This window comes from Haematobia irritans, chromosome 1 (assembly GCF_050003625.1).
Source record: "Haematobia irritans isolate KBUSLIRL chromosome 1, ASM5000362v1, whole genome shotgun sequence".
In the NCBI taxonomy this organism is placed as follows: domain Eukaryota; kingdom Metazoa; phylum Arthropoda; class Insecta; order Diptera; family Muscidae; genus Haematobia; species Haematobia irritans.
This window is the reverse complement of record NC_134397.1, coordinates 104,392,746-104,464,834: the sequence shown is the minus strand read 5'-3', so window position 1 is coordinate 104,464,834 and position 72,089 is coordinate 104,392,746. Positions and strand designations below refer to the sequence as shown.

At 36.3% G+C, this 72,089-nt stretch overlaps 5 protein-coding genes across 5 annotated transcripts; 4 read left to right on the top strand and 1 right to left on the bottom strand.

Moving 5' to 3' along the window:
- Positions 1-36,439: 36,439 nt before the first annotated feature.
- LOC142230161 (uncharacterized) lies at positions 36,440-37,575 on the bottom strand. The gene is made up of 2 exons (XM_075300793.1): positions 37,408-37,575; positions 36,440-36,970 (listed from the first exon to the last, which is right to left on the bottom strand). Exons 1-2 carry the CDS (start codon positions 37,573-37,575, stop codon positions 36,440-36,442), a joined length of 699 nt encoding a protein of 232 aa, XP_075156908.1.
- Positions 37,576-39,184: 1,609 nt separating this feature from the next.
- Positions 39,185-47,717, top strand: LOC142221535 (uncharacterized). Its single transcript, XM_075291291.1, has 2 exons — positions 39,185-41,572; positions 47,490-47,717. Exon 1 carries the CDS (start codon positions 39,186-39,188, stop codon positions 40,401-40,403), a length of 1,218 nt encoding a protein of 405 aa, XP_075147406.1. The 5' UTR covers position 39,185; the 3' UTR covers positions 40,404-41,572; positions 47,490-47,717.
- LOC142230149 (uncharacterized) lies at positions 40,637-42,127 on the top strand. Its single transcript, XM_075300782.1, has 3 exons — positions 40,637-40,934; positions 41,127-41,764; positions 41,940-42,127. The coding sequence occupies exons 1-3, from the start codon at positions 40,637-40,639 to the stop codon at positions 41,952-41,954; spliced, it is 951 nt and encodes a 316-aa protein (XP_075156897.1). The 3' UTR covers positions 41,955-42,127.
- Positions 42,078-42,829, top strand: LOC142230140 (uncharacterized). Its single transcript, XM_075300774.1, has 2 exons — positions 42,078-42,108; positions 42,450-42,829. Exons 1-2 carry the CDS (start codon positions 42,078-42,080, stop codon positions 42,827-42,829), a joined length of 411 nt encoding a protein of 136 aa, XP_075156889.1.
- LOC142230127 (uncharacterized) lies at positions 42,983-43,501 on the top strand. Its single transcript, XM_075300763.1, has one exon. The coding sequence runs from the start codon at positions 42,983-42,985 to the stop codon at positions 43,499-43,501; it is 519 nt and encodes a 172-aa protein (XP_075156878.1).
- Positions 47,718-72,089: the final 24,372 nt, after the last annotated feature.

The following is a 72,089-nucleotide window of genomic DNA, read 5'->3' as shown; positions in this document are numbered from 1 at the left end:
CATCAAGTCATTTTCATGTGCTGCAAGCTTCTCGATGAATGTTCGTTGGAGGTTAAGGGCGTACCTACAAAATGGTTGGACTCCAGATGTTTCATAAATATATGAATTGGAGAATTTTTTTCACGGCTTTGGTAATGTTTGTTGACACATTTCCTTAATATTTTTCTTTCAAGGATTTCTAATTCATTAGCCACTGTCGGCGAGATAGTGAACCAGATTGGAAATCCGTATAATAATATTGGTCTTATAGCCACTTTATATATTAGGAGTTTTGTGGTTTGGGGTAAGTATTTATTACCCAGGATGTATGAGAATGACCCAAGTATACGTTTTGTCTTTTTCAGTGTTGACCGGGCGTGAGTGTAGAACTTTAGCAAATTGTCGAATGTAACTCCTAGATATTTTATTTCTGTTTCAAAGGGAATTTCGATGCCATTCAGAGTAAGTTTCAATGATTTGCTCTCAGGGACTACAAACCTGGGACTTGCGTGAAGATACCGACGTAGGCAACTTTTTTAATTACAACAACCACCGAAATAACAGGGTGACACAGAGTTGCAAAAACCATATAAAATGCAAATAGTACGGAATTTATCAACTGTGGTGCCCACAAAAATTATGGAAAAACAAAATATGACCAAAAATTTAGCGAATATAATGAATAAAGATATGTTTAACAAAATTATTAATGTTTAGATGTGAAGGTATTACTACCACAAATTGTTTAAACTGTGATTTAAAGCAGTATGTGCACCCTTTCCGCGTAAAACAAGAGGACAACCTCAAGTCCCAGGACTTGCGTGAAGATAACTTTTTTAATTACAACCACCGAAATAACAGGGTGACACAGAGTTGCAAAAACCATATAAAATGCAAATAGTACGGAATTTATCAACTGTGGTGCCCACAAAAATTATGGAAAAACAAAATATGACCAAAAATTTAGCGAATATAATGAATAAAGATATGTTTAACAAAATTATTAATGTTTAGATGTGAAGGTATTACTACCACAAATTGTTTAAACTGTGATTTAAAACAGTATGTGCACCCTTTCCGCGTAAAACAAGAGGACAACCTCAAGCACAAACTTCGCTCCTGGTGCCAAAATAATAGCTTCGTTCAAAATTCCGCTAATGTGACATCAAAGTGGAGGTCATTACCTACATTTTGATGTATGGCATGTGTTCCAACAGTGTTTTTTTACGAAGATATCCTGGATTCCAAGTTTTCAACTGGGTGGCAGAACATAGATTCTACCATGGAAGCCAGGAACGGGCTTCGTTCAAAATTCCGCTAATGGGACATCAAAGTGGAGGTCATTACCTACATTTTGATGTATGACATGTGTTCCAACAGTGTTTTTTTACGAAGATATCCCTGATTCCAAGTTTTCCACTGGGTGGCAGAACATAGATTCTACCATGGAAGCCAGGAACGGACTTCGTTCAAAATTCCGCTAATGGGACATCAAAGTGGAGGTCATTACCTACATTTTGATGTATGGCATGTGTTCCAACAGTGTTTTTTACGAAGATATCCCTGATTCCAAGTTTTCCACTGCGGGGCAGAACATAGATTCTACCATGGAAGCCAGGAACGGACTTCGTTCAAAATTCCGCTAATGGGACATCAAAGTGGAGGTCATTACCTACATTTTGATGTATGGCATGTGTTCCAACAGTGTTTTTTTACGAAGATATCTCTGATTCCAAGTTTTCAACTGGGGGAGGCAGAACATAGATTCTACCATGGAAGCCAGGAACGGACTTCGTTCAAAATTCCGCTAATGGGACATCAAAGTGGAGGTCATTACCTACATTTTGATGTATGGCATGTGTTCCAACAGTGTTTTTTTACGAAGATATCCCTGATTCCAAGTTTTCCACTGGGGGGCAGAACATAGATTCTACCAGAGTAAGTTTCAATGATTTGCTCTCAGGGACTACAAACCTGGGACTTGCGTGAAGATACCGACGTAGGTAACTTTTTTAATTACAACAACCACCGAAATAACAGGGTGACACAGAGTTGCAAAAACCATATAAAATGCAAATAGTACGGAATTTATCAACTGTGGTGCCCACAAAAATTATGGAAAAACAAAATATGACCAAAAATTTAGCGAATATAATGAATAAAGATATGTTTAACAAAATTATTAATGTTTAGATGTGAAGGTATTACTACCACAAATTGTTTAAACTGTGATTTAAAACAGTATGTGCACCCTTTCCGCGTAAAACAAGAGGACAACCTCAGGTCCCAGGACTTGCGTGAAGCTACCGACGTAGGTAACTTTTTTAATTACAACAACCACCGAAATAACAGGGTGACACAGAGTTGCAAAAACAATATAAAATGCAAATAGTACGGAATTTATCAACTGTGGTGCCCACAAAAATTATGGAAAAACAAAATATGACCAAAAATTTAGCGAATATAATGAATAAAGATATGTTTAACAAAATTATTAATGTTTAGATGTGAAGGTATTACTACCACAAATTGTTTAAACTGTGATTTAAAACAGTATGTGCACCCTTTCCGCGTAAAACAAGAGGACAACCTCAAGCACAAACTTCGCTCCTGGTGCCAAAATAATAGCTTCGTTCAAAATTCCGCTAATGTGACATCAAAGTGGAGGTCATTACCTACATTTTGATGTATGGCATGTGTTCCAACAGTGTTTTTTTACGAAGATATCCTGGATTCCAAGTTTTCAACTGGGTGGCAGAACATAGATTCTACCATGGAAGCCAGGAACGGGCTTCGTTCAAAATTCCGCTAATGGGACATCAAAGTGGAGGTCATTACCTATATTTTGATGTATGACATGTGTTCCAACAGTGTTTTTTTACGAAGATATCCTTGATTCCAAGTTTTCCACTGGGTGGCAGAACATAGATTCTACCATGGAAGCCAGGAACGGACTTCGTTCAAAATTCCGCTAATGGGACATCAAAGTGGAGGTCATTACCTACATTTTGATGTATGGCATGTGTTCCAACAGTGTTTTTTACGAAGATATCCCTGATTCCAAGTTTTCCACTGCGGGGCAGAACATAGATTCTACCATGGAAGCCAGGAACGGACTTCGTTCAAAATTCCGCTAATGGGACATCAAAGTGGAGGTCATTACCTACATTTTGATGTATGGCATGTGTTCCAACAGTGTTTTTTTACGAAGATATCCCTGATTCCAAGTTTTCAACTGGGGGAGGCAGAACATAGATTCTACCATGGAAGCCAGGAACGGACTTCGTTCAAGATTCCGCTAATGGGACATCAAAGTGGAGGTCATTACCTACATTTTGATGTATGGCATGTGTTCCAACAGTGTTTTTTTACGAAGATATCCCTGATTCCAAGTTTTCCACTGGGGGGCAGAACATAGATTCTACCAGAGTAAGTTTCAATGATTTGCTCTCAGGGACTACAAACCTGGGACTTGCGTGAAGATACCGACGTAGGTAACTTTTTTAATTACAACAACCACCGAAATAACAGGGTGACACAGAGTTGCAAAAACCATATAAAATGCAAATAGTACGGAATTTATCAACTGTGGTGCCCACAAAAATTATGGAAAAACAAAATATGACCAAAAATTTAGCGAATATAATGAATAAAGATATGTTTAACAAAATTATTAATGTTTAGATGTGAAGGTATTACTACCACAAATTGTTTAAACTGTGATTTAAAACAGTATGTGCACCCTTTCCGCGTAAAACAAGAGGACAACCTCAAGTCCCAGGACTTGCGTGAAGATACCGACGTAGGTAACTTTTTTAATTACAACAACCACCGAAATAACAGGGTGACACAGAGTTGCAAAAACCATATAAAATGCAAATAGTACGGAATTTATCAACTGTGGTGCCCACAAAAATTATGGAAAAACAAAATATGACCAAAAATTTAGCGAATATAATGAATAAAGATATGTTTAACAAAATTATTAATGTTTAGATGTGAAGGTATTACTACCACAAATTGTTTAAACTGTGATTTAAAACAGTATGTGCACCCTTTCCGCGTAAAACAAGAGGACAACCACAAGCACAAACTTCGCTCCTGGTGCCAAAATAATAGCTTCGTTCAAAATTCCGCTAATGTGACATCAAAGTGGAGGTCATTACCTACATTTTGATGTATGGCATGTGTTCCAACAGTGTTTTTTTACGAAGATATCCTGGATTCCAAGTTTTCAACTGGGTGGCAGAACATAGATTCTACCATGGAAGCCAGGAACGGGCTTCGTTCAAAATTCCGCTAATGGGACATCAAAGTGGAGGTCATTACCTACATTTTGATGTATGACATGTGTTCCAACAGTGTTTTTTTACGAAGATATCCCTGATTCCAAGTTTTCCACTGGGTGGCAGAACATAGATTCTACCATGGAAGCCAGGAACGGACTTCGTTCAAAATTCCGCTAATGGGACATCAAAGTGGAGGTCATTACCTACATTTTGATGTATGGCATGTGTTCCAACAGTGTTTTTTACGAAGATATCCCTGATTCCAAGTTTTCCACTGCGGGGCAGAACATAGATTCTACCATGGAAGCCAGGAACGGACTTCGTTCAAAATTCCGCTAATGGGACATCAAAGTGGAGGTCATTACCTACATTTTGATGTATGGCATGTGTTCCAACAGTGTTTTTTTACGAAGATATCCCTGATTCCAAGTTTTCAACTGGGGGAGGCAGAACATAGATTCTACCATGGAAGCCAGGAACGGACTTCGTTCAAGATTCCGCTAATGGGACATCAAAGTGGAGGTCATTACCTACATTTTGATGTATGGCATGTGTTCCAACAGTGTTTTTTTACGAAGATATCCCTGATTCCAAGTTTTCCACTGGGGGGCAGAACATAGATTCTACCATGGAAGCCAGGAACGGACTTCGTTCAAAATTCCGCTAATGGGACATCAAAGTGGAGGTCATTACCTACATTTTGATGTATGGCATGTGTTCCTACAGTGTTTTTTTTACGAAGATATCCCTGATTCCAAGTTTTCCACTGGGGGGCAGAACATAGATTCTACCATGGAAGCCAGGAACGGACTTCGTTCAAAATTCCGCTAATGGGACATCAAAGTGGAGGTCATTACCTACATTTTGATGTATGTCATGTATTCCAACAGTGTGTTTGGACGAAGTTATCCTAGTTTCAATATATGATACCAAGTCATATTAATTAATTTAATATGCCTTGATTTGATACGTTGAAAGCACATTGAGAATGTTTGCACGTGTAAAGGTTCAATTATTCCCAATAAAAATGCTTTCATGAAGAAAACATGGGGACAATGAAAGTCCGTTCCTGGCTTCCATGGTAGAATCTATGTTCTGCCCCCAGTGGAAAACTTGGAATCAGGGATATCTTCGGTAAAAAACACTGTTGGAACACATGCCATACATCAAAATGTAGGTAATGACCTCCACTTTGATGTCCCATTAGCGGAATTTTGAACGAAGTCCGTTCCTGGCTTCCATGATAGAATATATGTTCTGTCCCGCAGTGGAAAACTTGGAATCAGGGATATCTTCGTAAAAAAACACTGTTGGAACACATGCCATACATCAAAATGTAGGTAATGACCTCCACTTTAATGTCCCATTAGCGTAATTTTGAACGAAGTCCGTTCCTGGCTTCCATGGTAGAATCTATGTTCTGCCCCCAGTTGAAAACTTGGAATCCAGGATATCTTCGTAAAAAAACACTGTTGGAACACATGCCATACATCAAAATGTAGGTAATGACCTCCACTTTGATGTCCCATTAGCGGAATTTTGAACGAAGTCCGTTCCTGGCTTCCATGGTAGAATCTATGTTCTGCCCCCAGTGGAAAATTTGGAATCAGGGATATCTTCGTAAAAAAATACTGTTGGAACACATGCCATACATCAAAATGTAGGTAATGACCTCCACTTTGATGTCCCATTAGAGGAATATTGAACGAAGTCCGTTCCTGGCTTCCATGGTACAACCTAGCAAATGGCCCATAGTGGAAAACTTGCAATCCAGGATATCTTCGTCCAAAAACACTGTTGGAACACATGCCATACATCAAAATGTAGGTAATGACCTCCACTTTGATGTCACATTAGCGGAATTTTGAACGAAGCTATTATTTTGGCACCAGGAGCGAAGTTTGTGCTTGAGGTTGTCCTCTTGTTTTACGCGGAAAGGGTGCACATTCTGTTTTAAATCACAGTTTAAACAATTTGTGGTAGTAATACCTTCACATCTAAACATTAATAATTTTGTTAAACATATCTTTATTCATTATATTCGCTAAATTTGTGGTCATATTTTGTTTTTCCATAATTTTTGTGGGCACCACAGTTGATAAATTCCGTACTATTTGCATTTTATATGGTTTTTGCAACTCTGTGTCACCCTGTTATTTCGGTGGTTGTTGTAATTAAAAAAGTTACCTTCGTCGGTATCTTCACGCAAGTTTTAAATGAAAATTAAAAACAGAAACACATAGATTGTGCTAACTACACGTAAAAACACTACTTAAAACAAAAATAATTTTTAACGAAAAACTTTAAAGTTGTAGTGAAAAGCCAAGTGCGAAAAAAGTGTGACTTTTATTTATTTTAAAAGTCTGGAAAATTTATTCTAAAAGTCTGAAGAAAATAACATAATTCGCAAAAATTAATGACACGTTTAAATCATGTAAAATATTCAACGTAAAGAAAAAATTGATAAACGTTTACATATATATATAGACACGTGCAAATTTATTCCAATAAATAACATATCGTTGAAGAATCGAGAGGAGACAAACAACATGTCTTTAAATACTTTTTACCGTTATAATTCAATGTATTAAAAGAAAGAAAAAACTGAAAATCAAGTGAATACAAATGTTAAAAATGGAACTAGTGATATTTGAAACATTAACTAGTAAAGACATGCATAAAGAGTAATGAAAGTGTTATACATGCTGGCAAACTCAAATAAATAAACTGGTATAAATAAGAGTGAACCGTTTGACTGAGAGCAGAATTCCAAAACAATGTGAGATGAAGAGAGAAGATAACAAAGATGACAAGTGGTTAACCTGATTTCGCATATACGTCGTTTATGCTTATTTATTAAAAAAAAAAAAATATATATATATATATATATATATATATATATATATATATATATATATATATATATATATATATATATATATATATATATATATATATATATATATATATATATATATATATATATATATATATATATATATATATATATATATATATATATATATATATATTTATATATATATATATATATATATATTGTTACGTTTTTATATTTAGGCGTTTTTAATTACCCGACAATTAAAACACAGTTCTTTTAAATAACGACAATCTACAATCTATTTACTATGACTTCACACTTTACAATTCGTTCACACTGAAGTTATTCGTTTGACGCTTTAATTAAGACTGACTCGTTAGCAGCATGCGAGCGCTTTTATATATGACGGTGTGGCAATACGAGAACATTCTGGTAGCACCACAATATTCTGGCAACGCCAGAACATTCTTAGACAATGCTAGAAGGATCTACGACCATTAAGTGATTCGTCTGGTGGCTGCCAAACACATACACACTCACATAGATATATGCTCGCATTACTACAAAAACAATGACAATAGACAATGAGATGAAATGAGAATGCAGAATAACAAAGCAAAGGGGTTGCTATTCTATGAGAGAGTAAGAACTAACATTTCGGTAAGCAAAAAAGAACATAAAAGAAATTCAGGAAAATACTAGAAAATGAATAGATGATTCCAACAAGTGATAGCGAAGTTTTATCGTTACAATTTGAAATTTTAAATTAACGGAAACTAATTTAAATAAACTTATATCTATAATTATCAAATTCGTAACACTGCCTCCCGCTTAAGCCTGTTCGTCCCGAACAGGCACAGAACCTGTTCCGTAAGGAGCCAATCGTTCCAGATGTACAACTTTCATCTTTGATCTAGGGCTGTCGTCCTTCTGAATCCGGTATACAACATCATTGATCTTCTTGATGACTTTGTATGGGCCTTCCCACTGTGTTTGCAGTTTAGGACACAATCCTTTCTCTCGTTGCGGGTTAAATAGCAGAACCAATTCTTCTTCTTGGAAGCCCTCAGTATTTACAGCACGATCGTATCTCGCCTTCATTCTGTTGCTGACCATTCTTATTTTGTTGCGCACTGATTCGTGAACTTCACCGAAAGTGTTTGGGATGTCGTTTCTGTTTTCTTCCATGGCGAGCTCATTAGGTTTAGCGCCGAATATCAGATCTCCAGGCAACTTCAACTCAGTTCCGAATAGAACATTGGCCGGTGTTCGCGAGGTGGAATCATGAATGGCAGATCTATACGACAGCAAAAACTTTGGTATATGCTCGTCCCAGTCCCTCTGGCCGTTGTCCACTACTTTTCGAAGATGTTCCTCCAGAGTGCGATTAAACCTTTCTACCATGCCATCGGATTGTGGATGTAATGGCGTAGTCCTCGTTTTCTTGATACCAAGGGATTCACACATCTCTTTGAATATGGCCGATTCAAAATTTCTTCCCTGGTCTGAGTGAATCTCGGACGGCACACCGTAGCGACATATCCAGTTTTTGTTGACCACATCCACAATCGTTTTTGCCTCTTGGTTTGGAATTGCATACACCTCCGGCCATTTGCTGAAGTAATCCATGACCACAAGGACATAACGGTTTCCAGAATCACTTACTGGGAAAGGGCCTGCCACGTCCATTGCTATTCTTTCAAACGGGGCTCCTGGTCTATATTCTTGCATAGGACCTCGACTTTTCCTTGTTGGACCTTTCGCCTTCATGCACTTCTCGCAATTGGCTACCCATTCAGCAATTGATTTCTGGCATCCAATCCAGTAGAATCGTTGCTTCACTTTCTCGGCGGTTTTGGTTATTCCCAGATGACCTCCACTGGGACCATTATGGAACTCCGCCAAAACATCTCTTATTTTGGAATCTGGAACGATGATCAAATTTCGGCTGCTCTTGCCATCTTCGCTTTCCCATTTACGTTGCAGGGATCCATTGACTAGAACTAAACTATCCCATTGAGCCCAGTATGATTTCATAAGTGGACTTTCGGCTGCGATGTCTTTCTTACTGGGCTTCTTGTTCTCTTCCTTTGCCGAAATAATTTTGTTCAAAATGGGATCTTTACGCTGTTCTGTTGGCCAGTCCACTCCAGATTCGATGTGTAACAGCCGAATATCAACAATCTCTTCCTTATGTTCAGCTTTCGAGCAGTGCTTGCATTCTATACTGCAAGGTCGACGTGACAAAGCGTCAGCGTTACCGTGTTTTCCACCTTTTCTATGCTCGATACTGAAATTATAGCTTTGGAGCCTCTCGATCCAACGTGCCAGTTGAGCTGCCGGATTCTTGAATTGGAGCAACCATCGTAGAGCTGAGTGATCAGTCCTGAGCAAGAAGTGTTGTCCATACAAATATTTATGATAATGTTTTACACTCTCTATGACGGCTAGCAGCTCTCGTCGCGTTACACAGTAGTTCTTTTCGGGCTTGGACAACGTTCGGCTGAAATATCCGATGACCTTCTCCTTGCCGTCTATCTGTTGGGGTAGCACACCTCCAATACCATGCGCGCTAGCATCTGTATCCAAAACAAATTCTTCGCCCGGAATAGGATACGCCAGAACAGGAGCTGAACATAAAAGTTCTTTTAAATGTTGGAATGAATCCTCCTGTTCGTCGCTCCACTGGAACTTCTGACCTTTTTGCGTCAATTTATGGAGACTAGCGGCGATGCTGGCGAAGTTTGGGACGAATCGTCGGTAATATGTACATAACCCAAGGAAACTTCTTAATTCGTGGAGATTTCGGGGTCGTGGCCAATCTCTGACAGCTTGGATTTTGTCTTCATCGGTGGATATGCCCTCTGCAGTCACATGATGGCCCAGGCATTTAACTTCCCGCTGGAAAAGGGAGCATTTCTTTGCGTTAAGGCGTAGACCAGCGGCTGACAATTGCTGGATAACGTCTTTCAAGTTCTTAAGGTGCTCGTCAAATGTTTTGCCCATCACTATGATGTCGTCCAAGTATATCAAGCACGACTTCCAGTGCAACCCCTTCAGTACCCGCTCCATCAATCTTTCGAAGGTAGCCGGAGCGTTGCAGAGCCCGAACGGCATTACATTGAATTGCCAGAGACCGCCATTAACGCCAAAAGCCGTCTTTTCCTTGTCTTTCTCGGCGATCTCTACTTGCCAATATCCACTCTGCAAATCAAGCGTAGAAAACCATGTTGTTCCGGCTAGTGTGTCCAACGTGTCATCAATGCGTGGAAGCGGATAACTGTCCTTTTTGGTGACATCATTCAGTTTTCTGTAGTCCACGCAGAATCGGGTACTTCCATCTTTCTTTTTGACCAGCACAACTGGGGAACACCAAGGACTTGATGATGGCTCGATCACTCCGCTCTCCGCCATTTCCTTTATGAGCTTTTGAACTTCGTCTCTTTTTGCCAGGGGAACACTTCGTGGTGCCTGTTTTATGGGCCTTTCTTCTGCGGTTTTAATTTCATGTTTCACTACAGATGTTCTTCCTTGATTTCCCTTTTCAGAAGCAAAAGCAGAGGCGTTTTTCCACAACAATTGCTTGGCTTTATTTCTCTCTGACGGCGATAGATGACGTGTCCAAGCCTCGAAATACCCTTCTAGATGTTTTCTCACTGCTCCATGTGTCTTTGATGAGTTGCCTTCCAAATTGACTATTGCCTCGGCTGGTGTACATTTGCCAATGTCAGAAAATTTTACAATTTGCTCATGATTGTCAGACAAGTTCAAGACACGAACTGGTATTAGTCTCTCTTCGTTCGTTGTTACCAGGGCATTTGCTATCAAGATGTTGTTGCTTTTGTTTTCTGCTGGTTCAACAACCCACAATTGGCCGACTTCACAATCTCCATACATAGAAACCCATATAATTGCTTCGGCATTCGGTGGTATAGACTCTGACTGGCTCGTTGTCAAACGTCTGACAGGTGTATTCTCGTCGTATCCCACGTTTACCGTTATTTCGGCATCGCACCATGTCATTACACGACGCTTCATATCCAGATTGAGGCCAAAAGCAATCATGAAATCCGCTCCAATTATAACTTCGTCTACTATATCGGCCACAATGAAATCATAAGTAACGGATTTGTTAGCAATAGTTAATTTTACGGCGACCTTTCCATATACGGTTGCGGGTTCCCCTGTAGCCGTGCGTAGCTTGACTCCAATCAGTGGTGTAACTTTTCCTTTTACTAAATCAGATCTAATGATAGACTTTGATGCACCAGTATCCAACGTCAAAGTACGCTTGTCGCCATTAATAACACCCGCAATAGTTAAATTGTTATTTTTCTGTTGAACTATTGCTATGGAGATGGTGGGGCCATCGTCTGTGGGAGCCAGCTCTTGCCCCGCTGAACTAGCTCGATTTAGTTTAAAGGTGACTCACTTGACTGTGGGGTCACCTTCTTATGGCTATTGTTTAATGGAGATGGTGATGTGGACCTTGACCGTTTGCGTCGTGCTTTGCATTCTCGAGCTAGATGTCCCGGCTTATCACAGTTATAGCATTTGATCCGGGATTTATTTGCCTCTTGCTTCATTTCTTGCATTGCCTGCTTCATGGCCTCTTTTATCGACTCAATAACGGACTTTGATTCATCACACTCTGTCTCTACTTTACGTACCTTGTGAATTTGAGGCCGCGCTAGCAATCTCGCAGTCTCCTGTGCAAGTGCGAATGTTACTGTTTCAGCGAATGTAGCCTTTTGTGACGCATATGTTGCACATTTTATATCTGGGTCTCGAATTCCATTGACGAAGGTTTCAATCGTGATGCGGTCCACAAGAGGATGACTCTCACCTGGGTATGTCAAAAGCACTAGCCGCTCAACTTCTGTTGCGAAATCTTGTAGGGTTTCATTCGATTTCTGGATTCTTCCTCTCAATTCCATTCTGAAGATGTCCTGCTTGTGCTCTCCACCATACTTGCGTTGAAGTGCCGCTATTACTTCATTATAGTTATTTCTAGAAGCAGCGGGAATGCTTTGTATCACATCAGCAGCATTGCCCTTTAATGCCAATAGAAGTTCAATTGCTTTATCATCGTCATTCCACAAATTTCTACAAGCAACCATTTCGAATTGGAATTTGAAGACATCAAATGACGTTGAGCCATCGAAAACAGGAGTTTTGATTTTTGAGCCCTCGATGACGCGCACTGGACCACCTTTAATTTCCAGCTCTGACATTTTTTTCTCAAGGTGTAGAAATTTTTCATCGTGAACCACAAATTTCTTATCCAATTCCACAATTTGATTTTCTATATGGTCCACACGTTTCTCCATGCCTTCAGAAATTTGTTGTAATTTTTCGTTGACCATTCTAGAATTTTCGTCGAATTTTTCTTCCAATTTTCTAGAATTTTCTTCCATTTTTCTAGAATTTGCTTCCATTTGTAGGGCATTTTCTTTCAGCAATTTTCTAGAATTTTCTTCCATTTTTCTAGAATTTTCTTCCATTTTTCTAGAATTTTCTTCCATTTTTCTAGAATTTTCTTCCATTTTTCTAGAATTCTCATCCATGATTTTTCTAGAGTTTTCTTCCATCATTTTGCTTAAAACATTGAGCATTGAGGTGTAATCCACAACACTTGAAGCCACAGATGGATTTTCTACACTGCTGGTATTGACGAGTATTGATTCGTCAATGTCCTCCTTATAATCAAACTCATGCGTCGCAATGTCCATATTACGCCGTTCAAACTCTTCCAGTAGACGCTTTTGAAGCTGGGCCTTATTGCCTGTTGTCGGCAGGTCCAGTTTGCTCAATTCCTTTTTTAAGTCTTCCACACGAAGCTCATTAAACTTCATTGTAGATTTTTTTTTTTCGTTATTTCACTTCCGACACCAATTGTTACGTTTTTATATTTAGGCGTTTTTAATTACCCGACAATTAAAACACAGTTCTTTTAAATAACGACAATCTACAATCTATTTACTATGACTTCACACTTTACAATTCGTTCACACTGAAGTTATTCGTTTGACGCTTTAATTAAGACTGACTCGTTAGCAGCATGCGAGCGCTTTTATATATGACGGTGTGGCAATACGAGAACATTCTGGTAGCACCACAATATTCTGGCAACGCCAGAACATTCTTAGACAATGCTAGAAGGATCTACGACCATTAAGTTATTCGTCTGGTGGCTGCCAAACACATACACACTCACATAGATATATGCTCGCATTACTACAACAACAATGACAATAGACAATGAGATGAAATGAGAATGCAGAATAACAAAGCAAAGGGGTTGCTATTCTATGAGAGAGTAAGAACTAACATTTCGGTAAGCAAACAAAAGAACATAAAAGAAATTCAGGAAAATACTAGAAAATGAATAGATGATTCCAACAAGTGATAGCGAAGTTTTATCGTTACAATTTGAAATTTTAAATTAACGGAAACTAATTTAAATAAACTTATATCTATAATTATCAAATTCGTAACAATATATATATATATATATATATATATATATATATATATATATATATATATATATATATATATATATATATATATATATATATATATATATATATATATATATATATATATATATATATATATATATATATATATATATATATATATATATATATATATATATATATATATATATATATATATATATATATATATATATATATATATATATATATATATATATATATATATTTCAAATCTTTGGTTGGTTAAGCATTATATTAAAACTTTAACTCATATCAAGATATGTAAGAGAGCAGAATTCCAAAACAATGTGAGATGAAGAGAGAAGATAACAAAGATGACAAGTGGTTAACCTGATTTCGCATATACGTCGTTTATGCTTCTTTATTAAAAAAAAAAAAAAATATATATATATATATATATATATATATATATATATATATATATATATATATATATATATATATATATATATATATATATATATATATATATATATATATATATATATATATATATATATATATATATATATATATATATATATATATATATATATATATATATATATAAAATCTTTGGTTGGTTAAGCATTGTATTAAAACTTTAACTCATATCAAGATATGTAATTCTAAGTTATTTAAATTTATTCCTAATTGAACATAAATTTTTAATTCAATGATTTATATTTTTATGTAACAAATGCAAAAAAAAATATTTCAACTCACCCCTTTGTTTATATTATTCTTGTTATTTATGTAAGAATTTGAAAAAGAAACGATGTAAATAAATACAAAATATAAATAAGTTACGTAAATAAAAGAAATTGTACCTTCAAATAATTTAAATAATTTTATTAGGTCAATGTCTCAAGAAAATTTTCAAGCTACTTTTAACGATTTAGTTAAGAATTTTTATAAAATTAAAAAGAGAATATTACAAAACAGGCCTATTTCAAACAAAGAGGAAAAAATTGATGAATACATAAATTGGTTAATAGAATCATATAATAACATTTTGATATATACGGAACCATACATTAATACAATAACTTCCAGCACGGAAGAAGCGGTTAAAAAAAATCTGCATTGTAGAGAGCTATTGTACAAATGTTTTTGTAAATTAAATTGTCGTATACAAGTACTATTTGGTGAGAATTTATTTTTGAGAGTCAAGAAAGAAGTTTTGACAGATATATCGGGAAGTGAAATAGATGAAAGCAGTACTGAATGTGAATCTGACGTTGAGAGTGAAAGTGACACTTTTTCAATAAGTAAAAGTAGTGTTGACATCATAAATCTAAATATGACTACCGTAGAAGAAAAAACTAAATTCATTTCCATGTGTTCCAATATAATTCGTGAAAATTATGATGGTAATCCACTTACAATGAATTCTTTTTTGGACAAGATTGATTTAATTCAGGAAATTACACCGCCCAGTTTAAATGCGTGTCTCATTTCATTTGTAAAATCGAAGCTAGATGGGAAGGCAAGAGAAATTCTTCCAGAGACAATACTAAGTGTTGATGAAATAAAAAATACTTTTAGGAATAGAATTAGGCCCGATAACTCAAAAGTTATTGCTGGTAGGATCGCGGCATTACATATTAAAAATAACAACTATTCCGACTTCTCAAAAAATGTTGAAGACTTGGCAGATGCGCTGCAGCGTTCTCTTGTAATTGAAGGGATAACAAAAGAGAAGGCCCAAGAGATGGTCATAGAACTGACTGTGAATATATGTAGAAACAATGCAAGATCGGACATAGTAAAGGCAATTTTGGCATCATCTGTATTTAAAGAACCTAAAGATGTTGTTGCAAAGCTTATCGTTGAAGAGTCCACAAACGAAAAATCTAATCAGGTTTTATCAATGCGTTCCTATAAAAATAAACCAAACTATGAGTACCAAAAGAGAAACAATTCTAGATTACCGAGGAATTACTACAACTCAAATAGACCAAACACCTATAACAATAATCGTGGGCGTAAAAACTACAACTCGCGAGAAAGTTTTGACAGTCATCGGGGCAGACATAATAACAACAATTATGTTAATAACAGGAGACAGGAATGGAGTAGAAACGGGTCTTATGTTAGAGCTTTAAACGTAGAAGCCCCTCAGCAAGAAGTGCTGAGGGAGCATCAAGAGAGAGAATAAATACTAATTTGACTAAAGAGAATACTTTGAAATCTGTATACAGTTTAAATTTAAACTACTCAGATTTCATATCAATAAAATGTATTGCCACATATAAATTCAATTCGTTTTTAGTAGATTCGTAAGCCGATATATCGATATTAAAAATATCTAGTTTAAAAGATAATGTCCCAATATTTCACAACAATGCGGTTAATATCGTGGGTATAACACCAAACACAATAAAATCAATGGGTACAATTGCTACAAAATTGTCAATATCTAACTATCTAATGCCACAAGTTTTCCACATTGTATCCGATTCTTTTAATATTCCGTCAGATGGCATATTAGGAAAAGATTTTTTAAAGTCGAACGGGTGTAGAATCGATTACAATTCAATGACTGTTTCTTTTTTTATCCATGGTGAAAAGGTAATAATACCAATTTCTCACAGAATTAATCACAACTCATTTTATATTCCACCAAGATGTGTAGTATTTAGAGTGTTTAGATTGGCGAATGCTGTAGAACCAGTTTTTATAGATTCGCAGGAAATATGCAAAGGTGTTCTTATAAGCAAATGTGTTGTAAATTCAAAGTCTCCTGTGCTTCGAATTCTAAATACAACCGATGAAACGATCCATGTAGAAAACTATGACGTTACATTTGAAAATCTTTCTAATTTTTACATATATTCCATTAATGATGACAATTCGTCTGATGATCGAATTAAAAATCTGGAAATAGTCCTGAATGATAGAATGCCGAGTTATATCAAGCCAGACCTAATGCAAATATGTAGGGATTACTCAGATATTTTCACTTTAGAGAACGATAAAATGACTATAAATAATTTTTATCAGCAAAAATTAAGACTCAAAGATAATGAGCCAGTATATGTTAAAAATTATCGACTACCATACGCTCAAAGAAGTGAAATAAAAAGACAAGTTCAGAGCCTTCTTGATAGTGACTTAATAGAACCAAGCACATCGAATTATAACAGTTATATTGGTCCCGAAAAAAAGCCCTAATAATAAGAAAACATATCGCATGTGTGTTGATTTTAGAGCAATCAATAAGAAATTAATCGCGGATAAGTTTCCTCTACCCAGAATAGATGATATTCTTGACAATCTCGGTAGGGCTAAGCATTTTTCAATAATAGACTTGTTTTCCGGATTCCATCAGATCCCACTACATGAGGATTCAAGAGACGTGACATCGTTTAGTACAGATCAAGGTTCTTACAGATGGAAAGTTCTTCCTTTTGGGTTAAAAGTGGCTCCAAATTCATTTTCTCGAATGATGTCCATTGCCTTTTCTGGATTAGAACCCAACAAAGCATTTTTGTATATTGATGATATAATCGTTATAGGGTGCAGCAAGGAACATCATCTGAAGAATTTAGTTGGCGTTTTCGAGATTTTGAAAAAGTTTAACTTAAAAATCAATCCTTACAAACGCAATTTTTTAGACCAGAAGTAGCTTTCCTTGGTCATAAATGTACATCTAACGGACTATTGCCTGACGATTCAAAAATATCTGTAATAAATAATTACACCATACCGACAGACAAAAATGCTATGAAGAGATTTGTTGCATTCGCAAATTACTATAGAAGATTTATACCTAATTTTGCGTCTCTCGCAGCACCACTCAATTGTTTGACTAGGAAAAAATCGCCTTTTATATGGGACTCCAAATGTCAAGAAGCCTTTGAGAAGCTTAAAACTGAATTAGTATCTCCGAAAATTCTTCAATACCCGGACTTTTCAAAACAATTTATGATCACAGTTGATGCATCCAAAACTGGCTGTGGAGCCATTCTGAGTCAGAATTTTAATGGTGAAGATTTACCTGTGTATTATGCTTCTAAAGCTTTTAGCAAAGCTGAACAAAGGAAACCAGTTATAGAACAGGAGCTACTTGCAATATATTTTGCAATTACCCAATTTCGACCCTATGTTTATGGGACAGAATTTGTTGTTAGAACTGGCCACAGACCCTTAGTGTATCTCTTCAATATGAAAGATCCGTCGTCAAAATTGACAAAAATAAGACTTAAATTATCGGAATATAGTTTTACCATTGAGTATATAAAAGGGAAAGACAATGTTGGAGCAGATGCTTTGTCTCGTATTTCAGTTGACGAATTGAGAAACGAGAAGAGTGATGAAACCATTTTGGCTGTGACAACTCGAGCAATGGGTAAGCAAAATGAAACCATCAGAAAACCATTGCCTAACTCCAAGACTCATAAAATTAACGTCTATGATAAATTTTCACAAGAGTTCGATAGAAAGGTTTCTAAAATAAAATCAGACATTTTTTATAAAGATGAGAGAATAAATGCTATTAAACTTAAAGTTTATAACAAATTTAAACTAATTTTTTCAATAGATGTTGATATTGTTAACGAAACATTGAATTTCGATGAAATGCTTTTGAGGCTGCAACAAAGAGCCAACAGTAACAACATTTATAAGATAGAATGGTCGAAAAATGATTCTTTTTTTAATATTTACAGTATACAAAATCTTAAAATCTATGGTAATAAAAAAAACACTTGAAATTATATTGGTAGAGCCGATAGAAACAGTATTCGATAAGGACCAAAAACAGAAGCTTATGGAAATTTATCATAACGATCCAATTTTAGGTGGTCACTGCGGACGTAAGAAATTATATGCAAAACTTAAGACAAAATATTTTTGGAAAGGAATGACAAGAGATATTGCATTGTTCATAAAAAATTGTGTAAAATGTAATCTCAATAAAGTTAGAAAGGGACACACAGAAAAACTTGTTTTAACACCGACGCCTGTTAAACCTCCCAATAAACACAAACGTTTGAAAAATGCTAAATTTCAACAATTTTTCAAACATTTTTTCAAAGGATTAGGGTAATATTCAAGTTGAGAAATTGTTGAGAAAATCGCGTTCTCAACAAAAAACAGACATTAACCTCAACAGTGAAATTCAACACATTTGCAATAATATCTCAAGTGTTATCCTCAAATTGAAATGCATCGCTACTCAATAATTTGTTAAACAATTTTCGATGCGAGTCAAATTCAAATTTAACATCGTTGCAAATACTTTTCAACCTAACTTTGTATGAATGATATCCCCACTTCAAATTGAAAGTCAAAGCGAAAATTCTATGAATTTTGTATAATTTATTCATTTTCTTCAAAATAAAATATATAAAAATACACTACACTACATAATACACTACAATACACTACAATTGATATATAATAATCTTATTAAACATATCAACAAATAAGAACAAAAACAAAACAAAACTTTAAATATCTTAAACATTATTAGTAAACACGTTTGCATTGATAATTCGATTTCCTTCCTTTTGGTGTCATAAAACAGCATTAAAATTTATTAACATGCGGGCAATTTGAAATTAGGAACGTACTGGACCGCGTGTTAGAATTGATTCCCAGCAGAAGAAATTCACAAAATATCCATTTTAAACTGATAATAGCATATGAATTAAACTGACAATGTGATGCACATTTTCATCCAGAAGTTGTTGATTTCAACAATTTGTTGTTTTTAACAATTTTAATTGGTTGTACTTGTAATGTTTGTGGAAACTTTTTCTTGTCGATAAGCCACTCATTTTTCATTGGTCAGCTTCTTAATGTTTGCAAGAATGTAGCACCCAAAGATTTTAGTTTTCTGCAAAGAGATTTAAATTTAGTGACTTCTCTAAAGTGTTGATTTAATTTTTCATATTGACGTACCAATTATTATAAACTATTTGAAGCAGTTCCAGTTAATTGTCCACCATTTTTTCATCGGTCAGCTTTTTAATGTTTTCAAGAACGTAGAATCCATAATTTTAGTTTTCTGCAAAGAGATATACATTTAGTGACTTCCTTAAAGTTTTATTTCATTTATTATTTTCACTTACCTATTTTTATAAACTATTTGGTTATTTGTCTAAAATTTTCCATTTTTTAATTTCTTGCAATTGACCACGAACTTCGTTGCACAAATAAGTATTGAAAACCATATGGTTTTTTCGTTGCATTTTAGGGTAGTGTTTTGTCAAAGTTTTCTCATATTATTTTCAACACCTTTTCAAAGATTTCGTCAACATTTTGGCAAATTGGAAGTAATTCGCAAACAATTTGAAGATGTATTGAAGATGAGCTATTTCAAGTCAAGTTGAATTTATGTTGAAAATTATATTTACACTCAAGGCCGGTATGCACCTCTAGCGAAATTTTCGGTAGCAAAAAGTCTACAACAAAAAAACAGGGCTGTGTACACAAATTTTAAACCAGCTAATCGCATTTAAAAATTGTTAATATATGCTCCAAATATTCCCCAAATAAATTGTTTATTATTTACAGACCTTTTAAAACTTTTACGCACACAATGATTGTAATAAATTAAATGTTTGCTGCCAAAATATGCTTTTGACAACCCTGTTATTTTCATTAGAGGTGCGTACCAGCTTACGAAATTGAACGCTACCGAAAATTTCGTTAGCATAAATAGCAATGCATTTCTTATGGGAATGAAATTTTTCGCTAGAAGTGCATACCGGCCTTCAAACTGAAAAGTTGTTACATTTGAAAAACGCTCATCCTGTGTTTATTGGGCTTTTGATATAGTTGTGGTTGACACCATTGGTCCCTTACCAACTTCTAAATATGGTAACAAATATGCATTAACAATAATATGTGATTTTACAAAATACCTTGTTACAATACCTATACCAGATAAAAGTGCAAAAACTGTCGCACAAGCAATTTTTGAAAATTTTATTTTAATATATGAAATCAATTAAATGTGATCTAGGTACAGAATTTAAAAACGAGATATTTTGTGAACTATGCAAAACATTAAATGTTGAATTAAAATTCTCAACAGCATATCACCATCAGACTGTTGGAACAGCAGAAAGAAACCACAGAGTCTTTAATGAATATCTAAGGTCTCTCATTTTCTCGAATGATGTCCATTGCCTTTTCTGGATTAGAACCCAACAAAGCATTTTTGTATATTGATGATACAATCGTTATAGGGTGCAGCAAGGAACATCATCTGAAGACTTTAGTTAGCGTTTTCGAGATTTTGAAAAAGTTTAACTTAAAAATCAATCCTTACAAATTTTTTTAGACCAGAAGTAACTTTCCTTGGTCATAAATGTACATCTAACGGACTATTGCCTGACGATTCAAAAATATTTGTAATAAATAATTACACCATACCGACAGACAAAAATGCTGTGAAGAGATTTGTTGCATTCGCAAATTACTATAGAAGATTTATACCTAATTTGCGTCTCTCGCAGCACCACTCAATTGTTTGACTAGGAAAAAATCGCCTTTTATATGGGACTCCAAATGTCAAGAAGCCTTTGAGAAGCTTAAAACTGAATTAGTATCTCCGAAAATTCTTCAATACCCGGACTTTTCAAAACAATTTATGATCACAGTTGATGCATCCTAAACTGGCTGTGGAGCCATTCTGAGTCAGAATTTTAATGGTGAAGATTTACCTGTGTATTATGCTTCTAAAGCTTTTAGCAAAGCTGAACAAAGGAAACCAGTTATAGAACAGGAACTACTTCCAATATATTTTGCAATTACCCAATATCGACCCTATGTTTATGGGACAGAATTTGTTGATAGAACTGATCACAGACCCTTAGTGTATCTCTTCAATATGAAAGATCCGTCGTCAAAATTGACAAAACTAAGACTTAAATTATCGGAATATAGTTTTACCATTGAGTATATAAAAGGGAAAGACAATGTTGGAGCAGATGCTTTGTCTCGTATTTCAGTTGACGAATTGAGAAACGAGAAGAGTGATGAAACCATTTTGGCTGTGACAACTCGAGCAATGTGTAAGCAAAATGAAACCATCAGAAAACCATTGCCTAACTCCAAGACTCATAAAATTAACGTCTATGATAAATTTTCACAAGAGTTCGATAGAAAGGTTTCTAAAATAAAATCAGACATTTTTTATAAAGATGAGAGAATAAATGCTATTAAACTTAAAGTTTATAACAAATTTAAACTAAGTTTTTCAATAGATGTTGATATTGTTAACGAAACATTGAATTTCGATGAAATGCTTTTGAGGCTGCAACAAAGAGCCAACAGTAACAACATTTATAAGATAGAATGGTCGAAAAATGATTCTTTTTTTAATATTTACAGTATACAAAATCTTAAAATCTATGGTAATAAAAAAAACACTTGAAATTATATTGGTAGAGCCGATAGAAACAGTATTCGATAAGGACCAAAAACAGAAGCTTATGGAAATTTATCATAACGATCCAATTTTAGGTGGTCACTGCGGACGTAAGAAATTATATGCAAAACTTAAGACAAAATATTTTTGGAAAGGAATGACAAGAGATATTGCATTGTTCATAAAAAATTGTGTAAAATGTAATCTCAATAAAGTTATAAAGGGATACACAGAAAAACTTGTTTTAACACCGACGCCTGTTAAACCTTTTGATATAGTTGTGGTTGACACCATTGGTCCCTTACCAACTTCTAAATATGGTAACAAATATGCATTAACAATAATATGTGATTTTACAAAATACCTTGTTACAATACCTATACCAGATAAAAGTGCAAAAACTGTCGCACAAGCAATTTTTGAAAATTTTATTTTAATATATGGAAATATGAAATCAATTAAATGTGATCTAGCCCAATAAACACAGGATGAGCGTTTTTCAAATGCAACAACTTTTCAGTTTGAGGGTAACTATAATTATCAACATAAATTCAACTTGACTTGAAACAGCTCATATTCAATACATCTTCAAATTGTTTGCGAATTACTTCCAATTTGCCAAAATGTTGACGAAATCTTTGAAAACGGGTTGAAGATAATATGAGAAAACTTTGACAAAACACTACCCTAAAATGCAACGAAAAAACCATGTGGTTTTCAATACTTATTTGTGCAACGAAGTTAGTGGTCAATTGCAAGAAATAAAAAAATGAAAAATTTTAGACAAATAACCAAATAGTTTATAAAAATAGGTAAGTGAAAATAAAAAATGAAATAAAACTTTAAGGAAGTCACTAAATGTATATCTGTTTGCAGAAAACTAAAATTATGGATTCTACGTTCTTGAAAACATTAAAAAGCTGACCGATGAAAAAATGGTGGACAATTAACTGGAACTGCTTCAAATAGTTTATAATAATTGGTACGTCAATATGAAAAACTAAATCAACACTTTAGAGAAGTCACTAAATTTAAATATCTTTGCAGAAAACTAACATCTTTGGATGCTACATTCTTGCAAACATTAAGAAGCTGACCAATGAAAAATGAGTGGCTTATCGACAAGAAAAAGTTTCCACAAACATTACAAGTGCAACCTATTAAAATTGTTAAAAATGACAAATTGTTGAAATCAACAACTTCTGGATGAAAATGTGCATCACATCGTCAGTTTAATTCATATGCTACTATCAATTTAAAATGGATATTTTGTGAATCCCTGTGCTGGAAATCAATTCTAACACGCGGTCCAGTACGTTCCTAATTTCAAATTGCCCGCATGTTAATAAATTTTAATGCTGTTTTACGACACCAAAAGGAAGGAAATCGAATTATCAATGCAAAGTGTTTACTAATAATGTTTAAGATATTTAAAGTTTTGTTGTTTGTTTTTTTCTTTTTTGTTCTTATTGTTTAATAAGATTATTATTTATCAATTGGTATTGTAGTGTATTATGTAGTGTATTATATATTTTATTTTGATGAAAATGAATAAATTATACAAAATTCATAGAATTTTGGCTTTGACTTTCAATTTGAAGTGGGTATATCATTCATACAAATTTAGGTTGAAAAGTATTTGCAACGATGTTAATTTTGAATTTGACTCGCATCGAAAATTGTTTGACAAATTATTGAGTAGCGAAGCATTTCAGTTTGAGGATAACACTTGAGATATTATTGCTAATGTGTTGAATTTCACTGTTGAGGGTAATGTCTGTTTTTTGTTGAGAACGCGATTTTCTCAACAATTTCTCAACTTGAATATTACCCCAATCCTTTGAAAAAATGTTTGAAAATTTGTTGAAATTTAGCATTTTTCAAACGTTTGTGTTTATTGGGAGGTACAGAATTTAAAAACGAGATATTTTGTGAACTATGCAAAACATTAAATGTTGAATTAAAATTCTCAACAGCATATCACCATCAGACTGTTGGAACAGCAGAAAGAAACCACAGAGTCTTTAATGAATATTTAAGGTCTTATATAGGAGAAGATATGTCAGATTGGGATACATATTTAAAATATTTTACATTTTTTCATAATACCACTTCAAGCTCAGTTTTTGATAACAAATTCACACCATTTGAACTAGTATTTGGAAAACAACCTACAATGGCCAACGAACTTAACCTTGATAAAATTGATCCAATTTACAATGCAGATAATTATTGTAAAGAAATAAAATTTCGTCTTCAAATGTCTCATACATTGGCAAAGAAACTTATTGAAAAACATAAAGAAAGAAATAAAAAATTCTATGATCATTTTGCGAAACCTTGTAACTTAAAAATAGACGATCTTGTACTAATAAAGAAAGAACCATATAATAAATTTAATAATATCTACGATGGTCCGTATATCATAAAGGAAATAAATGGAGTCAATGTTACAGTGTATAATAATAATTTGAAAAAACAAAAAATTGTGCATAAAGATAGGATAAGGCCATTTTAATGTACATGTGTTAATTAATAAAAATAATAAATTAATAATAGTAATGAATTAATAATACTAATTAAATAATAATTCTTATAATTTAAGGAATTTACATTAAAATTATTCTATGAAATTGAAAATGAAATAAACTTGGACAAAAAAAAAATATTGAATCAATCAGCCTGATCAACTGTATTGATTCAACATTTTTGTTCCCAAAGATGGAAGGTGTAAAGGAATATAAGTTCATGAATTTATTTAGTTGTTAATTAGAGTATTATTCCTAGTTTTGTAAGTAACGTATGGCAACTCTGGTAGATATTTACAAACTAAGACTTGGTACCATTTCTATTACTAGACTTTAGAACTAATGAAATATGATAAATAAATAACTGGAGAGCAGTTACTCTCGAATCGTCGAAGAAGCATGAGTGTTTTATTTTTGCAACTACGATCCATCACAACATTATCGAACCCACATTTGTAACAAAATAGAGTTCGTTTCTCCGAATCACAGTCAACAAATGTGTGTCCTGAACGCCTACAATTCCAACAAATAACCAGTTTTGTTGGCTGATTATTGAGCCTTAGAACCTCAAGATGATAATCCTGGTCCAAATCAAGTTGTGGTCGGTCATAACAAAAACCAGGCGGAAAATCCAACTCATTTACTCTGCGCAGCGGCTGTTGCTGTTGTTGTGGTCTGTAGGAGTTTCTTTTAGAAAGATTTCTTTCGGCTCGCCTACATTCCTCGAGTAAATGATCCATGTTGTAGATATACATCGAAAGAATGAGTTGTGCCAATCCATCTTTGAGGTTGTCCTTGACAATTTTCACAAGCTCACACTCTGGAATTGACACTCTCATTTGGTTATTCAATACCATAATATCGTGGAGGAAATTATCTGCACTCTCACTGTAGTGTAGCCTTCTTTCCATAATACGCCGTTGGATTTCGAAATCACTTGCGAATCTCTGGAATTTTCGTTTCAAATTATACGTAAGATTTTCCCAATCACTATTTGGGTTTTGCCTTCTGAAATTCCAGAACCATTCGAAAGCGTTTGCGGACAACAATCGGTGAAAGCCTTTTATGAATATTGACCATGGGCAATTCATATCCGCTCTAATAGTCTCTACTCTAAATAAGAAATCCTCTACACTGACAGATTTGTCACTCCTATCAAATTGTATACCCCATTTCTCTTGGTCGATATTATTTTGGGTTCTTGGTGCAAAACCAACTGCAGACGAAGATATGAAATGCTGTTGAGGAGGCGGCGGTGGTAGATAATTTGACCTATTATGTGGAAAATTGTAATTTGGATTATTGTCCGTCGCAAAATTGTGAGACATAGGAGGTGGTGGTGGATAATTTGACCTATTATGTGGGAAATTGTAATTTGGATTATTGTCCGTCGCAAAATTGTGAGACATAGGAGGTGGTGGTGGTGGATAATTTGACCTACTTGGTGGAAAATTACAATTGGATTATCGTTCGTCGTAAAATTGTGTGTTATAGGTCGTATAGATATGATGATGCGTAAAATTCTTCTGTCGAACCGTTTGATCAGATATTGTATTCCACATTGTGTGTTGCCTGTGTCAAACTCTCTTGTACCTTCCTTATAGATTTAGCTTGTGCTGCACCTACCGAGGCTGCAACATACTCCTAGATCGATATCCCATCTCCATTTGAAGTCGATTCTTTATTCCTAACATTCGACGTTCCTAAATTCTGAGACTGAAAATCGTTCCGAATTCCTATAGCAGTCAGGCTACTATACTGGGGCGATGTAATTGTACTTTCGTCCCAAGTAGATGCAAAACTATGAGGACCTAAGGTAACGTCCTGCTCACTGTCTACCCCGGAGGCAACATTGGCCGATGTAGAGGCAGTAGTTGTATACGTATTCTTTGGTCTTGTTGTAGTTGCAGTAATGGGAGTATTGGTAGATGTAGTAGTTGTTGTTGTTGTAGACATGGTGGACGCAGTACCTCTGGCCATTGTCCAGAGTATCATAATACAAATCACAAAAAGCAATGAACTTCAAATCCGTAGATTCTATCCAAAATGTATTAATTCATTTTAAAAAAGAATCTCAAAAAAACATGTCAGACGTTACTTTTTCAAATTATTTCAATTTTTTTTTTTAAATTCCCTTGTTTAAATTTTTCAACTTTGCTTTGTAATTTTTAATTTGCCTAATTGTCGATTTAGTTTTTACATTATTTTACATTTAGCTTACACATTCATCAAAAGCTTTCTAACTTCGTTTTTTTTTTTTCTTTCTTTCAAAGGTGCAATATTTTACGGTCGAGGTGTTTGTAGCTGAATGGCGGAAAAATTGTGGACATTTGTAATCAACATTTGAAAATTTTAAATTTCGTTTTTTTTATTAATGTTTAAACTAATTTCCATTATTTTTTATGAATCAATCAAATTTCTTTATTTTCTTGTATTTGAAATTTAAATAAGATCTTCTCTCTATGGTCAGCTAAAGAACTTGTATAACAAATCACTCGGGACAAATACTAACATGTAGTAACTAAATAGCAATCGGACTATGAATAACAACGTCGTCGCGAATAATCGAAAACTTGACGTTAAGTCGATTATGACTTACGATATTTTATATTCACGACTGAAAGCTAATTAGTCACCCAGTGCATGACGAACTGTCAAGATCTGTATCAAAGCAGGCATAACCAGTGAGGATTGTTCTCCGGGTCTTACATATCTATCGAAGATAATCACAAAATGGTAAATATGATTTCAGAAATATAGTGCCAGATGGAGTTCAGTGGCTGCACGATCATATATTTCCAATCTGATAAGGTGGGCAACCAATGGTTCAGAACTGTCATAAAGACTTGTGCACTTACTAGAAGTCCAAATGAAAAGACGTTAATCTGGGTTGCAATGGGAACCATTAGACTGTCCCACGTTGCTGGGCGCCAAATGTAAAGGACTAGTTTTGTGGGATAAGCGGTGGCACTCTTTGCGAATAGTTGCGGCTATAGCTCGCCGGAAACAGTAGGTTCTCTCCGCTCTGATCCATACATTTAAATTTTAAGTGCCTGGTGTTATAGAATGTCTAAAATAAATGGTGCCAAACACATAACGATGGACAGTTACATTTTTCTTTTTTTCTTTGAATTTAAATTCATAACAGAGACGGACGGACGGTCATTCTTCAGCTGACTACAGAAGTGTTCCAACAAGAGCATGTGTGTTGATTGTGTCTCGAACCAGGTGTATGTGGTCTAATGGGCTACCCCACCCCCTTAATATGATCCTTAGATTAATCATCCTTGAGTTTCCTTCTTTCCCTTTCTGCATTTTTTAAAAGAAACTCCCAAAAATATGCTACACACAATTCCCTTTCACATCAGCTACATCCACGACCATCAGACAGAAACTCAACACATAGAATCAAATATTCTTTCAAAATCCAACATATATTGTTATAAATTCCATATTGAAATAGTAATTTGTAAATAAATGTATAATAATGAATAAAAGTAGTATAACACTATATAAATATAAATAGTAATGTAGTATAAAGGAGATTATGAGGAGACTATGAGGACCTAAAGTAACGTCCTGCTCACTGTCTACCTCGGAGGCAATATTGACCGATATAGCGGCAGTAGTTGTATATGTATTGGCTGGTCTTGTTGTAGTTGCAGTAATGGTTGTATTGGTAAATGTAGTAGTTGTTGTTATTCTTCTTCTTCTCTGACACAAACATATGTTGTGTCAGTGGGGTTGAAAAGTTGGCCGAGACACTTAGTCTATTATGCCAACTTTGTGTGGATTTTGATGTATGTAGTCTCCCAATCGATGTCTTTACATCGGAGGGGGTTGCTTCCTGACAATTGTGTTTATTTATGTTTTCTATGAATTTTGATGCCAGCTCGCTTGTGTGTTCAAAATTTCCATAAAATCTTGTAAGTGGATATGTCTCCAGTGGATAGTATAGTTTGCATGCTCATTTGGTGGATGTCTACATTCCTTAAGGCAACTTGCAGTACATTGCGCTTTGTCGCATCCACATTACTACAGTGAAAAGTTAGGTGATCAATGGATTGAACCATCCTGCAACTGCATTGTACCGAATCAACCATGTTCACTTTAAAAAGGTGTTGTTTAGTTCTTACATGACTGAATCTTAACCTTGTGATCATGGTTATTAATTTTCGTGGCAATTTTAGTCCCCTAAACCATGACGTAGTATTTACTTTTGGTGACAAAGCGTAAAGATGTCTTCCATTTGGACTATTATTCCACTCATCCTGCCACTTTGAGATCTGCACCTCCTTATCTCTTATCCTTAAATCGGAAATAGATGTCTGGATATTCGCCAATGTCCGAATGGCCTACTGCAATTGCATCAGCCTGTGTATTGCCATCGATGCCTGAGTGTCCGGGTACCCATAGGTTAGGGTAGGTTAAAGTGGCAGCCCGATTAAGATTTAGGCTCACTTAGACTATTCAGTCCATTGTGATACCACATTAACTAAACGTACCTATTACATATGGGCACTTCTAGTTTTAACCGCTGAACCTTCTTGATTATTTTTCTTTGTTGAACCAACCGATTGTTCCAAAAACATTAGCAGACTGCTTAAGTTAACGTTTTCCAGATCTGCCAGTAATCTGAAGCTATATGCTCCTAAAAGTTGCTTGCGCTTTACATAAAACACTCACACAAGAGGTGTTTAATTGATTCCTTTTCCTCCGCATCATGACAGCTCATACAATAGTCATTATACTTCGCGCCTATAGTTTTTGCAAAATCGCCTATCAGGCAGCGACCCGTTATAGCAGATATCAGGAGTGATATCTGACGTCTCGAGAACACTAGTGTGCGGTTTAAGTTTAAATGGGGCCATATTTGCTTGGTGTCGTTACAGCCCTTGCAATTCTCCCATCGAACATTTGCCATCATAACAGCCTTCTCACGCAGCATGAGCTTGCAGCCAGGGGCATACCAACAGATTCTAGTTCCCCTGGAATATGTAAGGTAGTCCCTAGCCTTGCTAACTCATCTGATTCGTAGTTCCCCGGTATGTTCCTATGGCCAGGCATCCATATTAGGTGAATATTGTACTGCTCAGCCATCTCGTTGAGAGATTTGCGGTCTATGGGCGTTTTCAAGTGAAGGAACACAGAGTCCAAGGATTGTATTGCAGGTTGACTGTCTGAGTATATATTAATGCCAACATTTTTTGGAACATTACTCTTTACTTCTCAGCCAATTCGACACCTCTCTTATTGCTAATATTTCAGCCTGAAAAACACTACATTGATTATGTAATCTTTTCGCTATTCGAAGTTCCAGGTCATTAGAATATACTCCGAAACCCAATTGTCCATCCAATTTGGAGCCATCAGTGTAGAAATCTAAATATTTGTTATTCCCCGGGGTCTGTGTGCACCACGCCTCACTGTTGGGGATTAGAGTCTCAAACTTTTTGTCGAAAGGTGGACTCGCCAAAGTGTAATCCTCTACGTTATGCACATCGGACATTATTTCGAGGACCGAACTTTTTTTTTTCGACCACAGCGATAGCTCGGGCAACCGCACAGCCGTTGTTGCAGCTGATTGTTTGGCCAAAATGTCTAAAGGCAATAGATGCAGCATGATATTAAGGGAATTTGTCCCTGTCTTGCTGAATGCGCCTGAGATACACAAACACGGCATACGCTGAACTTTGTCTAAACTTGTTGGCTGGTGAAGTGCCGACCACCAGACTACAACACCATATAGCATTATAGGTCTAACCATTGCCGTGTATAGCCAATGCACAATTTTTGGTTTTAGTCCCCACTTTTTCCTATTGCATTTTTGCACGAGTACAAAGCTACCGTTGCTTTTCTCGCCCTTTCTTCAATATTAAGCTTAAAGTTCAGCTTCCTGTCCAAAATAACGCCAAGGTATTTTGCAAACTCACCAAAGGGAATTTCAATACCCCCTAAGGAAACGGGCCTAACCGTGGGAGTTTTGCGATCTTTGCAGTACATGACTAGTTCTGTCTTTGCAGGATTTACCCCAAGACCATTGTCTTTCGCCCATTTCTCAGTCATCCGGAGGGCCCTCTGAATAATATCTTTGATTGTGGATGGGAATTTTCCCCTGACTGCTAGAGCCACATCATCTGCGTATGCCATCACTTTTATCCTTTCTTTTTCTAGGGTAACCAGAAGGTTATTTATAGCAACATTCCAAAGAAGAGGTTGTAAGCACTTTGTCGTGTACTGTATGTTCAAATACTTTGCATATATAACTTTTTTGAAAACAAGTTAGTTTGAATGCAATTTTTTTTTATCATATAGTTTGTGTATACAGAGAAAATTTATTTTGTGAGATTGAAAAAATATTTGCTTGGTACGTCACATTTACATCGACAAAGGAAGCTTGTATTTTGTTTTATTTTTGTGATTTTTAATTATTATCAGTCAAGAAAGATTTAAATTTCTGATATTGCTGTGGAACGCGAACTATATTATATATACTAAATTAAGGAGGTAAATATATTGTTTTATTATAAGTAAATCAGTCTGAGGACTCCAAAAACGTGTTTTTTCAGGAATTGGAGGCTTTCATCTCTCATTCCTCGTATTGAGAAAGTTTAATAATTTTGATTCGCATATGTAACTTTTATTGAGGAAGCGAAGTGGACATGATGGCGTATGCGTATTATAAGCTTGCTCACGGTTTTGTGTTGACCGTTACGTATACGTCATATGAGAAATTGGCATAATTTAAACATCTATATTGCAAATCTGAAGAACAATTATAAAGACGAATTCTTTATGATTTATCGCTTCATAAGAAAATAATCATAAAGCAAACAACAATTGGGACAAAAAGATTTTAATAATACTATCAATAAAATAGACGAATGCACGTTGTTGGCGGCGTACCACTCCATGGCCTTTTTACCGTAATGGCAAGATGCCAAATCCGGCCAAAACAGTACGGAACAACCGTGTTTCTTCAGGAAAGGCAGCAGACGTTTATTCAAACACTTTTTCACGTAAATTTCTTGGTTGACAGTCCCGGAAGCTATGAAAATGCTGCTTTTCAAGCCACAGGTACAGATGGCTTGCCAAACCAGATATTTCTTTGCGAACTTTGACAGTTTTATGTGCTTGAAAATATCTGCTACCTTTCCCCTTCCTTTTGCCGTATAAAACTCCTGTCCCGGAAGCTGCTTGTAGTCGGCTTTGACGTAGGTTTCGTCGTCCATTACCACGCTGTCAAACTTCGTCAGCATCGTCGTGTACAGCCTCCGGGATCGCGCTTTGGCCGTCGTATTTTGTTTATCATCGCGATTTGGAGTCACTACCTTCTTGTAAGTCGATAGTCCGGCTCGTTTTTGGCTCGATGCACGGTTGTAGACGATACACCCATCTTATTTGCGGCATCGCGGAGAGAGAGAGGTTAGGGTTTCGCTTGAAACTACCGGCAACTCTCTTTGTCGTCTCAGCGGCTTCCGGTTTTCGATTTCCCCCGATCCAGACTTCCTGGCTGTCGACAAACAATCCCCAAACACTTTAATTACATTACTACACCAAAAATATCACATTTAAACTTATACCTAATTTTGTCAAGAGTGAATATTTCAGTATTAAAAATAAGCAATTATGTACATCGGTCCTTTTAATTTTCATTTCTACATTTTACATTATTTTTAATATTTCTTTAAACAATTAGTTTTTATTATATACATTTTTTAATATGTTTAATTCAGTCCACAATATTGTTTATCCTATATTAAATATATAAGCGATTTAAAAATGAATTAGAATAGTTTTTTTTTCATTGCACGAAAAACTCGGACTACAATTGAGCACTATCAAAAAGGGTTATCCAATGACTCATTGGGGGACAACATTGGAAGGGAGGGTAATGATTACGAGAGTCGTTAACATCTATGACCTCATTACACACCAGTACGCCTAACATCTTTACTATCATTATAATACTTCCGTATACAAGCTAGTCAACGTTATGCAAGGTTACCTACCTAAGTTTTAATTTTGTAGCAGGTTAGAATGTATTTTCTTCTAAACAAAAAAAAATCCACCCCATTCCACTGAGTACGGTCGGCAAATAAAGGTAGCGCGAATGTTTAGAAGAGGTACCATAAAATCGACCGTTACAAGGTGATAGAACTCCTCCTTGGGGAGTGCCTCTGTTCACATACCTTTGTATGTTTGCTTGCCCTAGTGTGGCTGGAATACGTCTCTTCATTAGAAGTTCGTCTAATAGCCTAAGTATACATGGATCAACATTCAGAGTTGTCAGTCCATTTAATATCGAGCTCGGATGAACATTATTGAACGCCCCTTCGATGTCTAGAAATTCCACGATTGAGTATTCTTTGACAGATAATGAGCTTTCAATAAAGCTGACTAGTTCATGTAATGCGGCTCAGTAGACCTGCCCTTCGAGTATGCATGCTGTCGTTTCGAGAGCAAACTTGAATCCACGCTAGTTCTAAGATACATGTCTATCATCCTGTCCAGAGTCTTAAGTAGGAATGATGATAAGCTGATTGGTCGGAAATCCTTCGCACTCGAGTGAGAGGCTTTTCCTGCTTTAGGTATGAAGGCGACTTTTGTTTCCCTCCACTTTTCTGGAATATATGCAAAGTTTGCACATCCTTTATATATCGCCGACAACCAGGGGATAATTCTGTCAGCCACCGCTTGTAACTCCGCCGGAGTAATTCCATCAGGTCTGGGGGATTTGAATGATCCAAAGCTATTTAACGCCCATTTTATTCTAGATTCTGATACAATTTCCTCGATAGGAAAAGACCGCTGAGCCACTGTGGCACCGCCAGAACCTGGTTCAACCGTCTGATTTCCAGGAAAATGTGTGTCCAAAAGTACCTCCAACGTCTCCTCACTGGTCTCCGCATTAGTATCACTACTTCCCCATATACTATGATGCGCATTCGCATCGCATCCCATAATGAGTTTCGTCTTTGTTTTCAGTGACTTCTCAACTAAGGTCTTAACGGCACATGGAGGCATCTCCCTGTCATGTCCCATGTAGACCGTAGATACCCAATATTTGCATTTGGCTATTTCTAAACTGGCAACGACAGTGTCTGTATTGCATTGCATTGAAGGAATCAAGTAGAGGTCGTTTTTAGCAATTATACAGGCTCGATTTACTGCAATAGTTTGAATCCCGGAGTACTTAATTCACATATTTTGTTTCTATAAACCTATGGTTCTTGAATAAGAACTATGTCTACGTACCCTTTCATCAGGAGAACTTTTAAGGCAGCACATGCATCCATACAATGGTGAAGATTTATCTGGAGGATCCGTAGGACCATCGAGATTTTCAACAACCGTCACACCAGCCGCTTCAATCGAGTCATAAAGAATGTCCTCTTCAGAGATCTCGGTGACTCTCGCAATAACCATAGGTTTAACTTTGGTGAGTTCTGAGGCAGTAGAAACCTCCGCATGCATACGGTATCTATCCATGTCTTCAACTTTGGTATCTCCCTCGTCTTCGCAAGAGGATCCGCTTACTGCTGATTCGGACAGAGGCTTGTCCATTTCTGAATCCTTTAGCTGATCGTTTTTATACACCTTCATTTGGATATAATGAAACCCATAACATACACGCAGTGTTGGGCAAAATTTATTCTAAATAACGAATAAAAAGATGACGAATAAATTCCATTTTGTTTTTATTTGGAATAAAAAATAATTTTTTTATTCGTTTATTTGTGAAAACAAATAACTTCAATTTATTTGTTATTCGAAAGTTTCAAATAAAATTTCAAATAATACACGTATGTGAAAAAAATTTTTTTCTCATTACGTCCTTCGCTTGAGAACGTTTTAGGCGTTTATAGCTTTGGTACTCTTCAAACGCACCCTTACCATGTCGCCTCTTAAGGTGAGATATGAAGTTTGATGTTGAATTTTTCTCTCCTTTTATCTCCGGTTCCATTCCTAGTTATAAAGACAATTATCGCTCCTCAAAAAAAGATTATTTTATCAGAAGAATTCAATAAATTCAATTTATTTTTTTCGATCCAAAAAAATTATTATCTGTATGACAAATAACAACTAACGAATAATTATTTGTGACACAAATAAACAGATAACAGTTGAAATTTGATTTCAAAAAATTCCAAATGAAAAATAACGAATAAAAATTATTTGTTATTTGAATAAAAATTTATTGAATAACGCCCATACTGCATACACGGCCCTGAGACTTTGATAGATGTGGCAAAGACTGAGTGTTCAGTAAAAACACTGCATGCCGTCTTGGTCCATCCACTTCATCCAAACGGCCAACCTTCCAATCAGCTGTTGGAAGATCTGGAACTGCATCGTTTCAGCCTATTTAAAATAGATTCAGGGTCAGAAGGGTTTGCAGGTATCCACGCATGTGCTCTAGGTCTAGCCGGTATGTCTTTCTTCTCGACTAACTCTAGAGCAGCTCCTTCCCAAACTTCACCAAAACTTCAGAGCAGCTTTAAAACATTCTATAGACCTCTCGTTCTCAAATGCGACTTGCTTAAATCGTCCTTGATACCAACCAGCTTCTTGGTGTCGAGGATCTGGGCCGGCAACTTTTCCAGCACCTGTGAGTAGACGACAGACAGAGCATTCTCAATTTCCCCTTAATTTTGCTTTGGAACCATACTGTCCAATGGTCCTTTATTAATGATAGCCATCACAAGGCTGTCTTTAGCAACTGAGGCAAACGAACTTTGATTCCTTTTGGAGGATGGCAGCTCATCCGGCGATCGTTCCCTTTTTCCAGTCTCAAGAATTCCTTGAGCCCATTTTAAGGAATCGCTATGTTTAGCCGACAGCGAGCTTGAGTCGACTGATCCTAACTTCTTTAGGATAAACAAAGCATTTCTGCGTTCCTTGAAACTCTTTCGTGAGGGATTGCCTCCTTTTGATGTCGTTACCTCAGAAAAAGTTCGACTTCTCAGAATGTCGCCAATTGTCGACCCGTCTACAGGTCGACTAATTGGGCCTAACTCTTGGTCATTGCCCAGATTTATAACTCCAGTCGATACCCGTCCACTGGGCCCTGAAGTTAACAAGCCAGTGGATGACTTGGAATTTCGCTGCATGGTGGTACCTATTACGATGAGTTTATCCGCTATTGAGAAAACACGTCCGTTCCGTTCGACGGTTGAATAGAGATAGGTATCCATAGAAATTGTATTGTAAATCCCGCCTGGCTAAGTTCATATATCTCGCTCTTGATGCTTAGGATATACTTATGCGTTCCATTGTTTATTGATGAGGTATTTGTCAGGTTCGGTTGTATTGATAAGCTTGAGTGATTCCAAAATTGCTAAGGCCTCAGCGGTGTATATTGGGGAAGCCGCATTCAATGAGAATGATGCGTCAATGTTAAGATCAGGAATCCAAAAAGCAGCACTAGTTTTCCCAGGCATCTTCGAGCCATCTGTGAAGATGCGCGTAAAATCATTCTTATGCGCTATGTACATCCGGTATTTTGAGTGGATTTCTTCAATTGATGATATAGATTTTCTTATATCAAGGAAATCCACTTTTGGTTTTGATACTCGTACCTCCAGTATTGGAGCTCTTGCATGTTCCATGAAGCAAAATTAATTTTTTCTATTTTGGTAGAGTTCAAATAAAATTGGTTTGTTTCGATGTTTATCATTGTACGTTTCTATGTACCTCCTAGCGGGGTGTCTAGGGTATGATATAATTTTGTTCACGTATCTTTGTGTCATTAAGGTTAACCTTTCCGGTATTGGCACTATGTCAGCCTCCTGTTCTAGAGCTTGTGTATGGGTGGATATCATGGCACCCAATGCAATCCGAATTGCCTTGTACTGGATCCTTTGCAATTTGAGGATATCTTGTTTTGTGCCACCAGCGTGAAGTGGAGCCATTTATTCGATCTTTGGCCTTATGACGCCCTTGTATAATATCAAGAGGTTCTGGGGGTCAGCACCCCAGCTAACTCCACACAGCGCTCTTAATATATTCAAAATCTTTGCACAACTTCCTTGTATCTCCTTGTCATGCTGCCTTATGCTTAGGTTTGGATCAAATGTGTATCCCAAAAACTTGAAAGTTTGCACGTATTCCAGCGGAGTATCTTCAATAATTATGCTACGAGAAGCTGTTGGTGACTTTTTTCTTGATGGTGGGAAAATCATTGCCTTTGATTTTTGTGGAGATAATTTTAGCTCCATTTGTCTTAGTTTCTGATTCACAATATCAACAGCTGATTGTAATTCACTAATAGCCTGGCCCAGGTTTTCATGCGCATAAAACATCACTAAATCATCGGCGTATGCTAATATGCCTACATTACCATTGTCAAATATTTCATTTATATATACATTAAAACTCAAGGGACTCATGACTGAGACTTGAGGTGTTCGCGTAAACGATCTGCAATGCAATGTATCGCCATCCTGCTCAAGGTTAAGAATCTTGTATTGAATTATGGTGTTTTCTTTTCTGAAAAAAGTGCTTTGCCGTCATTTTGTCTGTACAGAATGCGCATTTTTAAAATGTTACCAGCAACCTAAAAAAATGCTATCATTTCAGCGGGCAGAAAAGAATCCAAAGAAGGAAACAGGGCAATCGCAGCACTCTCGTTTGTTGGCAGTGCTGAAAATGCCCGTAATTTGCCTCTATGCGTGGCACTATTTTCACAACAGAATTCGAAGCCTTTTCGCACTTTTGCCTGTTTTTTTTAGAAAAGAACCTAAAAAGTACATTTTCCGGGCAAAATGCAAAAAAAGTGCGCATTTTTTACCAGAAAAGAAAACGCCATTAGTCTTTCCAGAATTGCAGTTGTTTGGCAATCTTTACCAAGTCTCTTGAATTTGTCAATTAATATACTGACGTTGACGTTATCAAATGCTCCCTTTATATCTAAAAACACACATGCCAAGTATTCGCCCCCTCTGTTGTTGAAGGCCACCCTAGCTGAGGTGGCAACTCTATTTGAAGCGAATGTCAAATGAAAAGCCTGGTCGAAAAGAAATTTCCCAAGCTTTTGCCAATTCTTCATTTTGTTTGTTTTTGTTGTAATGTATTAATTGTTTTTCATATAAATAGGCCCTTCAGGCATATACAAACCCTTTTTATCTGTTCCACCATAAAACATGTAAGTCATTTAACTTGTTGTGATTTAATAATTTTGTGATTTTTATTAAAAATTTTACTTATTTTTTTTTTGAAAACTTTGTATAAATTTCATTTAATTTTGTAAAATTTCTTTATTTCTTTGTGTTTGTTAAAATTAGTGAATAAACAAAATACCAATATACCATACCATAACAATACATCATAATATACCACATCAAGAAATTAAATAAAGTCAGCCGTCTTCAGTTTTCAAATATATTCAGCCGTGGTTATTATTTTGAAAGGCCGCCAAACAAGGGTGTTTATTCCTGGGGAACAAAGAGAAAAGCAACAATTTTATTCAATGTTTTTTATGTCGATGATTGTCATTTTGTGTTATATGTTTGGTGGCAAGTGAAAGTAAAAAAAAAATTGCCGTGGACGGACGGACATTTCAAGCCATTTTAATGTAAAATTTTATTAAAAAAGTTACGTCGCCTGAATCACGCCAAATTTTACATTAAAATCTTGCCAGCCGTTGTGTGAAAGTTGTTACTTACCTTTGTCTTTGATGTCCAAGAAGTTTATGCCTGAAGAAGAGTTAAGAAGAAGCCGTAGAAGCACAAAAGGAACCCCGCCAGCCCGTTTTCAGCAATATATCAACGAAATGTCTGTCGCCCACTCACCAAAAGACGATACTCCATCAAAAATCCAAAATCCACCACCGGTCAGTACTCCTCTTGCCAATACGACTAATCCGTCTTCTCATTTGCAGCATCAAATAGCCAAAGAACAATCACCAGCAGGTATGCCGAAATCTACAAATGAAATTGGTGAGTTTATGAAGCAGATGAGAGCGCAAATGGAGCAGTTGCAACGTCAAATGCAGGTAATGCAAAACGAAAATATTGCGTCTAATAAGAGAATGCAGGCCCAACTTGTGAACACTGCCCAACAAGTACAAACACAACTAGCCAATTTTCAGCAACCATCAATACCACAGCAAGCATTACATACACAGACGTTACCACCGCCACCATTGCAAATCGAAGTGCCACAACAGCCAATAAACCCGCCGCCAGAGGAGTCACAAAATCATACAACACTGCCACAAATGTCTCAGCCAACAACACGATTGTATCAACCATCACCACTGTCTATAAACTCCAATATGTCTGTCCACAACTCGTATCCAAATAGTTTTGCACCAATTCCACAGAAAAAGATTTATCCTCTCCCCACATTTTCAGGTCTTCCAGAAGAATGGCAAACCTTTTTTGAAGCCTTTGAAAGTACCACAGCCGAGTTTGGCTATAATGTAGATTACACAACATCATGCGCCTCAGAGATTCCATTAAAGGACGAGCTAGAGAAAATGTCGAGTCGCTGCTTGGAAATTCTGCCAATGTCGAAATCATAATACAAACTCTCAAGGAAACATTTGGTCGTCCATAACAGCTAATTAGAAGCCAGATTGAAAAGGTACGTTCCATTCCGCCTATAGCCAACGATAACCTGGAATCCTTAGTCGATTTCGCCAACAAAATATATAACATGGCGACCTCTGTAAAAAATGCCAGTGGAGAACATCATCTTTCAAATCCTTCATTGTTAAGTGAATTGGTGTCGAAGCTCTCAACTAGCCGTCAAATGCAGTGGGCAGAGAAATGTCTTCAGCTTCAACGTCCAGCTACGATAATGGATTTTGCAGAATGGTTAACTGTGTTACGTCGCTTAGCCAATATTGTCCATGACACATTGCCAACAACGTCCACCAACTCTGCACATAGTCGCCGCCATTTTCATGCACCTCCATCAAACCGAAAATATGTTAATGTCACTGTCAGCCAATGTCCAGCATGTAAAGGTGTGTGCACTAACCTAAAAAATTGTCAACACTTTTTAAACATGTCCATCAATGAGAGATGGAATCACATAAAACAACACAAAATATGTTTTTGCTGTTTAAAATCTGGGCATCAAGTTAAACAATGTTACACAAAACGCCGATGTGGCGTAAATGGTTGCCCAAAGCCACATAACCACTTATTGCACCAAACACTTTCACCACAGGGGTCAGCAGCGGAGCCAACACATTTGTCCACGACGGAGTTGGACTCAAATAACCGACCGGGAACGTCCAACGCACAACAAACACGAAACGAACGACGAAATTGCCATGCAGCTCACTCGACCGAAAATGTGCTTTTCCAGATTTTGCCCATAAAGTTGCATGGACAGCACAAAACGATTTCCACATATGCCTTTATTGACGACGGCGCCAATGTATCTATGTTGGATAAGGAAATCGCACGAGAACTCGGAATACGCGGAGAACAGGAATACTTGGAGCTGCAATGGCTTAATAAACATCGCGTGTCACAAAAAACCGAGAAAATCCGCGTCACCGTAAGTGGAATTGGCCATTTTGATAAAAAGTATACCATTTCCAATGTTTACTTTTCATCAGAAATGTCATTGCCCATACAAAGTTGCCACATCGATCATTTTTTGAAATCCCATGATAATGAAAAAATCGCCAATTTTAATATGCGGGATTATGATAATGTGCAACCAAAAATGATTTTAAGCTTAACCCATTCTTTTTTGACAGTGCCGATTAAAACACCGCAGTTATTGTCTGATTTTGGACCAATTGTTTCAATCACCAGATTGGGCGCCGAATATATGGACCGATTCCAGGCGAAAAGTCATCATGTGTTAAGAGGGCTTTACACTTTCGGAAATGTGAGTACGAACACAATATTTTGAGCAATTTGAATGAAATGATGCGGGGATATTTTGGTATTGAGACCCTTGGTACAAAAATTTGTGTTAAACCGTTGATGTCAAAAGAGGAAGAAAGAGCCATAAACATACTTGAATCAACAGTAAAACAAATTGGTGGTCGATATGAATGTTCATTGCTCTGGAAGGAAAATATCCCCTTTATTCCTGAAACATACAACATGGCATTGAACCGATTATACTCCGTAGAAAGAAAAATGGCAAGAGACAGTGAGTATAAAAAACAATATTGTGAAAAGATTGAAAGTTACATCGCCAAAGGATATTGTCGAAAACTTTCATTAGAAGAAAAAGTAATTGAAAATGGATTAACGTTTTATTTACCCCATTTTGGTGTGAAAAATCCAAATAAAAATGGAATTCGTCTTGTATTTGATGCCGCTGCTGAAGTTCAAAATATATCACTAAATAAAGCGTTAATTTCAGGTCCTGATATAAACAACACACTAATCTCAATTCTTTTTAAATTCAGAGAATCGCCGATTGCTGTGTGTGGTGATATACAAGAAATGTTTCATCAAATCGCTGTAACAAAAAAAGGACCAAAACTGCCAACGATTTTTGTGGAGAAATGGAAATCCTAACCAGCCTGTTGACACATACGTAATGGAAAGATTAATTTTTGGAGCCACTTGTTCACCAACCATCGCCCAATTTGTGAAGAATAAAAATGCCGAAAATTCAAAGATGTGTCACCAAGAGCAGTTACTGGAATAATAGAGCGCCATTATGTTGTTGATTATGTGGATTGTTTTGAAAATGAAGATGAGGCAGTCTCGGTGGTGAAAGAAGTGGTAAGAATCCATAATCTTGGGGGATTTCATCTCCGTAACATAATATCAAATAGTGAACGTGTGGCAACACTATTCGGGAATACTGTAAGTGGCGATCAAGGTGGCAGTGACAGTATTGGACGGGTACTCGGTATTCATTGGGTACCAAAATCAGATTTGTTTTGTTTTCGTTTAGTGCTAAGCAAAGTGGATAATAAAATATTAAATTGTGAAAAAGTGCCGACGAAAAGAGAAATGCTTAGCCTAAATATGTCGGTGTATGACCCATACGGATTTCTGGGCGATTTTATTGTGACGTCAAATGTGATATTGCAGATAATGCAGGTCTGGAAATGTGGGGTAAGTTGGGATGAGGTATTGCCAGAAAATATTTATAACCAGTGGAAGTACTGGCTGCAGCAACTTGCAAAAGTCAAGGAATTCAGTGTCCCAAGATATTACGCCGTGGGATTCAGTGACAGCAATATTGAGCTGCATGTGTTTGTAGACGCGAGTGAGGAAGCTATGGCAGTTGTGGCATATTGGAGAGTGGTAAGTCAAAATGGAATTAAAGTGAGTTTTGTTATGGGAAAAACAAGTTGTGCTCCGATACGATACCACACAACTCCAAAACTTGAATTGCAAGCTGCTGTAATGGGTGTACGAGTGAAAAATATTATATTACAAAATCATGTGTGTAATGTTAATAATGTTTTCTTTTGGTCAGATTCATTTACTGTGATACAATGGATACGTTCTGACCACCGAAAATATAAACAGTATGTGGCAAATCGTGTGGCTGAAATTTTGGAGAGCAATTTAATTGAACAATGGAAGTGGTGTCCTGGTAATTTGAATTCAGCAGATGAAGGAACACGATCCAAGCTTTCCAAGCCGTATGACCCTAATGGAAAATGGAAAAATGGACCCGATTTTTTGCAGAAGACGGAGTCGTATTGGCCGTTGGAGAAGCAAATTGGACAAAAAACTGACGAAAGTGTTTCCGAGCTAAGATCTAAGCACCGGTTTTTATTTGCTGTTAAGGTATGTGGTTGTGTTCCAAATTTTGATCGTTTTTCCAATATCAGAAGACTGAAAAGGGCAATGGCATGGGTTTTCCGATACGTGAAAAATATCAAACACACAATTAAAGGCGAAGAAAAAGTAAAAGGAGATCTGTCGCTGGAAGAAGAATAGTTTGCATCGTTGTATCTGTGTCGTCATGTTCAACAACAAGTGTATGGTGATGATTTGATTGACCTGCGTGAGAAGCAAAAGGTGACTCCAAGTAGCCCGTTGGTGTCATTGAATCCATTGATTGGCGAGGACGACTTGATTCGTGCTTCTAGGAGGATTCAGAATGCTGTATTCTTGTCTTTGGAGGCCAGGCAGCCCATTATTTTGCCGAAAAATCATCGTTACACCTGGTTGTTGGTGGAATTCTATCACCAAAAATTTCTGCATATTAACACCGCCACTGCTATGAACGAGATTCGACAAAAATACTGGATTCCATCATTGCGTCAGTTGTTGAATAACATCCAAAGTAAGTGTTCAGCCTGCAAAGTCAGAAAATGTAAGCCACGACAACCCCAAATGTCAGCATTGCCTGTGTAAAGAGTGACGCCATACGTGAGAGCCTTCACATACACTGGACTTGACTATTTTGGCCCAGTGAACGTAACCATCCGTCGTCAACGAGAAAAAAGGTGGGTGGCACTTTTTACTTGCCTTACAACTCGTGCCGTCCATCTGGAGATTGCTACTGACATGTCCAGTGACGCCTGCCTCATGTGTATTCGGAATTTTATTAATCGAAGGGGTGTCCCAGTATCCATAAGAAGTGACAATGGAACAAATTTTGTTGGCATCGCAAAGGAATTACGAGGTATAAATACGTTTTTTGATACTAATAATTTATCTTCAGGTTTGACGGCACTGGGTATCAAATGGATATTCAACACCCCCTTGAACCCGAGCGAAGGTGGTGTTTGGGAGCGGCTGGTGCAGTCGGCGAAGAAGGCATTGTACAAGATGCTAAAGGAACAGTCACCAAAACTTGACACTCTGCAATCATTTTTAATTGAGGCGGAAAACATTGTCAACTCAAGACCGTTGACTCATCTCCCTGTGACCCCAGAAGACCCAGACCCTTTGACTCCAAATCATTTTTTGTTGGGATGTACCAATTCAACACAAACTCCAGCACCATATGAGCCCAGGTTGATGTGTCTTCGAAAGCAGTGGCGTGTGGTGCAGAACTTGAAGAATGGTATGTGGAAACAGTGACTTCAAGAATATCTTCCAGAGATGACTAGAAGGACGAAATGGTGTTTGTCATCACAACCCTTGAGTGTGGGCTGCCTGGTGTTCATCTGTGACCCTGATCTGCCAAGAAGCCAATGGAAAAGAGGACGTGTTATAGAGTTGCATCCAGGCAAAGACGGTATTGCGCGGCCAGCTGAAGTTCGCACTGATGTGGGTGTTTATCGTAGACCAGTTTCCAAATTGGCCATCCTTGATGTGGAAAGCGGTGAATCCTCCCCCTCTGGGTCAGTTCACGGGGGTGGGGGATGTTGTTGAAGGCCACCCTAGCTGAGGTGGAAACTCTATTTGAAGCGAATGTCAAATGAAAAGCCTGGTCGAAAAGAAATTTCCCAAGCTTTTGCCAATTCTTCATTTTGTTTGTTTTTGTTGTAATGTATTAATTGTTTTTCATATAAATAGGCCCTTCAGGCATATACAAACCCTTTTTATTTGTTCAACCATAAAACATGTAAGTCATTTAACTTGTTGTGATTTAATAATTTTGTGATTTTTATTAAAAATTTTACTTTTTTTTTTTTTGAAAACGTTGTATAAATTTCACTTAGTTTTGTAAAATTTCTTTACTTCTTTGTGTTTGTTAAAATTAGTGAATAAACAACATACCAATATACCATACCATAACAATACATCATAATATACCACATCAGGAAATTAAATAAAGTCAGCCGTCTTCAGTTTTCAAATATATTCAGCCGTGGTTATTATTTTGAAAGGCCGCCAAACAAGGGTGTTTATTCCTGGGGAACAAAGAGAAAAGCAACACCCTCACTTGGCCAATGTTGCTTTAGACCATAAAGCAAGGACGTTGTCATGCGTGGATCTAGCCTTGCGAAAACCTGATTACCATTCGATTCAAGAAAATGGTCAATTCTGCTTTGAATCATCCTTTCAAACATTTTTCTTAGGCATGGAATCAAAACAATCGCTCTGTATGAATTGTGGTCCTCCGGTGGTTTCCGGGGCTTGTGTAAGGGGATTACTTTGTATTGCATCTAGCTTCTTGGGATGTCGCCACTGTTCCCAACATAATTATACATCTCCAGAAGTGTCCCTCGTATCTCTTGATTGAATAATTTGATATGGCCATTTCTCAATCCATCCATTCCAGGCGCAGTGTCCTTGGAGATAGCTATAGAAGCGTTTAGTTAGTCCATAGTGAATAATCTAACATCAGTGTAAAGGGGAATATCCGATGGCTTATTTATTAGTCCTATTGGGCCGGACAGTGTGTCACAAAAATCGTTAGCACATGACTCGGGCAATACAGGGGCTTTCGGAGTTCCCATGCCCCTAAACTTCCTGACAACTCGCCAAAGTTCCGTTGGTGTAAGGTCTGAGTCAATTCTTTCACACGTGTTCTTCCACTCTTTGAGTTTTTCATTCCTAATTGTGTTGTAGTACTCTTTCTCTTGGCGTTGAGCCTTTCAAAATTTTATCGTGAAGGATTTCTTCTAAATGCAGTCATCGCTCTCATTTGGGCCGCTTTCACCCTTTTACAATTAATATTCCACCACTGATTATCTGAATAGTCCTTAATGCTTGCCTTCTCCATGAACGTTTCCTTTAAGCATCTTGAACATATCAAATTTATCGGAATCGTGTATGTTGCTGAATTCACTGATTTTGGTATTAATTATCTTAAGTTTTTTTTGCTCCTCGAGTTTAAGTGGAATTCCATGTAAATAACACAATGTGAACTTCCAAGACTTTCATTTAGGCAACACCAATTTGAGATGAGCGCCAACGAAGGTGAACATATGGAGATATCCAACGCCGATGGGTTCATACATCCGAAAAATGTCTTGGATCCATCATTTAGTAGTACCAACCCATTGTATTCAATAAAACTCAAAACCTGGTCTCCCTTGTCATCTGTTGTGGGATTTCTCCACTCCCGATGATGGGCATTAAAATCTCCGCACAATATTATGTTATTGCCGCGTGGTATCTGGTCAATTATATGTTGTAGGTCTGTGGATCTAAAAGTGTCTGAAGGCGGTATGTATATTGACAAAAAAAAACTATTTTTCCTTTTCACATATTGCAACCTCGATTCTATTATTGGACACACTTATGGAAGGGATGGTGTACGGAATAGAGTTCTTTAAAATAATTGCGACGCCGCCGCCAATCGTCTCTGTAACATGATCGACACGGATAATATTATAACCATGTACATAAAAATTTTGATCTGGCTTCAAAAAAGTCTCCGAAATTAAAGCGACGTCTTTGTTATTATCCCTTAAAAATTGTGTCAGTGGTGATTTCTTGTTACGCGCACTTGTTATGTTAATTTGTATGACTCTCATCGTCATTTCCAATTATCATATTCGCCCCAAGGGCCTTTTGCTTATTTGTTTCGGTTATATATTCTAGAATCGAGTGGTTGCTGCTCAGTTGTAATAGTTTTTATTCGCCTCATCGTCTTGGCTATGTTTTGTTGTGCCTGGTGGGATATCTTCACCATATTGTCCAATCAAAATATTTTCGTCAGTATTTTGGCTGACTGTGCCGGACTGTGTATTCACAGTTTTTGCAACCGAGTTGGTGTGTAACTTTGTGTTTCGGTTTACTGGTATCTCATTAGAGGTAACATTAACATCATTCAACGCAACCTCCATTGTGGCAACGTTCTCATTATCTGTTGTCCACAACGACCCAGTTTGATCTCCGTTCGTGGGTGTGCTTGACATATATGGTTCTTTGTTCTTACGCTTGCGCTTTGGTTTGTCCTGTGTGTCAGTTTTCTTGCGTTTTACATTGGTTATATGTCATATCCGTCTCGTTAAGAGAAAACACGTTGGTCTGTAATGTGGGTTTAGGAATCCCATATTTCTTAAGGGCCCTTTCGTTTGCCTCCTCCTTTGCCTTCTTACGAAGGGCTATCTTTACGTCACATCCATTGAATTTTGCATCGTGAAGTTTGCCACAATTAATAAAGACTGTTCGCAAAAATCTGTGTGGGGCTTTCCGCATCGAGAGTATAGACTATTAGATCTTCTACATACCTTATCAGAGTGACCATGTCTCCAACATTTCTTACATTGTATAACATGTTCAATGTATGGTTTGATGGGGAAGATCACCTGGTCAAGAACTACGTATGAAGGAATTTTATTTCCCGTTAGCGACAACATGACGAGGTCAATATCAACCCTTCCCGTGTCACTATCTGGTCTAGTAAAGCGTTTTACCTCCACCACTTGCGGAGTATCGTATAGCATACCATATTCGCTGAAATGCTTAACTTGTATGTTGTCATAAATATATTTTTCGGTCAGCTCAGGATCGGCTGAAATTTGAACAAATGCCTTCGTTTCGCACTGTTCAACTGGGATTGATATTTTATACTGCTTCCTCATGGGGTCTTCGGCCAAATTATTCATAATAGCCATATCCGTACTCTTAACTCGTATTTTCCTGTAGGAATTTCCTCATATGATTGATATATTTCCTGATCCTGGGGAGTGGAAATTGCTTTCCATCTTCCCTAGTATAATACTCGGTTTCAGGATACACCATTTCGAGATTTTAAATCAATTTTCTTTGAATTGTTCTCAGACTTTACGTAAAGCGTGTGTTCGCAGCAACGGTTCGCGGGTTTTTTCCAATCTAGTAGTTGTTGTTGTTGTAGACATTGTGAACGCAGTACCTCTGGCCATTGACCTGAGTATCATAATACAAATCACAAAAAGCAATAAACTTCAAATCCGGAGATTCTATCCAAAATGTATTGATTCGTTTTAAAAAAGAATCTTAAAAAAACTTGTCAGACGTTACTTTTTGAAATTATTTCAAAAAATTTTTAAAATCCTCTTGATTAAAATTTTCAACTTTGTTTTATAATTTTTAATTTGCCAAATTGTCGATTTAGCTTTTACATTCTTTTACATTTAGCGTATACATTCATCAAAGCTTTCTAACTTCGTGTTTTTTTTCTTTCTTTCAGAAGGTGCAATATTTTACGGTCGAGGTGTTTGTATGGCGGAAAAATTGTGGACATTTTTAATCAACATTTGAAACTTTTAAATTTCGTTTTTTTATTAATGTTTAAACTAATTTCCATTACTTTTTATTAATCAATCAAATTTCTTTATTTTCTTGTATTTGAAAATTAAATAAGATTTTTCTATAAAAATCTCAATAAATTATCTCTTGTCCTATACTTAGAGAAAAACTTTGTCTCAATTTTCTTTAACCCTTCGTTGCATGACATTGCATATATGCAATGTTAGTTTCTTGCCTGTGTAGCTCCTATTCTTTTACATATATTACCATAATTTTTTTGTTATTCACATTTTGGAAGCCGTAGATTATATTTGATAAGGATTTTGTCCAGTATCGTACCAATTTCATTTAAATAAAGCGAAATTAAAATAAGCATTTTGAGTACCTCGAAAAATTTAACTTATTTGTTTTAATATTATGAAACTTTCTTAAAAATTTTTTAAATGTAAATATAAAATGAAAAGTTTACTCTATTCTAAACGATACGTATATAGTTTTATAATACAAATTATATATACAAGAGCTCTACAATGAATGATATCATATCTGCAATTTCATGCGTTTGAGCCGATATGAACTGGCATTGCATATATGCCATATAATTGCATAAGTGCAATATCATGCATTCAATCAATTGTTCTTACTACTAGGACACTTAGCGACGAATATGAATATAAAACCGAGTATTTTGATGATGATGGAGATTTAAACACCGATTTTGATATAAATCGAGGTCGTAGAAGAAGATTCGAGTTGATCCTTGGCCTACATCGTTGGAGAATCGTATAACATACAAGCTTCTGGGTTGTAATTGTTACACTTATATCATCGTGATATATTGGTTAAATGGGTTCAAATTTTTTTGCGGTGGTCTATCCCCTGTCAATATGTTGGTGACAATTTTATAGTACTTCCGCAAGAAACTGAGGCAAAGTATTTACCTTGGTTTGTATCTTGATAATAAACTAAATTGGAAACACCACATTAAAATTAAGAGAAAAGCTGTCGACTTGCAAGTGAACAAAATGAATTACCTGATTGGGTCTAATTCTAAATTGTCCCTTGAAAATAAATTGCTCATTTACAAATGCATAATCAAACCTATTTGGACATACGGCATCCAATTGTGGGGAACAGCTTCCAATACAACAATCAAAATACTACAACAATTCCAATCAAAAACTTTGCGTAAAATCGCTAGGGCACCATATTATATAACGAACACACGTCTGCACAAGGAGTTGAATATTAAAACAATCCAGGAAGAAATACTGACACATCTGAATAACTACAAATTAAGAATCGAAACTCATCCGAATCCACTAGCATCAGAATTGATGGCAAACCGGGAGACATTTGCAAGGCTAAAGAGGAGAGCACCACAAGACTTAATATTACCATAACTATTTAACAAAAATGTATAATATTCATATTATGAATGGGTTCACCACTGGGTGAGCACCATGGATATATAAAAGGATATAACAAACACTAAGAATATTGTAAATATCGAATTAAGATAGAAGGCATTAATAAATATGAATTTAAAAAAAAATGTAGGTGTTTAAAAGCTTCCTCATGGTGAAAGACCGTTCGAACTCGGCTATAGAGCTTAATATTGAATCGAACTGAACTCAATGATAAACAGAAGGTCAATATTGTGGTATCATAATTAACTGAAAAGTCTAAGTGAAAATGAAGTTTTGGTTCGCCATTATACCTACCCTAAGTAAAAACGAGGGTCCAGGTTTCCGTGTATCATATACGTTTTCAGCTTGTGATACGCTCCAACTTCTTTGGTCCATCATACCGATTCATATAAGATATGGCGGTTTCTTTATATTGTAAAAGCGTAGCATTTGAACTTAAACAGAGTTCCAAAGTCTCTTTTTCGTCAAAATACGGCTGCATACACAATCATCCGCTGCTCTTACTCGGCACAGATGTGCCAATTCTAAGTATGATGATTGCTATTACGTTTATGTTCCTCTTTTCTTTAAGCATGGTAGTTCTCCAGTCTTTTTCTTGTTTGGATCACCCCCTAGAAGTTTCGTCGCCCCTCCGACCATTGCACTGGTCAAACGGTCTCGCATCTATGGGATTGCGTTCTCCAAGTTCACTTCCCTTTGTGTTAAATGCAAAACTGGGGAACTCTGTTCATCAAAAAAGGCAGAAATTATTTAGAATCCCAAGAGTTTGACTTTTAATATTGCATCCCGAGAAGGAATATGATCACCTCAAATATGTTTCAGAAGTAAAGTGTTAGTTTTCGATGGAAAACATGTAACATGTTTGACGCAACTATGCTATCTGATTTTGGCAAACATTTTATGCTTGCCTACCTATGATATATAGAGATAACAACGTGGACTAAAGAAATTGATTATCTGCATGAAATTGCATATATGCAATGTTACGTAACTTTTGCCCCAGTGATCAGAATCGAACGAAAATTGGTTTACGGTATCATAACTCCATATTCAACAATTCTAACATACCAAAAAATTTTTATCCTTGCTCAAATTAAATCATGCAACGAAGGGTTAAAATTTATTTTTGTGAGTTTTTATTTTGAAATCTTCTCTCAATGATCAGCTAAAGAACTTGTATAACAAATCACTTGGGACAAATACTAACATGTAGTAACTAAAGAGCAACTAAAGGACAATGAATAACAACGTCGTCGCGAATAATCGAAAATTTGGCGTTAAGTCGGTTATGACTTACGATATTTCATATTCACGACTGAAAGCTAATTAGTCACCCAGTGTATGACGAACTGTCAAGATCTGTATCAAAGCAAGCATAACCAGTGAGGATTGTTCTCCGGGTCTTACAGATCTATCGAAGATAATCACACAATGGTAAATATGATTTCAGAAATATAGTGCCAGATGGAGTTCAGTGGCTACACGATCATATATTTCCAATCTGATATGGTAGGCAGCCAATGGGTTGCAATGGGAATCATTGGACTGTCCCACGTTGCTGGGCGCCAAATGTAAAGGACTAGTTTTGTGGGATAAGCGGCGGCACTCTTTGCGAATAGTTGCTATAGCTCGCCGGAAACAGTAGGTTCTCCCCGTTCTGATCCATACATTTAAATTTTAAGTGCTGGGTGTTATAAAATGTCTAAAATAAATGGTGTCAAACACATAACGATGGACAGTTGCATTATTCCTTTTTTTCTTTGAATTTGAATTCATAACAGAGACGGACGGACGGACATTCTTCAGCTGACTACAGAAGTGTTCCAACAAGAGCATGTGTGTTGATTGTGTCTCGAACCAGGTGTATGTAGTCCAATGGGCTACCCCCAATTGGTCCACATACACCTGGAGGAAAATAAGTCATAAGCATATTGATTGCGTAACGGGCTGCCACGTGTTGTTTATGAAATCTATATTATTTCCATTAGCCTTTCTGACATTTTCCCCGTTTTTTTTTTCTTTTCCTGCTTTTAAAATTCGTTCTCATGTGCTCTTCGGCTTATTCTCGTACTGTGCTCGTCATGTTTCTTTTATTCTTTCAGAAACATGTTTCTTAATCTGACGTACTCACTCAACATTTTCATTCCCTTAGCAAGGTTAAGAATCTGAAAATTCTCGGGAATGTGTCTCCGCTATTGGTGGTGGGGGTTTCTCTACCGGCATCTATTAACAGATGGATAATGCCAGCCTGCAAACGAGACTATGTAAACTTCCACTCCTCAACCGTGTAATTGACACAAATCCCGAGGTATAACCTGTCCCTGTGAAAATCAATAAATTATGCTGTCGTGGGACAGTCCAATGGGAATCATTGGACTGTCCCACGTTGCTGGGCGCCAAATGTCTCTTAAATCACCAAATGAATAAATTGCAAAAAAAAAAAAAAAAGTTTTATGGCACAATCAAAGAGCACTTCACTTTCACACTTTGTCTTCACTAATCATCATGATCGAAGACCCTGTGTTAGTTGCATGCAACCATAGAACTTATAATACATAGATTATCCACTATTCTCTTTAAAAAAATGTGTCAGTTCCAAAAATTAATTTTCTGACATTTCGTTTTGATTTTTCCGTAAAGAGTCAGTCCCAAACATTAATTTTCGCGCATTTGCTTTTGTGTTGTTCGTAAAGAGCAATACTGCTCAAAATTAAAATTCGTATTTTCGTGGTTTTGGTCACAATTTTTTGTTCATATATGAACTTTTAATATATTAATTTATTTATAAATCCTCTGTTGCATCATAAACGTTCTAATTTTGTGTAAAATTGGCAAACTACAAAAAGGAAGACGAAAGAGATTGTAAGCGTGCTCTTATTTTTCTCGTTTCTTAATTCTTAATCTTCGGAACTGTCAAACATAGTTTGACACCCATGGCTCATCTGTGTATTATAAGGTCTATGCATGTAACCATCGGGCTGCGTTAATCCCGACTCTCGTCATTGTGCAAGGTCAGTCTTCACTTCACTCTTCTGCATGTAAGCCGTGACTTAGTTATTCCCCTTTTGGGCAAGCGTTCGTGAACTCTAGATTTTCTCCCTTATCGAACAGATGGCGCCTCCACCCATTTAATGGGACCCTTAGACGAATAGATTGGGAAATTCCAATTATCCGTTTTAATTATGAAAATGTAAATGGCAAGTAAGAGTTCATTACATAATAACAGCGTTGAAAGTCTTCCCTGCTGAAATCCGCTAGAGTTGCCTTACAATCAATGTAGATATGTCGTCTGAAAAATTAAATTAACTCATAAAACAATAAAAGAATTAAAAACAAGATTGCTATAGACATGAGACTGAGAATTAGCAGTCCTAACTGCTGGCTCCTAAATCTGTCGCATTAAAAAAAAAAACTCAGCGTCCACCAAAAATCATGACACTAAATCCATCCAAATCATCTGGCAACTACATGCCTCACAATTTCATAAACAATTCATTTGAACGTTATTGATAACATCAATTTGCAACAAAAGTGGCCGTCACAATCTGTAAATATATTTACGTATACACTAGTATTATCTCTTTATTTACATATTAACCGACGGAAAGCCGGTATAAGTCTCAACATAATTAGTCAATTCCAAGGCATATTAAAGAGGTAAAGTCATGCAATCAGGTGTCTAATATCGACATTCATCTTGTCAAAGGCTTTGTTTACGTTTAGTATTCAACAATGTTGATGTTTTATATATGCATTCAACAATACAACAACACTACACATACACAAACACAACAACACTACACATACAAACAAAACTTGAGTGATCTGCCATTTTAGTTTGACATTATTAATATCATGGGGGGGTACACACGCTTGCTCGTGACTTTACCTTTAATTAATATGCCTTGAGTCAATTCATATGTCATTGTTTTCATGATGGTTAAGATGATTATCGAATTTTTACAGACACTTTTATATAAACACTGAAAAGATTTATTAAAGAATTAAGTTGTCAATATTGAATCATCACCTGAAGCCATTTTGAATAACGTAAAAAAGAATACGCTTTTAGGCTCTTTTACAAATCTGTTAATAAGTCATATTTACACCTACGCAACACTAGTGCCATCTTTTTTTTATTTACATATAAATTATCATTATTTAAGTCAAGCAACCAATAAAATAACGAATACCAACTTAACAAATACCAGAACCGACTGGGAGTACTTTCGACATCTAATTACCACGTCTATCAAACATTCGCCAATGTACAATCCATATGATATTGCGGAAGAAGTCGATGCTTTTACAAAGATGATACAACAAGCGGCTTGGGAGAGTGCACCAGAAACAAGTATTCAAACAATTACTCCTCAGTATCCCCAATACATAGTAAATCAAGTAAATTTTAAAAGAAAGATAAGGAACAAATGGCAGCAAACTCGATCACCTCAGGATACAATAATGTTAAACAAGACTTTGAAAAAACTTAGCAGATTAATAAAACAATATAATGACAGAATACTCCACAAGTATGTTTCCAATCTAAAGGTGGGTATTAAGTTCGAGTTTGGCCGCTAAAATCGTAATTTTTTCACGATTACTTTTCTTTATTACTCCATTTTAAGGAATACAAACTTTGTGAAAATTTGCTTTGGGATATTCCCCATCAAGTTATATCAAATCTGCAACAAATATATATAATTTTATGACTTTTTTTTACTGATTTAGTTTTCACTTTAGTGAAAATTAGCGGCTAAACTCGAACTTAATACTCACCTTAAGTCCCAACAAAAACTCCGACTATTCTCTCTGGCAGGTGCAAAATTAAAAAACGTCGCAATATTAAAAGGCAACGGAAAATGGCCAAAAGCAGTATCGAAAAGGCGAACTAATATGCGAATAATCTTCACTTGACCTTTTCAAATTCTTCCTACCCAACAAGCAATATAGGACAAAATCTTTAACATCAAATAGATAACTATGCAATTAACGAGCAGCCGTTTGATAAAATGATAATTAAAGAAGTTTATGATGCAGCGAATCAAATCAAGGTCAAAAAATCTGGTGGTTTCGATAAAATTAAGGGTGATATCTTAAGAAATTTACCATACCATGGATTTATGCGTTTAAAGAATTATTGTGAGATTTTTAGCTCATACCTGAGTAATCGATGTATGCCCTGATAATGAATTTACTACTTAGAAATTTTGATTTTATTCGATCTTTCTTTTATCCAATAGAAAATAATTAATCAAGCTTGAGATCGTTTTTTGTATGTATTGGTTTCTTTATTTTTCAATATTTCGCAATTACATTGAATTGCTTCATCAGGAGTCGATGTATACAAAACATTCAAGTGTAAAAACAACAACAACACATAATGCTTAAAACTAGAGTAGTATCACTACGTTCGTCTATTACTTTTATTGCACTGATGAAGCACTGTGCTCAGTATCGAATTTATAATATTTCATTTACGTGAATATCATCTAAAAATTAAAGTGATATTGTTACTTTTTGTAGTCATTGAACTCCTTATACAGTAACAGTTATTAGAGTATTGATATTTCGAGATGCCCCCCGGGGCAAAACCTCCGTCAATGACCTTGAAAAAGTCTTCCAATTTCAAGCGACAAAAGCGTTTTCAACCCATATCAATGGACTTTTTTGCGAATTTACCATCTACATCGCAAAATCGATTCAGCGCTTTAGACAACAATAGCGGAATGGATCAAGAAGATGATTCCAACATCGTTGATGACCCAATTGTCACAAAACCCCCGCCAGTAGTCGTAGACCCCAAAACTACACTCACTGAATTACGCCAAATATTTGGTAAGGAATATATGTACAAAAGTACGTCAACCCGCACAAAAATATTTTCAACAAACTTGGATAAATACGAACAATGTAAAAAAGTATTATTGGAGAAGAATATTCAATTCCACACATTTAGCTCCAAAGAAAGCCGATTGTATACCACGTTTATCTATGGTTTACCGAAACTCCCCCCCGGCGATATAATACACGATTTAAAAGAATATAATTTGATACCAACATCTGTGAAAGAAATTGATACACAATACAGTTCTCGCGAGAATGCTGTGTATAAAGTTCAATTCTTAAGAAAGTCGTTTAACCCACAGTCACTTAAGAATGTCAAAAGCATATGTAGTGTCATAATCTCATGGAGAAAACATAAAAAAGGAGAAACGAAAACCCAACACAATGTTTTAATTGTCTCATGTACGGGCATGGTGGAGAGAACTGTCACCGTCAACCTGCATGCATGATCTGTGCAAGTACTCACCACACTAACTCATGTCCACTCAACAAATCTGATCGCCAACCAGCTGTTTTCACATGCTTCAATTGCAAGCAAAATGGTAGAGAGCGCTTTGACCACTCCGCAAATGATGTGAACTGCCCATATAGGGCTTTATATTTAGAGAATAGAATGAGAGCAACATCAAAAAACAATCGTAATAATAACATTAAATCGACAAACCCTATCACTACTCAACACACCTCGTCTGTGAACTCACATATTTACAACAACAATTCAAACAATCAATGCAAAGAGAATGAAAGAACATTTGCTGCTTGTCTAAGAGAAAATAACGATCTCTTTAGTGTCGATGAGCTCTTTGAAATATTTATGTCTGCATTAAATGATCTTGCACAGTGCACCAATAAAATTCAACAGATTCAAGTTGTAATGTCTATGGTTAAATATGCCCATGGATTGCGATAATTTAAATAGGCTCAATTTATTTCACTGGAATGCACATGGCATTTCAAATCATTCTCATTTCAAACAATTTGAATATTTGTTAGAGTCTAAAAGAGTAGATATAGCTTCTCTAAATGAAACTCATTTAAACGATGGTCACAAGTTATTTTTAAAAAATTTTCACATATACAGAAATGACAGAGATGGATCAAGGGGAGGGGGCGTTACTCTCGTTGTAAGGAAAGGAATTAAACATTAACTAATGGATCCTATTTCCACGAAAAGCATTGAAACTTTATCTATCGAAATCATAGTAAATAACAAGGCTATTATAATAAGCACCGCTTACTCACCAAGTTATACAGAAAACTTTAAACATGACATTTCACTACTCACATTTCATAATAAAGAATTCTTTGTTCTTGGTGATTTAAATGCAAAACATCCTTCGTGGAACTGTAAGAGTCCAAACACGGCTGGGAAAGTTCTTTACGATCTGTAACAAAATAATAATTTCTTTATATACCACACATCTGAACCTACATATTATCCTTATCAATCAAATAGATCACCTTCGGTCCTGGATATTATCCTAAGCAACTCCACATTGGACATAACAGTTGAAGTTCTTGGCTATAGCGGACCATCGGATCACCGACCATTGTTATGTACACTTAATCGAGCAAGAACTTGTAAAATCGACATTGAACATTTCGATTTCAAATTGGCTAATTGGACTCACTACCAAAACTATATAGCGTCTCGAATAACATCTACTAATATTATATATAATAATAAAACTATTATAGATAATAGTATTGAAAGACTTATAAATTTGATTTTAGAAGCCCGAAACGTATCCGTTCCCAAAATTAGTTCAAGCTCATGCTACACTCTTTCGGAACCGATTGTGAAACTAATTAAAACTAGAAGGAATTTAGACCGGAAAATGAAGAGAGCGCGTAGTGCAGCCGAAGAAAACTTCTACAAACAGAGCATTAAACTAATAAGTATAATGATTGATAACAAGATTTATTCTGAACGAAATTCGAAATGGTGTGAACTTTTATCCAACTTAAGGTCTGGAGATAAAACGTTTTGGAAAATAAGTAGACGATTAAGAGGTCGCGATAGTAAACAAATCTCTCATCTCATAAAAGACAATCTTAAGATTCATTCAGACATCGGTAAAGCAGACTTGTTGGCTGACACATTTCTCGAAGCAAATAAATTAACTTCTGACTTCAAGCACTCAAACGACAGGGTCGTTAATAGCACTGTAAATCGATTTAAAAAAGAGCCGCTGGACTCTGTCGGAGCAGTCGTAATCTCATTTAATGAATTATCTTCGACAATAAACCTTTTAAAAACGTCAAAATCGCCAGGTCTGGATGATATATCCAACTTATTAATTAAAAGGCTTCCATCCAAAGCAATTGAGCTGCTGGTAAAATTATTTAACGGATGCATCCAACTCAACTATTTTCCTAAACATTTTAAAATCGCCAAAATTATTGCCATTCATAAACCTAATAAGCCCAAAGGGGATCCTAGTAGCTACAGACCCATAAGCTTACTTAGCAATGTTGGAAAACTTTTCGAGAGGCTTATTCAATCGAGATTAAATGATTATGTAGAAGACAACAACTTAATTGCAAAGGAGCAATTCGGTTTTAAGAAGCAACACAGTTGTACGCAACAAGTTAATAGAATAATTAATACAATAATCAAAAATAAACGGAAACGGCACTCTACAGGTCTAATTCTTCTAGATGTTGAAAAAGCCTTTGATACTGTTTGGCATAATGGTTTAATTTATAAAATGCTGACCTCAAACATTCCCAAATATTTATGCAAACTTGTGGATTGTTTTTTGGACGAAAGAAAATATATTGTTCATGTAAATGGATCGCATTCTAGTATAAAAATTATAACAGCAGGATTGCCTCAGGGGTCTGTTCTCTCCCCCTTGTTATACTCGCTGTATACCTCCGATTTTAAACCTCCTACCCACGTAAGTGTAGCATATTATGCAGATGACACAGCACTGATCTCGTCTAGTAAACTTACATCTGCTTTACTCAAAAAGATGGAAAAGGGTCTAATAAGCTGTACCAAATACTTTACAAAATGGAAAATTAAAATTAATCCCTCAAAAACCCAAGCTATTATATTCCCATTTAATAAGTCGCCTAAGCGCCTTCCTGCTCGCGACATATCGATTGGCGATGATCAAATTCCAATTCGTAATGATGTGAAATACTTAGGAATTCATCTGGATAAAAAATTGACTTTTGGCAAACATATAGACGAAACCGCCAAAAAAAGCTCAAAAATATTAAAGTCTCTTTGGCCGTTAATAAACTATCGTTCACATCTCAACTTTAGAAACAAGAACCTTATATTTAAGGCTATTATTAGACCAACGTTAACTTTTGCATGTCCCCTGTGGTATAAAGCAGCCAACTCACACACCAAAAAATTACAGGTAGTTCAAAACAAATGCCTTAAAATTATCAATAATCTTCGCTGGCGATATCCAACAGAACTTTTGCATACGCGTACTGGATATGAGAACATCTCTGATTTCATGAAACGAATCAGCCAAAACTACTACCATACGAACACACAGTCCACTTATTCTTTGATAATTGATTGTAGAGAATTATCACCATAATCTTACTGTATAACATTCATCAAATAGAAAGTGCATTATATATTTTCGTTTACCCTTTTGTAAACTTTTGCTATATATTGTTACTTTCAACTTGTATTTGGACTTCCTCTCCATTCTTAAATAAAGGTTTTCCCCTATTTTCCTTTGAAAAGTTTTGTAAAACAACCTAGTCATAAAATAAAAATTGCCATCACTCGCTGTAATATATATATAAAATCTCGAAAATATGTACATATCATTAAAAAGAACTACTAATAAAGATGAATTTTTGAAATTGAAAAAAAAAATTTTTCAAAAAAATTGAAAATTATATTTACCCTCAAACTGAAAAGTAGTTGCATTTGAAAAGCGCTCATCCTGTGTTTATTGGGAATATATGTGAGAAAATCGCCAAAATTTAAATTTTCGAATTTCAAAAAACTGAATGTAGTGTCAATTTGTGCTAGGTTAGTACTCATTTGTGCCGTTTGAATCAACTTTCTATCTCAAACCGTTTTGGAGATATTCGCAAAAACTTTTTTTTAAAAATGCCAATTTATGAATGAAAATAGTCAAAATTTAAAATTTTCGAATTTCAAAAAACTGAACGTTGTGCCAATTTGTGCTAGGTTAGTACTCATTTGTGCCGTTTGAATCGACTTTCTATATAAAACCGTTTTGGAGATATCCGCAAAAACTTTTCTTAAAAAATGCCAATTTATGCGAAAATAGTCAAAATTTAGGCATTTTAGGGTAGTGTTTTGTCAAAGTTTTCTCATATTATCTTCAACACCTATTCAAAGATTTCGTCAACATTTTGGCAAATTGGAAGTAATTCGTAAACAATTTGAAGATGTATTGAAGATGAGCTATTTCAAGCCAAGTTGAATTTATGTTGAAAATTATATTTACCCTCAAACTGAAAAGTAGTTGCATTTGAAAAGCGCTCATCCTGTGTTTATTGGGAATATATGGAGAAAATCGCCAAAATTTAAATTTTCGAATTTCAAAAAACTGAATGTTGTGCCAATTTGTGCTAGGTTAGTACACATTTGTGCCGTTTGAATCAACTTACTATATCAAACCGTTTTGGAGATATTCGCAAAAACTTTTCTTAAAAAAATGCCAATTTATGCGAAAATAGTCAAAATCAATTTTCTATCTCAAACCGTTTTGGAGATATTCGCAAAAACGTCGTTCCAGAAATTAGTAAAGTGAAGAAATCGTCTGCAAATCAAGTTCATAATAAAATCGAAAATTTAAGAGAACTTATTCGTGAACCCAAATTTTCCAACGTGATTGATTCAAAAGGAAATGTAGCCCCTCCGTCCGCAAACGTGTATAAAAATTTAAGTGATTCGTTACAAAATTGTAATAAAATGAAACCGAAGTATATATATGCTCCTTTCAAAGCGAACCGATATAGTTTGTATACGTATTTGGTCTCGATCCTTAACATTGACTGTCCGTGCAACGAATCAAACGAGGTTAACAGTTCATCCGATACATCATCTAACATCATTGAATTCAATATAGACATTACGGAGATTTGGTCTAGTTTAAAACCAGAAAGTAGTTTACATATTTTCAAAAATCGTGATCGTACTATAAAAACGTTGAAAAAAAAAATACATGGACGTACGTTCTTTACGAAGAGATTCATAATGTAACAAATATTCCATGCCCATTCATTTTTAAAAAATCTCAAGTGTCCGAATCGGGAATATATATATCGGTATCTGGTCAATGTCCTGAATGTCCTTGCAAATTTCTGGGCAGAATTCCTCAAGAGCCTAATGAAAGTGAAATTATAAAAATGTATTGTAGTATTAGCGGTAGTTTTGACGGTAGTGTAAATCACGTAAAAAAGAGACCGCTTCGAGGCAATTTACGAAAAGCCATCGGTAATGATTTGGTAGAGAAACATTTATTGCCGTCTCAATATAGAAGAAACGAAGCTCACCGGTTAATTGAAACGCTTGGAGATACCAGTCCGGCGAATTTGACTAAAGTTGAAAACCTAGGGAAAGCGAAACAGGAAGCTATGAATAGAATGTTAGGAATAACGGTAACAAATGCAATAGACGGAATTTACAATTTAAAATACACAACCAAATACTCTGCGTGAATTCACAATATCGGTCTTGATCCATTTTTTGTTCACTACTGGTCGAGAGATCAAATGTACCTATTTACGAAATTTAACAAATCTTTAATAGTGGACGCAACGGGCAGTGTAGTAAAATCAATTGTTTTACCAAACAAAGAAAAATCTTCGCACATATTTCTGTTGCAGGCGGTCGTTCAAATTAACAACAAAACGGTACCGGTATGTCAAATGCTAACCACGGTGAAAACAACTGTTGCGATTATAAGTTGGTTCTTAGAATTTCTAAGAAAATGCCAAATTGAAACGAGAAACATAACGGTACCGAAAGAATTTATTTGCGACTTCGATAAAGCATTATTAGGTGCGGCATCGCGCGTCTTCTCGAATGCAAATAGTTTGCACCACTATCCAGATTGGTGCTTCGATATTATTTGCGGTAATAATCAAGCATTTCCCTCTTGTATTTTACGTTTAGATGTGTGCCATTTTACGAACATAATTGCTCGGTGGAAGTGCTATTCCAAACACCAGACTGGAGTAAGAGCAATGTACATGCGATCTTTATGTATTTTGAGGGCCCAAAGTGATTTTTCAGAGATGAATAAAATGTTCATTTCAATTTTGAAATTGGCATTGCACAAAAGTGGCGAAAAAGGAAGTCCGGCATTTGAAGCCAAAGAGTACTTGAGGTCCAAAATAAAGGGAAGTCCAGAACTTAATTTTGATGATCAATTATATTCTTCTGAACTGGAGGACTCAGAAGTCGAAGAACATCATATAGAAGAAGAACCATATTCAAGTATTCAGACCTATGTGAATAACACATACAGCGAAGTTGCTGAAAACGCCAAAAGGGAGTATATGGATATCGACGATGACCTTAATGGATATATGCTTCCCGACTTCGCTCTGAAGTTAAATGCAACGTCTGCACCCGTGGAATCCTATTTTAACGATCTGAAGCACAGTCGGTTTCGGGCGGTAGGTCTTCCGCTTCGTGTGGATAAATTCGCCACAATACACATACGTGAAATTCAAAAAACGTTGTATGAGTCTACAATCGGATGCTTCAAATTAAACAAAGATGGAGACGTCGACTATATAGCAAAATCTACCGACATCGAAGGGAAAATAATATTGGAGAATACATCAAAAACATGCCCATCACAAACTAAGCGAATTCAACAAAATGTAAATATTGAGAATGAACTTTCTTTGGAGTTAGATTGGCGGAAGACAAACAACAAAAGAAATACAAATGAAGCAGAATTTGCAGTTTTGCCGGACTATTCTCCTGATTCTGAGAGTGAAATAGAAGTAGTATCCGACTTCAAACGGTTCCAATCAGAGAAATCCAAAAAGGTTAAAATAAAGCGTGCACGGTATGGTGAAAAATATCCAGAATTTGAACCATCTACGAAAGATAAAGGAACCTACCTCCCTGCTATTCCAAACGGATGCCGTTGTCCAAATGTGAAGCTAAAGGGATGTTCCGTGTCTGTGTCTAACACATGTGCATTCGATAGTTTTTTGAAATTGTGTGTATTGCACTGGCGAACGAGTCTTCGTATGCTGAACAATTATAAAACATGGACATTCCTTTGTTTAGCTGTGCCAGTATGTTCTTGAAGGAAAGGCTTTGTGCAAAACTATTTCGTGAGCGAGCATCTATACTCCGATCAATGCGGACTGCTCAAAGAAGAATTTCGAAATTCACTAGCAATTACAAATCAACGTGCACCATGGAAAACATTAGTTGGGAGTGTAACATCACCGATTTGGCAAAGGAACCACTCTCTGGAGCACCTAGCTATGTCGTCATGTATCAATGTCAAATATGCAACTCTTCGAAGACAGATGTGTTTATAGATACTCGGATTCATCTCGACATCATAAAACAGACAGGAACAAAACATCTTGCGGAGGCATTGGACTTCACAATTAGAGTCAAAAGATGTTACAGCCAGGACATGCTATGCAACTGCTACTACACTCCCCATCTTCTATTAGTGTCGAAATTGGTTTGGATAACCGACTAAAAGTTTGTGATATACCCACCGAAATACAAATTTGTGGGGGCCCTAAGTACAAGATTGCGGGATTCGTCGGCTACAGAGGCAATTGCAGCACTACATCGATTGGACACTACACTGGCTATGTGCGAATAAATCACAACTGGTTGCAATACGATGACTTATCATCAGAAAAATCTCCAACTGGTGTTAATATTAACACACTAGTTGATCCTCAAATTATAATTTATACAAAGCTTGAGACTTGTGATGTTGACCATCGTAATATAGAGGTTTAGGTTAGGTTAAAGTGGCAGCCCGATTAAATTTCAGGCTCACTTAGACTATTCAGTCCATTGTGATACCACATTTAACTAAAAGTACCTATTACATATGGGCACTTCTAGTCTTAACCACTGAACCTTCTCTATTATTTACTTTTGTGGACCAACCAGATTGCTTCAAAAACATTATCAAACTGCTTAAGTTAACGTTTTCCAGGTCAGCCAGTAATCTAAAGCTATATGCTCCTAAAATTCGCTTACACCTTACACAAAAAGCAGGACACTCACACAAGAGGTGTTTAATTGATTCCTTTTCCTCCACATCAGGCCTATCAGGCAGCGACCCGTTATAGCAGATATCAGGAGTGCTATCTGACGCCTTGAGAACACTAGCATATCTAGTGTGCGGTTTAAGTTTAAATGGGGCCATATTTGCTTGGTGTCGTTACAACCCTTGCAATTTTCCCATCGAATATTGGCCATCATAACAGCCTTCTCACGCAGTAAGAGCTTGCAGGTGGCCAGAGGCATACCAACAGATTCTAGTTCCCCTGGAATATGTAAGGCAGTTCCTAGCCTTGCTAACACATCTGCTTCGCAATTCCCCGGTATGTTCCTATGGCCAGGCACCCATATTAGGTGAATATTGTACTGCTCAGGCATCTCGTTGAGAGATTTGCGGCAGTCTATGGCCGTTTTCGAGTTAAGGAACACAGAGTCCAAGGATTTTATTGCAGGTTGACAGTCTGAGTATATATTAATGCCAATATTTGTTTGAACATTACTTCTCAGCCAATTCACCACCTCTCTTATTGCCAATATTTCAGCCTGAAAAACACTACAGTGATTAGGTAATCTTTTCTCTATTCGAATTTCCAGATCTTTAGAATATACTCCGAACCCCACTTGTCCATTCAATTTGGAGCCATCAGTATAGAAATCTATATATCTTTTATTCCCCGGGGTCTGTGTACACCACGACTCACTGTTGGGAATTAGAGTTTCAAACTTTTTGTCGAAAAGTGGTTTTTCCAGGGTGTAATCCACTACGTTAGGCACATCTGGCATTACTTTGAGGACCGAACTATGACCGTACATTTTTTACGACCACAGCGATAGCTCTCGCAACCGCACAGCCGTTGTTGCAGCTGACTGTTTGGCCAAAATGTCTAAAGGCAATAGATGTAGCATGACATTAAGGGAGTCTGTTCCTGTCTTACTAAATGCGCCTGAGATACATAAGCTCGCCATACGCTGAACTTTATCTAAACAAGTCGGTTTCAGAAGTGCCGGCCACCAGACTACAACACCATATAGCATTATAGGTCTAACCACTGCCGTGTATAGCCAATGCACAATTTTTGGTCTTAGTCCCCACTTTTTCCCTATTGCCTTTTTGCACGAGTACAAAGCTACCGTGGCTTTTCTCGCCCTCTCTTCAATATTAAGCCTAAAATTCAGCTTCCTGTCCAAAATAACGCCAAGGTATTTTGCACACTCACCAAAGGGAATTTCAGTACCCCCTAAGGAAATGGGCCTAACCGTGGGAGTTTTGCGATCTTTGCAGTACATGACTATTTCTGTCTTTGCTGGATTTACACCAAGACCATTATCTTTCGCCCATTTCTCAGTCATCCGGAGAGCTCTCTGTATAATATCTCTGATTGTGGATGGGAATTTTCCCCTGACTGCTAGCGCCACATCATCTGCGTATGGCACCACTTTTATCCTTTCTTTTTCTAGAGAAACCAGAAGGTTGTTTATAGCAAAATTCCAAAGAAGAGGTGATAGAACTCCTCCTTGGGGAGTGCCTCTGTTCACATACCTTTGTATGTTTGCTTGCCCTAGTGTGGCTGAAATACGTCTCTTTATTAGAAGTTCGTCTAACAGCCTAAGTATACCTGGATCAACATTCAGAGTTGTCAGTCCATTTAATGTCGAGCTCGGATGGACATTATTGAACGCCCCTTCAATGTCTAGAAACGCCACGATTGTGTATTCTTTGACAGATAGTGAGCTTTCAATAAAGCTGACCAGTTCATGCAATGCGGTCTCAGTAGACCTGCCCTTCGAGTATGCATGCTGTCGTTTCGAGAGCAAACTTGAATCGACGCTAGTTCTAAGATACATGTCTATCATCCTCTCCAGGGTCTTAAGTAGGAATGAGGATTAGCTGATTGGTCGGAAATCCTTCGCACTCGAGTGATAGGCTTTTCCTGCGTTAGGTATGAAGACGACTTTTGTTTCCCTCCACTTTTCTGGAATATATGCTAAGTTTACACATCGTTTATATATCACCGTCAACCAGGGGATAATTCTTTCAGCCACTGCCTGTAACTCCGCCGGAGTAATTCCATCAGGTCCGGGGGATTTGAATGGTCCAAAGCTATTTAAAGCCCATTTTATTCTACATTCCGACACAATTTCCTCGATAGGAAATGATAGCTGAGCCTCTGTTCAACCGTCTTATTTCCAGGGAAGTGTGTGTCCAAAAGAACCTCCAACGTCTCCTCACTGGACGTTGTCCAATTTCCCTCTGATGTTTTAATGAAACCTGGAGCGGTGTTAGTGGATGCTAGTACCTTCCGTAGTCTGGAAGTATCTGACGTATTCTCAATACTGCTGCAGTAATCATCCCAAGAGTTTTGTTGAGACCTTCTCAGTTCTCGTTTATATGCTCTCAGATTCATCTTGTAAGTGTCCCAATCCTCCGGAGCTCTTGTGGACTTTGCTTTGTTAAAGAGCTTCCTGCAGGATTTCCTCATATTACTTAATTCCGTAGTCCACCATGGCGGCCGATTTTTTCCCCTTGGCTTTCCTCTAGGGCAAGCAGCTTTCAGTGAAATGTTGAAGGCCTTAGTAAACCGCTCCACTGCGTGTTCGATATCTTGCACAGTGCTCATATTTGTCTCCGGCTTTTCCGGTATCATCAAATTGAACGATTCCCTATACCTACTCCAATCAGCTTTCCTAACATTTGGCAGAAATATGGTCTTTGAAGTACGAACAGCCAATCTGAAACTGATGTAGCGATGATCTGAGAATTTTGACTATTTTCGCATAAATTGGCATTTTTTAAAAAAAGTTTTTGCGAATATCTCCAAAACGGTTTGAGATAGAAAGTTGATTCAAACGGCAAAAATGAGTACTAACCTAGCACAAATTGGCACAATAGTCAGTTTTTTTGAAATTCGAAAATTTTAAATTTTGACTATTTTCAATCATAAATTGGCATTTAAAAAAAAAAGTTTTTGCGAATATCTCCAAAACGGTTTGAGATAGAAAGTTGATTCAAACGGCACAAATGAGTACTAAGCTAGCACAAATTGGCACAACATTCAGTTTTTTTGAAATTCGAAAATTTTAAATTTTGACTATTTTCAATCATAAATTGGCATAAAAAAAAAGTTTTTGCGAATATCTCCAAAACGGTTTGAGATAGAAAGTTGATTCAAACGGCACAAATGAGTTAGTACGTAGCACAAATTGGTACAACATTCAGTTTTTTGAAATTCGAAAATTTTAAATTTTGACTATTTTCAATTATAAATTGGCATTTTCTAAAAAAAAGTTTTTGTGAATATCTCAAAAACGGTATGAGATAGAAAGTTGATTCAAACGGCACAAACGAGTACTAACCTAGCACAAATTGGAACAGTTTTTTGAAATTCGAAAATTTAAATTTTGGCGTTTTTCAAACACATATTTTTGAACTTTTTTAAAAATTTAATTTGGCTGTTTCTCGGAAACGGCTTGAGATAGAAAGGTGATCTCAACGGCACAACTTAGCACAAGTCGATAACGGTTTAATACAATATTAAAATTTTCGAAATTCGAAAATGGCGATTCTGGAAATAAGAGATAAAATTTTTATTTAAACGGCACAATAATGTACTCGGCTAGCACAACTCAGCACAACTGTCAAAATGTCGAATTTCGAAGATGGCGATTCTGGCAAAAATTTTGTTGAAAAAAGTTTTTTCCAAATATCTCGGCTATTTGATAAAATTTAAAAAAACAAATTGCAGCACAAATCGGCACAAACCTAGCACAATCCAGCACAACTTTCAAATTTTCGAAAATGGCAATTCTACTTTCTTGGACATCTAGTATTATCTCTTTATTTACATAATAACCGACGGAAAGCCGGTATAAGTCTCAACATAATTAGTCAATTCATATGTCATTGTTTTCAAGATGATTAAGATGATTATCGAATTTTTACAGACACTTTTATATAAACACTAAACAGATTTATTAAAAAACTTTAAGTTGTCAATATTGAAGCATCACCTGAAGCCATTTTGTATACAATCAGAACAAACAGAAAAAAAGAATACGCTTTTAGGCTATTTTACAAATCTGTTAATAAGTCATATTTACACCTACGCAACACTAGTGCCATCTTTTTTTATTTACATATAAATTATCATTATTTAAGTCAAGCAACCAATAAAATAACGAATACCAACTTAACAAATACCAGAACCGACTGGGAGTACTTTCGACATTTAATTACCACGTCTATCAAACATTGTATAATGTATAATACATATGATATTGAAGAAGAAGTCGATGCTTTTACAAAGATGATACAACGAGCGGCTTGGGAGAGTACGCCAGAACCAAGTATTCAAACAATTACTCCTCAGTATCCCCAATACATAGTAAATCAATTAAATTTTAAAAGAAAGATAAGGAACAAATGGCAACAAACTCGATCACCTAAGGATAAAAGAGTGTTAAACAATGCTACGAGAAAACTTAGCAGATTAATAAAACAATATAATGACAGAACATCCCACAAGTATGTTTCCAATCTAAGTCCCAACAAAAACTCCGACTATTCTCTCTGGAAGGCAGCAAAATTAGAAAATAAACCAATTGTACAGAACGTCGCAATATTAAAAGGCAACGGAAAATGGCCAAAAGCAGTATCGAAAAGGTGAACTAATTTGTGAATAATCTTCACTTGACCTTTTCACATTCTTCCTACCCAACAAGCAATATAGGACAAAATCTTTAACATCAAATAGATAACTATGCAATTAGCGAACAGCCGCTTGATTAAATGATAATTAAAGAAGTTTATGATGCAGTGAATCAAATCAAGGTCAAAAAATCTGGCGGTTTTGATAAAATTAAGGGTGCTATGTTAAGAAATTTACCATACCATGGATTTATGCGTTTAACCACAATAATGAACGCTGTCTTAAAAACTAAATATATTCCAAATTGCTGGAAAGTTGCTGATGTTGTATGATACAAAAACCGGGGATAACACCACACGATCCCAATTCATATAGACCCATTTCTCTACTTCCAGTAATTGGTAAACTATTCGATAAACTCTTCTGCAGTAGACTGGAATCATTTATTGTCTAAAGAAAACAATGGACAAAAAACTGGGGTCTAAAGCTCAACAGTAGCAAATCTGTTCATGGCGAAAATTGCCTCAAGATACAAACCCCTAAAAATAGGCAATGAAGAAGAGCCTTTCTCAAACTCAGCAAAATATCTTGGTTTTACACTGGATTCTAAATTAAATTGGAAAATTCATATTGATAAAAAGTGCGAAGAACTAAATATTAAATACCACAAATTAAGCTGGATAATCGGAAAAAATTCAGTCCTGTCCACAGATAATAAACTCTTAATATAGAAGCAAGCATAAAAACAAATATGGTTATATGGCATTAAACTATGGGGATGTGCCGCAAACAGTTCTATCTGGAAAATACAAAGGTTTCGAAACAAAGTTATAAGAAGTGCAGTAAACGCTCCATAGTATGTCCGAAATAGTGACCTCCACCGAGACTTAAAAATGACTACGATCAAAGAGGAAATCTCTAGAATTGCAGAAAAACATTCTTATCCGCCTACAGAACCATACTAAACTCGAAGCCCGTAATTTACTTCAAACTTCCAATTTAATTTAATTTCTATAAGTCTATTGATTGTTAATAAATAAACTACTGCTTAGTCACTTCTTCATAATAGAGACTAGTTGTAGTATAAGTTAAGCTTAAATAAATAAAGCCAATATAAATCCAATATAACTTCATATGTCAATTGACTTCATAAGTATTAGTCCGTAAGATGATTTTCGGATTATTCTAAATAAACTTTTCATAAACCTAAAACAGTTTTACGAGTATTAAAGAACCTTAAGTTTTGTTTGGTTGAATCAGAACCAATTGAAAAAATACAACACACTTTTAGGCTCTGTCATAAATCTGCAAATTATATAATTCCATACTACTGCCGGTATAAACTAATGTTAGTTACTCGAAGAGTGAGCCACCATTTATAAAGATATTAAACCCTAAGGAGTCTGAATTGATTTCTTTAGTGACTTTTCGTTTGCTTTGGTATTTGTAGCCTATATAGAAAAAGAATCTTAAGCTTATTTCAGCTTTATGTCAAATCTAATTTGGGTCAAATTTGAACCATTGTGACATATAGCATACTTTAAGGATCGTATTGAAATAAACTTTACAGAAATCCATTTCGCCTTACGATGTTCAGATAAAATCCTTTTCTATTCCAATATTAGATTACCGCAATACAACCCACTTGTTTTATCGAATTAAGCTGGGAGCCACCGTGGTGCAATGGTTAGCATGCCCTCCTTGCATACACAAGGTCGTGGGTTCGATTCCTGCTACGACCGAACACCAAAAATTTTTCAGCGGTGGATTATCCCACCTCAGTAATGCTGGTGACATTTCTGAGGGTTTCAAAGCTTCTCTAAGTGGTTTCACTGGAATGTGGAACGCCGTTCGGACCCGGCTATAAAAAGGAGGTCCCTTGTCATTGAGCTTAACATGGAATCGGACTGAATAGTCTAAGTGATCCTGATACATCGGGCTGCCACATAACCTAACCATAACCTAACATGGAATCGGGCAGCACTCAGTGATAAGAGAGAAGTTCACCACTGTGGTATCACAATGGACTGAATAGTCTAAGTGAGTCTGATACATCGGGCTGCCACATAACCTAACCTAACCTATCGAATTAAGCTGAATCGTGTCTCACTCTACGGTAGTAAGGAAAAGTACACTATTGTGAATTACTAATATAAGAAACCCCAATTGTTCGTATGATAAACATTTTATTGGATCAATATTATGCATTTATTATAACTTCAATAAGACTTCTTCCAATCAATTATCGTATACATTTCTATTTGGTTTAATTCCTGGGAATTATCAAGATCAACTATGCTAGGGTGAATTTATTTATTTCTAATATTATAAAATAAATGTGTTCTGAATGGATTATTTTGATATGAATATGGCTATGTTCATGATTTATGTGAAAGCTGAGCGCGATGTAATGTAGAGCGGAATGTAAACAAAGTCATGGTATTATTGGGGGCCCTCATTAAGTCATGGGGGTGTCCAAGGAAGTTTGCTCGGAGAGCAACTCATAGGATGGGATAAATAGGGGATTCTCTGCCATCTGAATCCTCGCAAAACATTTCAATAGTCATGAAATAAGGTCAAACGAATAAGGCGTAGTAAATATAACCAGTGGTAAGATTTCATTTTGTTTTTATTGTATGGCACCTGACTCGTGATCGCCAAGCTAAACCGAGGACCAAATTAACGCACAACGGCAGCCCTCACAGAGTCGAACGAATTATAATAAGCAGGTCTTAGGGTTTCTGTTTCACCTATATAGTTATACCTATATATATTATAGTTTCACCTATACGCCATCTACCAACAACAAGTATTTTTATACAAATACATACATAACAAAAGAATGGCACCCAACGTTCACGGCCGATGTTTGTTCAACGTACGGTTGATATATGCTCAATCTTGGGCAAACAGTTTCAGGTCTCATAAGTCTAGAGTGGAGGTTTCTATGACGTCCATCTGTTGCGATGAGACCCAAGTAGTTAGCCTATATTCTTTCTGTTTTACAGACTAATCTCTGTTTCAATTAACAATTTCAGATCTCATAGGACTAGAGGGGAAGTTTTCATGACTTCTCTCTAATGCGATGAATCTTAAATTGTGTTTTTTTACTTCAGTTCATTTTGGTGTCTTCATCTGAGTATATTCTCATTTGTATTTGCATCCAGAGGGTTTTGATAGTTTTATTTTTACTGTGTTTTGAGGATACTTTCATATGCGTACCTCAATCGCTGCAGTAATATGGATCAAGTTTACTATGTTTTATTTGTTGACCTATATGGTGATTAATTTAATGGAATGTTTTGCAATATTCATGACTTTGTACAATTTTCGTCTCTCATCACCGCATAAGTTATATGACAATATTTTTTTATACGACCTATAGATTTCGTTTTGAAGGGAATTTGTCACTTCTTACGGCAATTAGCTTGATTCGGGAAACCGCCTGATATAGAATAATAGAATTTCGGTTTCACTTATCTTTACTCATCAAGTTTTGGTATTTGGCGGAATCTGACCGACCACATTATTCTGGCGCGGCCCGATATCGCGGTCAAGGATTTTCTGGGACCATTTCCAAAGTCCAAATTTGGCAACGCTTTTTCCTCATCGGTTTGGATCGTCTTACGAGATGCGTGTTGTTGAAGTCCTGGCGTAACGCGACGTAAAAATCGGTCGTGAGGTTTTTGGAGGCGGAAGTTTTCCATAAATTTGGGGTGCCCCAAGTGGTGTAAACAAATGAGAAAAGGCGGTATACTATCCTCGGCAAATGCGTCCGAGAGAGCTAATTGATCGGTTATATCTGCCATCAGGGCATATATAGCCGAAGATCAAAGCAACTGGGACCGACATTTGTCTGCGGTAGACTGTTCGTTAAGATCGACTATGCATACTTCCATAGGCTTCTCGCCATATTTCGCACTGTGTGGGGTGAGCATGATCACTCACGCTAGTGCAGATTTGGAAGAAAGAAATTGGAGAGTGGGGATATTGACATTTTACCCAAGTATGATGTAATGCAGGCGTTACGTAATGTGGTGAAGGATAACTTGCACAACGCGTACGAACAGAGTGCCTCCCTATACAATACTCGTACGAGCAAGGTCCGTTTCCTTCCCGGCCAGGAACTTCCTGCTCAGCGATGCATCCAAGAGCATTAACACAGAACTGTTTAAAAAGTTCGTGAAATGCAGGGTTGTAAAACAAACCGGGAGACATCTTTACGAGATCGAGGATCTGACTGGCAGACCTATATATAGATTTACAACACATGTCACCGCTGAAATAGGGACATTCGTGACTCAGGGTCGCACCGGAAGATATTTTTGTCTACGATTACGAAATTAATTGATCCAATTAAAACCTTAATTGATATTAGTAAT

Excerpts from the sequence above, each read along its gene's own strand:
- LOC142230161 (XM_075300793.1), bottom strand. The coding sequence starts at position 37,575 with ATGAAGAATTGGCAAAAGCTTGGGAAATTTCTTTTCGACCAGGCTTTT. Across the intron at positions 36,971-37,407 it reads GAGCATTTGATAACGTCAAC|GATGGCGATACATTGCATTG; the intron begins GTCAGTATATTA and ends AACCTTGAGCAG.
- LOC142221535 (XM_075291291.1), top strand. The coding sequence starts at position 39,186 with ATGGCGACCTCTGTAAAAAATGCCAGTGGAGAACATCATCTTTCAAAT.
- LOC142230149 (XM_075300782.1), top strand. The coding sequence starts at position 40,637 with ATGGCAAGAGACAGTGAGTATAAAAAACAATATTGTGAAAAGATTGAA. Across the intron at positions 40,935-41,126 it reads ATCGCCGATTGCTGTGTGTG|ATGTGTCACCAAGAGCAGTT; the intron begins GTGATATACAAG and ends GAAAATTCAAAG.
- LOC142230140 (XM_075300774.1), top strand. The coding sequence starts at position 42,078 with ATGAAGGAACACGATCCAAGCTTTCCAAGCC. Across the intron at positions 42,109-42,449 it reads CGATCCAAGCTTTCCAAGCC|TGTATGGTGATGATTTGATT; the intron begins GTATGACCCTAA and ends TTCAACAACAAG.
- LOC142230127 (XM_075300763.1), top strand. The coding sequence starts at position 42,983 with ATGTCCAGTGACGCCTGCCTCATGTGTATTCGGAATTTTATTAATCGA.